Genomic DNA, 53,362 nt, shown 5'->3' with positions numbered 1-53,362 from the left:
TCCTTGAGTAAAGGGGATTTAAGTTTGTTCAAAAGAAGGGCCACGCCCTTTTCAAAGGGGAGATAATCATGAATTTGTTAAAAATTATTGGCATTTTTAAAAAAAATCTTCTTCTCCAGAACCGCTGGGCCAGGAAATATGAAACTCACGTGGAAGCATCCTCAGGTAGTGTAGAATCAAGTTTGTTCAAATCATGACCCCCGGGGCAAGGGTGGGGCCACAATGACCGATCGTAGTTTTACATAGGAATATAAGGAAAATCTTTAAAAATCTTCTTCTCAAGAACCACTGGGCCAGGAAAGATGAAACTCATGTGGAATCATCCTCAGGTAGTGTAGATTCAAGTTTGTTCAAATCATGACCCCCGGGGCAAGGGTGGGGTCAAAATGGCCGACCCACGTTTTTACATAGGAATATAAGGGAAAAATCTTTAAAAATCTTCTTCTCCAGAACCACTTGGCCAGGAAAGATGAAACTCATGTGGAATCATCCTCAGGTAGTGTTGATTCAAGTTTGTTCAAATCATGACCCCAGGGGCAAGGGTGGGGCCAAAATGGCCGACCAAAGTTTTACATAGGAATATATAGGAAAAATCTTTAAAAATCTTCTTCTCAAGACCTACTGGGCCAGGAAAGATGAAACTCATGTGGAATCATCCTCAGGTAGTGTTGATTCAAATTTGTTCAAATCATGACCCCCGGGGCTAGGGTGGGGCCAAAATGGCCGACCCAAGTTTTACATAGGGATATATTGGGAAACCTTTTAAAATCTTCTTTTCAAGTACTTCAAAGCTATGATTAGTGATATTTATATGGAATCATCCTCAGGTAATGTAGATTCTAGTTTGTTCAAGTGATGAAATTGCCTGGAGGTGGGGGGGGGAGTAAATTCAAGCCCGATGTGCTCAGGTGAGCGCTGTGGCCCCTGGGCCTCTTGCTTAATTATCCTTCTTTGCTAAACAAATCAAATCGTCTGCATAACAGCAATACAGTTTTTGGAAAGAAAGAAAGAAATCGACATACTTTTGTTATTGTTTTGAAATTACACTCAATTAAATTCCCCAGACACCAGGATTCTGTTCGAGGCTTGTTTAAATGTTTAAAGTACATCGTGCATTTCATCTGATAACAAGAAATCGATTTGGAATATTCATTCATAACAATTATCGGGGGACTCAAGGGGACAAAAATATATCCCATCTCCTCAGCTACTGAATTTATGTTCCATAATGAAATATCATATTTTCCCGTTTCATATTTTTTATTCATAAATTTTACCTGTAAGACGTTGGAACTTTTTGTTGATTTACCTGTGACAGACCTCTACACTAGATATGATAATCATGTCTCGATTTCAATCCATAGGCGCCTATTTCAAATTTAATTTAACTATTGTGCAATAAAATATATGTTCCTTGATAAGTTCCTTTAGTCTTAACCCCATTTACAAGTTTTGAAAAAAGGTACATTTAACTAAATATTAAAACGTATAATAATATTATCTATCTCAACTATATTCGGCACACTTTTAAGAATACGATACATACATATACAGGTGTAAATTACCTTTAATTAGATAATATAAGACATAAACTCACCTGGAGACGGCAGTTGTAGATAAACTACCCAATTAGGCTTCAGGTATCAACATTTCACGGTGGATGGCATTAAAAAAACCTCTTACGTCAAACAGGTGCTTTTTAATTCAATATTGCACAGAAAATATAACGGTACAATTATCCACGTGTATTCAGATATACATGTACCTCAAATGTCCATTGCTAAGTTAGAAGTACATAGAATTACCGGCGTCGATCAAGGGTTCTCATGAAATTGAGTAAAATGTACAACAGATTATGTAAAATTTAGAAATACTAAATTATAAACCCTTTTCTCTCAATTTAAAAACTCGGTAAATGTCATTAATCCACTTAGATATTAGTGATCGGAGGTCTGTTTTTAAACACGTCAATCAAACCCTAGGTAGAAATAATATATTGGGGTAATTTGTGAAGCGGTGATAAGGCTTTTAAAACGGGGAAAACATGGAGAAATGTAACGAAAGTCAAACAATTGCTGTCATACTACCTGTACATGTATAGTACTGATTTAGATCAGGTATACAAAATGACTGAATTAAGAGCACGGCTGATTTGTCTACATGTATATAGGAAAGGTAATTAATACCCTTTTTATCCTCTTGCTCGGATGAAAAAATAATGTAAATAATCTTTTTTGTTTTTTTTTTATTTCTTCCAAATGAGTTAATTATTATTACTTATCTTTTTTGAGTTTGTATTAGTTAAGTTTATATTGCAATTCTTGCCGAAAATAGAATTATCAAAAAGAATTTGATAAACAAATAAATAAATAAAGCAACTTTGTAGATAAGCATAGGCGTCGTAACCGGTGGGGGGGGGATTAGGGGGGACTTTTTTGCAAAGATAAACATCTTCTATATATTGAAAATTGGGGTTTACCTTTTTTGTTGGTTTAACCCCCCCCCTCCACACTTTCAATTGCCCCCTTTCAATTTGCTTCCGACGCCCATGATAAGTGAATAATTTTGTAAGCGTTTGAAATGTTATATTGGTGTTGCTGATTTATTTATGACACTTTATTTATAATATCATTTTTTTCCCCTTCAGGATGATTTATAAAACTTTCGTTAAACTACCTCACTAAACAGCACCCGGCTTCAGGACCATAATATGAGAATAGTCAAAATTTCAAATCACTATGATTCTTTTAAAAAAATAGTCTAACAATTATACAAAATGTTCATGTACTTTATTAGAGGATAACTAAGCATAACTAAGAATATTCAAAATCAAAATGTTTACTTAAGTCTGTTTTCATGTTATGGTCTTCAGGCTTAAAGAGGCTTCGCTTTCCGACAAAACGGAAGTTCAAAGTTCAATTGACCAATCCGTTTCTCCCACTTCAAGTACTCGAGAACTTTTCAGATGAATTTGTGACATTTCTGTAGAAATGGTTAGATTTCAATGGGGCGATAAAAGTTGTTTGCATTAAAAGAAAAAAAAAACTTTAGGATGCATTAGTTAATGAGAATAACAATTGCTGAAAGGGAAACACGATTACGGTGCTATTCAGTTTTTTGTCCAAAATATCTTACGTTTTTCCGGTTTTTTTTTCGATTTTTAAGTTTTTGTCATGTTCTAAATTTGGAATTTACCTGGTGGGAGTAAATTTATTGTGACTTTTTTTTATTTCATCAGAATTGTTTGCTTAGCTTGCACTTAGTTCTAAAATTTATATTTTTTTTTATTAAAACTCCATTGCAAAATTGAGAGGAACGAGCGACAACTCTGGGTGGGAGATCGGGGGGGGGGGGGGGGGCATGCTGATAAAGGCACGTAGAACCTTGAGGGTGAGGTTGGGGTTTGGTGCTGCCCCCCCCCCACTTACTTTTAATCTTAAGTTTTTATTATTGAAAATGTTTACTAAATGGTCTCCCTTATTTTTTAGTGCAGTTTGACAAAGTATAGTCAAATCAGGGTAATATAATTCTGTATGAACGAAATTTGTTTCAGAAAGTACTTCGATTCCCAACACCACCATATCCCGCAAAAAACGATTTTCAATTTAGTTTGGACCAGTTTCCACTTTTTTTGGTTGTCAATTTTTTCAGATAAGTTTCGTTTCTCAGGCTGTCCCACTTTCTTCTACTGGCATGGACAGTTGTTTATAAATGCGCTTCATACTAGTATACAACAGTCTTGTCACAAGGAATTTACCGTTAAAATATGAAAACCATAGTCCCATTCAGTCACAAATTATGAGCATGGATAATTTTCCTGCGGAAAAACAGATAAATAGATAGTCAGACGGACAGCCATTCAGGACAAAAACTACATACCCCTGAATCTTTGATTATGGGGGGTGTATACAAAAAACATCATTACTCCCGAAACAATTTTATTGCTTTTTAAGGGGAAACAACAAACGACATTAAAACATATTGACAACGTTTTATCAGTAAAAATTAATTGTTTTCATTGGTATTCTGTTTATTATTTTTTGTTCGCAAATAAGACTTTCATAAACCATTTGTAATTTTTTTTATATTATTGACAACAAGGATTATTATGTTTTTTTAAGATTGAAAAATAAATGTACTTTAGTTTTTATTCTAATGACTATCGTCATATCTTTCTATCAGCCTATTATTTATGTATTTTGGCTTCCATTGAGAACTTCATTAATAAATGAAGGATATTGAGATAACGAACAGTATTCAATATCAAAGTCCATAAAACATTACGATGAATCATTTCAACCTGGGATTTAAAATTATGATACTTAGTTTCATTTGACACAATGATTGTACCAAATACTGCTTTTTTAGTACATACAAGATAATTACCAGGTATGTCAACATAAGAGATTGGCTATTCCAAAGAAACTAAAACTTGTCACAGTGCAGGATAATTATCCCTACATGCAAATTAATTATGTTGACATGCAATTGACCATTTTTTTTATTAAGTCTTACTTTAATATTGATAAATTTACTTACCCTCTAACAACATACTTCCAAGATGCGAAATAATTATAAAGACTTATTTGCATTAACTTATAAAATTTTTATGCATGACATGCAATTAATTTATGTCAAAGTTCGATATAATTATAATACACGCAATGCATGACGTCAACTATATAGACATAATTATGTTGATATGCGACTTATAATTTTATTATCTCACCTGTTTACATAAATAAGTCGTATGTCAGCATGATTTTCTTCTACAATTTTACGTCCCATTCCCACGTTTTTTTCCCGTTTTTGTAATAAAGAATCGCCACAATATAGATGCTATTTTTTGTCAATCAGTTTATAAACTGTATTTAGAAATGCTGCAGATTGAATGATATCGAACAGTATTTATGATCAAAAGTTCATAAAACAATACAAAACAGGAGCAGAGCAAACTCGGACATCAAAAACTTCTGAGTTGGGATAAGGTGCCATGGAGAAGTGAGTATCTCCTGCCGACCGGTCAAACCGGTCGTGTGCTCTTTTTCATGATAGGGAAATAACGGAAAAATCAATTGTCAATTCGATGTCTAAATGATGGACAAACAATTAGTATGTAAAACGTAAGCTATCGGCAGTAAAAGTTCCTTTTATAAATAGCAAGGCAACAACAGAAAATCAAATCTACGAGGGCCGTTCAAAAATTACGCGGACTTGTTGCAAAGAAAAAATATTTGACGACATAATCGGGCAAAATGTCACACATAATATAAATGAATCTTTACTTATATGATCTTCAAAATTTCATAACAAAATGTGGTAAATTGGTATCAATTTTGAGTGATTTATCAGGACATATCATTCACGGAGCAGCAAAATCTTCGACGTCACAGAAATCATACAAAAAATATGTGATCAAGCTTTCATTTTCTCAACATTTTCCCAAGATTTTATGTACAGTTTAAGTTACCTTATCTATTCAACATCCAAACATCATTTCTTTTCAAGCTTAAAATCTATTAAACAGGTAAAGAATATTCTTTTTTGTTTTAAAACCAAAAACTGCAGGTATTTATGAGATATAGTGTGATATTGGTGACTCTCAATCACGTTTTTTTACAGTCCAGACAAAGTTTTGTCGATAATCTTCTTCCCGTCCAATTCTCGAGAGGGACGTTAAACAATATACAATCAATCAATCTTCCCGTCGTCTCGTATAGCTTTTATACAAAGGTCTAACGGTTTAAAATTTCAATTTGCCATTACTTGACGAATGTCACGAATACCCTAGTTTACTACGTGTTTTATTATGCATATTTTGGATCTATATTGGCGATATCTCGAGCATAACACATAATTTTAAAAAAGTGTGGTGCGCCGTCAATTTAGGAGACGTCATTTTCACAGTCGTTTTAACGGGAATCGCATCGGAGAAAAACCACTATATTTCTGTTAGTACTTCAAATATCATGTCAAAAATCTAAATATATAATAATAGAACAATTTAAAGATATATTTGAGAAAATTTCGAAAAATATCGCGAATTATAGAAAATGAATGAGTTAAATTTTGGATTCCGCATGCTTTTGCTTCAGATTTTTTGTCGTGCGCCGTACCTCTCCATCAGCGATATCAACATACCGATAATTTTAGTAGAATTTTTTTAAAATACAGAGATTTTTCCCCTAATTTATTGGAATCTTCAAGATACATATTTCTGTGAAATTTCATAACTATATGACGTCTAGAAAAGTAAATAATAGCAGAGTCCGCGTAATTTTTGAACAGCCTTCGTAGCGAGGCAGTAAGAGCTACATATTTATATAGAATTAGATTTAAAATATATTTATTTATATATATTTCAGATCAGGGCCCTTTTGAGCATATTACCTACATGATTATTAAACAGAGCTTAAAATAGATATTAACAACATGTAATATGATAAAAGTTTTCAGCATATTCTTATTACATGTATATACTTAATCAATTGACACATGATTCATAAGCTGAGATAATTGCTAACATGTGAAATTTAAAGACATATTGTAAAATGTAAACAAGTACCAACGTGTACCATAATTCAAAAAGCCAGAGATATATACTCCATTCCTATGATACCGGTGGTTCTACGGTACCAGGGTATTTCTATTTTCGTCTCTCGCGTGCAAAAAAGGCACCGAGTGGCCGGCTATTTTTAGAAATGAGAAGCGATACTCTGCATTCAAGCTCTGTCTTATTTACTCATGGAATTTTACGGGTTTTTTTGTTAAGAAAACATCTATTTCATACAAATATACCATACATGGTAGTGGTACACACACACACACATATATATATATATATATATATATATATATATATATATATATATATATATATATATATATATATATATATATATATATATATATATATATATATATATATATATATATGTATGTATGTCCTCATCAGGATGTATTTGTTAATAAGAATGAAGTAATTTTATTTTCCAATTTATTTTCAACATATCGTTTTCAAAATGCATTCAGTATAGAAAATTAATAATAAATAATAATGATATGTAACTATGTAGTTTCAGAAAAAGAACTAAACAGTCAAAACCCACGAAAAATATCCTTTTAAAAGTGCATATGTCTTTCCAATACATACATGTATATAAATAGAATTTCAAATCAGAATAGAGAAATTTGATTAACACGAAGTGGGAAAACTGTTTCTTGTATTAGAAAAGCTACAACGGTGTGATGAAAACATCAACCATAGTATAATCAATCCGTGTTTCTTCTTTCATAATCTTCATTTTGCTGAGAGGGAAAACCTAAAAACAATAAAAATGTTGTTTTTTTTCAAATGAATTAATATTTAAAAAATACAATTTTTCTCATTACATCCACCCCACAGAATACGAAAAAGTAGTGACGTTTGACCTACATCAATTTTTCTCTAACAGTGGAACCTCTCTCCACTATCGGATACCTACCTAGTGCCGTCTGATCAACATCAATGTTTCTTTAACAGTGGAACCTCTCTCCACTATCGGCCACCACGGTTTGCGCCAGGCTTCCGAGGCCCAGGGGCCGTTGAGGAAGGCGTTGTGACAGTTCTTAAACCACCACCCTCCTCCCCCTGCCCAGTCAGCACAGTTTACGGCGGTCCAGTCGTGGTCTCTGTCTGGGGTACTGAAGTACATCCCAGACAGGTCATTGTAATTGGGAGAACCAGTGTTTAACATACTATCTCCTGTAGAGTGAATGGATGAAAAAAATTACTACTATTTATTTTTAAATTACGTATGTTAAATCCAACAGGGATAAATGTCATTTATCACACTACCTGTCTCGCACTCTCTCTCTCTCTTTCTCTCTCTTTCTTTCTCTCTCTCTCTCTCTCTCTTTCTTCAATCTCTTTTTTTATCTCCCTCTCCCAACCCCCCTTTCTCTTCCATTCTCTCCCTCTCCCTCTTCTACTCTTTTCACTTCATAACTTTTTCTTTGTCATGAGGAAGGGACGGGTCTTCTCGAAAAGTATTCCAAAGAGAGTATTTGTTCTCTTATATATTTGCGTCTCTCTCTCACTCTCCCAATCTCTCTCTACCTTCTATCTTTCTCTCTTTCTTTCTTCCTCTGGTACACAGTATCAGTCACGTACCTATGGTTCCCGTGGTAGGTCCTGCTAAAAAGAGTTGATATTTCCCTGTTTCACCGGAAATGGAGAAACGATCGTACAGTTCGTACAGCCTGGTACCGTTATCTAGTTTGATGGAAACGTAGAGGGATGATACCCCTTTCTTTGTTAACTGGTGGATCAGGTCATTCCCTGTTTTAATGTATTTTCAAAATTATATAATGCTGAGATGAAATAAAAAAAACGCTAGGAAAGAACATCCGCCAGAAATATTTGGAGAGCAATATCTTTTTTAAAAATATAAAATATGAAACACTTTTAATATTCAGTGAGAAAAAATTATGCTGTGTACTTGAATATACATTTTGTTTTGTAATTGTCAGAAAAAAATATATCAGTTTAAAAACATTTCTCTTTTCTTTTATCAATTTGTAATTAATCAAAATCTAATTCAATCCCTGTAAAAGCGTGAAAGGCAACGCATATGCGATCGAAAACACTGATCAAAACATTGAAGACGAAAGTATCATAAGAGGGGAAATAAAAGGGGAAACTTAAAAATATTTGTGTCTGCTGGTGTGTTAAAAAATAAAATTAGAGAAGATCTAATTTAGATAATTATCAACAGTCAAGGATTCACCGGCAGTAAATTTGTTAAACAGTTTCTGCGCAAATGTTACCGATTCAATCGACAATGTTTCAAACATCGAATTTCAAGCTTTGAAATGGATTATTGTTGTTAGTATTTACTAGCATTCCATTTTTTTTATATCCCTCATTAGAGATTGTCAAAGCCCCCCCCCCCCCCCCCCCAAAAAAAAAAATATCACAGCTTTGAGAAAATTACTTTCAAAGATTTTATTTCGATGTATAAAATGTGATGTATATTCAAATTAGACAGTCAGTCATTGTTTTGCAATTTTTAACTCTTAACACTGGCCTATATAAATATGAGAAAATGTGGATTCTACTCGAACACATCGATTAAAGAGATACTGTGGGAAAGTTTTGTCCCACAAAATTATAAAGTGTTTTTTTTTACATCAATGTCATACATGTAACTGATTTTGTCATGCACTTCCTTGTAATAGGGAAAAAAACCATTTTTAGGCAAATGTTTTATTTAGTCTTAATGTTCTTTGAATCGTTTTTAATTAACGTGAACTAAATCAGCTTTAGACAATTTCTTGCGTTTTTTAAGGATATATATGAATTAATTCACTATTTATATATCCCTTTTAAACATATCTTAATTTTTTTTCAAAATTGGTGAAGTACAAACTTATAGTCAGGAATTCAACAACACACAGTTAACATAAATCACCAGTACATTTCAATACATATTAAATAGTTTTAAAAATTAATCCTTCATTAACAACTATTTCTAAAGTTTCTTTTTTTCAAAATTATAGTGTTTTCTTAATTTGGAACAGGATCAAACATCAGTATTTACCAATCCAGACTTCCGCTTCCGGAGAACCAAACCCATTTTTATAATTTATCCAGTTTCTGTCAAAGGTCACGGATCCATCTATCCGTTTTTGAATTGCCTTTAAAAGATACATAACAGTTGAATTATTTTGAAAATTGAGATATATTTGCAGTAGAACTTTAAAGATGAAAAGGTTTTTTTCTCTTACCTATCCCCTTAGTAAGAAATTAATTAAATTGTTATATATATTCCTACCCTGAAGAACATCAAATATAAATTTAATTAAATCTGCATATTTTATTCTAATTGCCAAATTAACAAATTACAGGGGTATACTATATAAATACTCTCTCTCTCTCTAACTCTCTCTCTGAATAACAAATCCAATGTAATTAATTTGATAGGTTGAAACTAAAGTCCCAACCCCAGATTATTATGTTCAATAACAAACAAAGTACTGGTTGATACAAAATACCCATCTCCTCGGGAACATCAAATCTTAATAAAATTACAAGTGTAGTATACACTATTTATAAAGCTGTATAAATAAACAATACACCGTCCATCCCCCTCCCCTTGTAGTCATGTCACAGAACTTATCATAATAGAATAAAAATAAACAACACACCGTCCATCCCCCTCCCATTGTAGTCATGTCACATAACACCTTGACTGGAATAGAACTGATTCCATAAGGATAGATATCGTACACCCCTGTATATGTGTAGTCGTTATCAAGGAGTTCCTTACAATCTCTAGGGAGAACTGAAACAGAAAAAGCGATTATTTAAGGGTATTAACACAAACAAACATTTGGTGCATGGATTGATATATATTTTTTGACTGATTTTGATTCGAAATTACATAAATAACAAATCCCTGAATACAAAGAGATCGTAGGTTTTCCTTGGTGCCTAGATATGACACTTTGTTTTGCTTGCTATGTAATCCAATACAAAAGTTTGCACAAATTTCTAATCTTATGACAAAATCTTATACGATTCTCCCAATATACTTGGTAATCATTATTCCGCTTACTAATTTAGATGTAAATCTTTGTGCAAAATAGCCGAATTCTGTAAAGAGTTTGTGTTATTTATCCTTAAAGATAAACCTCATTCTTTGGTTTTTAGTACGGGAAATAACATCGCAGCTGTTGCAGAAAAAATACATAACATTACGCGGATTATATATTTATTTTCATTTCTTCAAGAGCTGAGACGTTCAATCCAATAAGTAATGGACAAAGAAAGGCAATTGATTGTTTAAATTTACATCTGTATGAGAAATTCAAAGTCGTATTAGATATGTTAAATATCGTATCATAGATTAATATGCTATTGTTTGCATACCTGATGGAACACCGATTGTTCACAAAATCTATGCATGTGGCTTGCTTAGTTTGCTCAGTATGCACTGATTAAAGTGAATTGTCTTCATAAGAAATAAAGAGAAAAAAAATAAAGTGGTGCATTTTTATGATATGAAAGACACACCAACACCAAAGGGATATAAGAAATAAGAAGGATAAAAAGTTAGAAATCATTTTATTGAATTGAAAATGAACTACATTTGTACAATGATACTAAACTCTCCTGGAAATATAGTAAACAGATTTTAATTGGATTTGTGTTTGTACATTTCAAATATATAATTGATAATATAATATTTCATTCAAATATTCTCAATGACAAATGAACTTGCTTTTTAGGGGTTATATGTTTTATAAATGAGAAAAATTAACTTTCTCGATCAGATATACATCCCTTTAAACACCGAAACAAAAGTGATGTCCTTTCAAAAAGTATGTATTGTATTTGAAATGGTTTTTTTTAGCAGTCCTTCATTATATTTTTTGTCGGTTAAATACAGGAACTGTCAGTGATTGTTGGTTCTCTGACTAGAAAAAAAAAACAAATTTAAACGGAAAAAAGGGTTTTCGGGGATTTAATTATGAGGTTGGAAAATTTCAGTCGTAATGCATATGAAAGTTTATATTTTTAGGTGGTCATAAATTTGTGAGTTTCTCAATACCTAAAAACGACATAAATTGAACGAAAGTAAAGAAAAATCACAGTATTTAATTTAAAAGAAAACCAGAGACAATACATACAATCATCAAAGAAGTATCTCCAGCCCTCCTCATCTGATGCTGACGACTTGCGGAGTTTCCTGTGGAGCCGGCATTTCTTCAATCCATCGTTATACCCAAACACGCCACAATCCTTCCGACATTTCTCAGCGCAGTCTTTAAACGATATAAAACGATATAAAATACTCTCCTAAAAGTTCGTCATCTGACTTTTTATCATCAAAGTCCACGTTTCTGACGTATCTCCGAGAATACATGGCAGCGAGGGGCACCGTACAGTGAGCAGCTGCAAAAATTAGACAGAGAGCCCAAAGAATGCTCATATTGCTCTATTTTTATAGTGTTAACTATGTGGTTTTTGTTAAGAGATTGCAAGTTCATCTTCAAGTTAGCAGGTATATATATTAAAGTCTAAATGCGTTGCGAAAGCTCCATCGACTAGTTATTACGTAATCTATGGCTAGAATATCCTGGTAGATTGATTTTTTGAAGGAAATCACTGAATATCCATCATGGAAAATAATATTTTATACTCAAATATTAAAATAATGCATTGACCATATTTTGTATAAAATCTAATATAGATCTTAAATTTGAATCCATTTTGTGATATATTTAATACGGCTCTTTTTGATAAAATGATATATTATTTATATGTCGTATGATATATAACGCTGAGCTAAATGTCGACTGCTACATGTACGTTGATCATGACGCAGTTAATATAAATAATATTCATAATTACAAAAGGTTACAAATTCTTGTATTTCACCATTTTTCAAGTTAAACCTTGCATTTTTGAAAACATACATCGATAACTGCTTCCAAAGTTTACTCTAGAGAATGCGTCAAACCTTCATGCTCTCTCAGAATTAAAAAAAAAATAATTGGATATCTTAAAATTCAGTATTAAGTGATTGAATTGGCAAGTCTTTCCTTCTGTCTCCAAAATTTAAAAATAAGAAAAATAGTTTACACTTTCAGTAGTTAATCCTCTTAGCTGGCAGAGCAGGCAACATTTTTGTTATTGTTATTGTTAAAATTTCTAATTACAAGTATGGAATTATGGAAGTTCCAATGGTTAGCAAACACATTTATAGGCAAAGTTACCTTTACAATTCTTGAGAACCATATGGCTGATTTAGATATAAAAATATTTTCATTCCCAACGTTAAACCTTACGCGTATTTAGTGTGAAAAAGATCAATCAGCATATGGTTTAATGATAAATTTCATTGGCTGACAATATCATTTAATCGACCATCAAATTTATAAAATGATGAGTTTATACTGTGCTGCTGATATTCTTGATTCATCAATTGTTTTTTCATTAACTAACCTTGATTTAGGAATTGTTCATGCTTTTACGTATCAAATCAGCTGGGAGATATATACCCAGCATTTGGAGGGGGTTGATGAAGGTACATTGTCTCATAAATAAGGGAAGCTGGAAAAATTAAGTCAACTCTTTTGTCATAAAGCATATTTGTTGTTTTGTCTTTTACGCGTTTTCAAGTAAAAGTTCTAATTATGAGATGATGTGTCAGATTTGGATATAATTTACAAATATATATATATATATATTTTAAAAAATATAAAGTATATAAATATATCTATATTAGATGATATTTTAACGTAAGTGAACTATCAAAGAAATTTTTGATATAATTGAAATTTATTTTTCACTTCGTGTTTGATGCAATATAGCTAATTTGTCTGCCTTTTCACCCATCTTCTCCATTTGACAGAACATCATGTAATGTTTTTTCGATTAAAAAAATTATTATTGTGTGTTTTAGTGAACACATTGATTAATCAAGCGATAAACATCAATTGGTAAATACACGCTTTTTTTCCACAAATGTAATTGAAACTTGTAGGCAGATACATTTCAAAAGATTAATTAATCGATTAATTAGTTAAGCGGAATGAAGACGAATGGAGGGCAGCTTGACCCAAAACTTCCTGCTTCGAAAAATATTTTTAAAAAGAAGGTAAAACCAATTAAAACTAGTCCCGATTCCTACCTTTATCACTGACAGATCTGGTTTGTTTGCAGTGGATTACAATGTTAAGATTCTGTGTTTTCTACGCTTTGTTCTCTTTGGTGAGTGTGTAGAAAATATCTCTCTTTCTCCCTCTCTCTAGCTGTGTAACACCTTATGCATTACATTATATTTTAACTTTTTACAACTTACAGAACTGTGCCTCAACATGCATATCATGTTCATGTTATTGAAATATGGAGTTACAGACAATCACTTACATTTTGTTATAGCGCAGTACTGGTTTCATTCAGTTAAATTCATCATCAAATAGGTTGCAAAATCATTATATATAGCATTTTAAACATGGCAGTTTATATAAAAGATAAAAAGTGAAAAAAAACATGCGTACATGTACCATGAATTGTACATGTTTTCTTAAAAATTGTCCTATTGCCTAACCTTTTCTATGGAATTTGTAATACATGTACTTTCATTTTTAGTGTGATCAAACAGAAAGAATAAATTTATGGATATGAAGCTAAAATAAATAATCATGAAAGTCTGAATGTTGATAATAAAAGGACATACAAACTTCATGAGGAGATTTCATTTATCTTTGTAATGTGATAAAGCCAAATTATACAGAAGTATGACTTAGAAGGGAATTGACATTGAATTAAAGATTAAAGATTAAATGAACTACTGAAAGGGCGTGCAAAAATAAGTGATTGCGTGGAAAGGGTGTATGCGTAATATTTGCATAAGTAAAAGGAAATGCGAAGGAAATTATAAAAAAAAAAAAAAAAAAACCTAAACTGATCCAAACCAGATTACTCGATAATTTGGCCAAGAATTAGAGTCACCCCTTAGAATTTAACTTTTAAATAATTAAACAACTTTGGGTGTAAATTTGTGCTGATTTTAATGAGTTGAAATTTACCGCGTAATAATACAACCGTAGTAACGGAAGTGATGGGAAGCGAGGGGAGGTAATAACTGATACATAGATCTAGCGGCCATGGTGTTTTTTTTTACATGAGATAAAATCGAGTAACTGTTTGAAGTTAAAGATACATTTATTAAATCTGAAATTTCCATGGATTCCGAGGACTGGAAATGAGGGATTTGCATGGATAAGATGATTAAGATGGTCGTCAAGGGGATGTGTCCCCATACCAAACCAGATTCAAAATAATATGAGTTCCTTTTTGGAAATCAACTAATGAGAGACGAGGATACAAAAATTAAATTATTGTTACATAACTAAAATTTATTCTCGCGCAAGAAGCATATTCAATTAAGCTTCGAATCTATCTTTTACTTACCAACCAATCTTGATTGTCTATCTATTTAAAAAAAAATCATCAGTACCAAAAAATAATTAATCAGGTATATATTTTAACATTCTTGGAAATACTTCAAGGTGTGTCCAATGGAAATCTGTTTATTTTATTTTACTCACTGAATAGTAGTTGCTTGATTCCACCTTAAAGATTATAACAGAAATTCCAAATGTTAACAAATTATATGTGACGCGCCAAGCAAAAACCTCCCTTATGTCTATTATGACGTAACGTCAAAAGACGCGTCTAAAGTCAACAAGGTAAATGCGACGTAAAAACGTCTCCTTGAGAGAAACTCTCCGCAATAGAACAGGGGGATGTTGTTTTATTTATACAATAAGACGGATTCTTGGGTGTAATTTGATGTAGTTTATTTATTAAAAATTTATTCTCCGTCAAGTGGCTATGTGATATCTCCTTCACAATTAAGTGTGTATTTTTTAAAGATTTCCAGTGGTGGCTGAAAAATTCCCGTAAGGCCGTTTTTGAAATGAAGTTTTTTTGCCTTCTCCCTATTCGGGTTAAAAAATTACATTGGTAGGTAGGTCGAATTTTTTTTTTTTTTTTTTTGTCAGAAATTTTCAGTGTTGAACAAGATTGAAGGCATTTAAATTGTTAATTGGATGAGAAAATCCCGGAATAATTTATTTGAAAATTTAAAAAAAGATTTTAATCTGTTCATTTTAAAAGGTCAAACAAACACGTTTTTAAAGACAGTTTTTTTTAATTTAATGTCCAGCTATTTGATTGTAATGCACATGCAATTTTAAAGGAGCATTAAACTAAGGTATTTTTATTTTAATAGCGATGCAATGAAAATTTACCTCAATTACTTCTCTTTTAATTATGGAATGAATTTAACCCAATGTAAACGGTGTACATGTAAACTGGTTTGGGACAGTTAACGATGCCTTTTATATAAATAAAACGTGAATTGTTATTGAAAAATATTTAAGTTTAGTTTTTTTAAAAAAAGTATTCTCTATAGGTATGACACAGAGTTTTTGATTTGGACACTTCTTCCGGAATTAGTTTTAGCTGTCGATTTAAAATGAATATTTTGAAGAAAGACCTTTTGAGCTTCTCAATTTATTTTATTGTTGAACACCTTCTCATGTTGTACAAAAAATGTAGAAAAAATTCTCCCCTCCCTTCCCTTTCTTCTGTGTCGTGTGTCTGCTTTATTTCTTTGGATACTTCGTGCTACATGTAATTTCGTCTTGAATTTACGGATGCTCGCATACATTGTAAGTTACAGTCCCACTGTCTAAAATATTTCATGATTGAGAATTAAACAGATTGAACGTATGTTTATCGACCTTTTCATAATCTGTTTGATTAGGTTATACACAATACACTAAATGTAAAAATGGCAAACATGATACATCACTAAAATGTTATAATTAATTCAAATTGATACAAATTCATAGAATCTGTTTGAATAGTTTTAAAACTATTTTGTGCATGGTTTCTCTACATGTACTAACGAAGATTCTGGAGTTCTGGATTCCCGAAAACAACATAATTTCGGTCATGTATAAAATCAGGCTGTTGCATGTACATTTATAGTAACGTCTTCGGTGCTCATCACATTCCGCCCTTTTTAAAACATCAATGCAGTATGGGAGTATAAATTAAACGTTTTAGAGGTTAAACACTTTTTTTTAATGATTTATTTTAACCTTTTGAATTAAGGATTATTTAACCTGAAGTAATTATTTCCCCGACAAAGACTTTACTAACAACATTTCACGATTTAACATCTACCCTGGAAAATAATAATCTTGTTTCCCCTCTGTTGTATCGCAATTAAATGAATATGCGTTTCAAATCATGAAAATTTGCTACAAATTACACGTTATTTATTAAATAAAAACATGTAACAAAATTTTAAAACGTTAATAAATTTTTCCTGCAAAAGTTGCTTTGAACATGTACATGTATTGGCAGTTTAATGCAAAATTAGTACGGTACAAATCTGCTCAAAAAATTGGCATCGGAAGCAAATTGAAAATGGGGGGGGGGGGCAGGGGGTAGGTATAAGGAATTTTTAAACCTTCAAAAAGACCTGACAAGCAATAAAAAAAGGAAATATGCATTGGTTAAACACGAAAATCCAATTATGTGGGAGGGGGGGGGGGGTAGGTTCGAACTCCAAACCTTTTTTTCCAAACACACCACTTTCCCCATTTTACGCCTATATTGCAACATGTCAATGGAAAGGGAAAGTGTGTGTGTGTGTGTGTGGGGGGGGGGGGGGGTAAGTATATGCAGCAATGTCTAATGACTATATTAAGTATATCTTAATATAGAGAAAAAAAGGGGGGGTCTAATCCCCTCCTACCCCCTCCCCCGGGGGTTCCGACGCTTATGCAAAATATATTAATCGGATGTAATTATAATATGCCTATATTTGTTCAATATACATGGAAGTTAGAGTATGTAAATACATGTGTCTGAATATATCATACTTAAGTCAATATGATCAAATCGCTCTATATTCTATGATAAAGGATTTATCGAACATAAAAAATACATGTTGGTCGGCTTGAATATTGCGTGCTTGATCAACTAACCCATTCATACAGCTTCTCGTGTTAAAAAAATATAAATTACAACAATTAAGTTTTTTTTTAAAAAAAAAATAACAAAAGTTACAGCTTAAGATGTGTGCCTTGTTCTTGTTTAATTAAATCAGGTAATCAATTAAGTGTGAATGTCCATAGCTGAGACATGCCCCCCCCTCCCGTTTACGATGATCGAAGAATATTACAAGTAAAAATGTTTTACACGTTCTCTTACTTTCTGTTGCTATTTTTGACATGCGTGTTTTAACCAATACTAAAATGTAACTAGCATTTAAAATGATTTAAATAAATCATAATGTGTGCATGTATTTTCTCAGGAAGGTAACAGTGAAGCTTAGTATAAGCCTTATATTTTATTCCTAGAAATGACGTGTCACTTGTGATATTCATATATATTCTGGTATTGTGGTTTGTTATTCGGCTTATATATATATATACAATGATCGGTTCAAAATTAATTCACGATTAACTTCATACATATAAATTGCAGATTTGTTTTTTAATTAACAAGATTTAAAAATACATATATTTTACTTGGTGGGGATGGATGTTACATTCTGATTCACTGAAAAGTATGCATGCAGACGCTTTTCTTTTCCGGGTGTCATTATGAAATCAGTTTTTACATTTACAATAAGAACTTGAAAGTTATCAAATTTGTTTCCAATGCGTTTGTATAATTCAATAAATGCATGTTAAAATCAAATCAATGAAGATTAGGTGCATCAAATTTTAAAGAGTTCAATAATTATTATTTTGGTAATAGATATGATTCATTTTTCCTGGCCTTCCGTTTCCTATTTTATATTTATGTTTAAATTATTAAAAAGAAGTATATTTAGAAGAAAAGGATCAAACGCTACTACAAGAGAAAAATACAATTTATTCTTGGGTGCAGAATATCTTTTCAATAAGCCAAGAAGTCTTCCGTTATAAAACATTCGAAACTAAAACATGCAAATAGTTAACTTGTGTTAAAAGAAATGATATTTTTCCTTTGGATATAAAAAAGAAAACTGTCGCACTCTTTAAAGAATTTCAGGTACTAGGACAATACTTTCTATCTATTCGTAAATTGTATCGACTTTTAATGACCTGGGTGTGCGTGTGTGTGGAGTAAAGACTGTCCCGAACTTCTTTTTTAAAAATAAATACTTTGGTAGTGTAACAGAGAAAATAACGTACCTCTGTTTAATTGGGATCGAACCCGACGCCTCTCTGCTTTACCGAATAAGCTTAAGGGTTATCCCACAAGCCTAAGCTAGTAGGAAGACGTACCTGTGTCGTTTGTATTACCACAATAGGACTTTTTTTTATCCAAATGTTGCAAAATTTCTTTTACTATTGCAGTGATGTAGATTTCTGCCATTTTACTGTATTTAAACGCCATAAATTGGTGAAGAGAAGATTTTTTGATTTTGTCTTGAGTTTTTCCCTTGACGATCATTCCCCCCCCCCCCCGTCATTCGTTTCTCAAAGATATACTTTAGAATGTTTATTTTCTAGTATTACGATGAAAATATCCTTAATTGTTGATACTTTGAAGGAAATCAAATCAAAAGTTTAATAATAATAAATATCATCAAATTGTTATGAAGCTTTACGTCATTTGACGATTTTACGTTAAAAAATTCCTGCAGTTAACACACGCGTACACTGTACGTCAAAGTAAATATTCCGTCTTTGTCATGGGATTTTTTATACATTTATGTACAGAAATATATGTCATGTAATACATCAAAAGAAAGAGAAAGAAAAACTCTACAAGAATCAATAAAAAACTGAAAAAGTCAAAATTCTTCGATAAGGGAGGTTTTTGCTTGGCGCGTCACATATTTCTTTGACGTCAATAAAAGTAACATCATGTTTCAGTCGGATTTTATAACATCAGTCACGTCAGTCTAATCTTTCTCAGTCCAGTGAATTTGCAAAAAAAGACATTACTATTTAACACAGGTTCATTCTTTATCCTTTCACAGGTCTTGTCACAGAGAATTAACAGGAGCTACTCGACTATCAGCGGCCTACGCTTCCTCCAGGTAAGACACTCCAGTATTTAAAATATTTAAAAATAGAATTAAAATATAATTAAAAAAAAAATATGACATTTATATAAATGAGAAATTTACACAGGTATGACATTTATATAGATGATCCATTTATACAGATGTGACATTTATACAGGTATGACATTGATATAGACGAGACATTTATACAGGTGTGACATTTATATAAATGAGACATTTATACAGGTGTGACATTTATATAGGTGTGACATTAATATAGATGAGACATTTATACAGGTGTGACATTTATACAGGTGTGACATTTATATAGATGAGACATTTATATAGGTGTGACATTTATATAGATGTGACATTTATACACGTGTGACATTTAAACAGGTGTGACATTTATATAGATGTGACATTTATATAGATGTGACATTTATATAGATGTGACATTTATACAGGTGTGACATTTATATAGATGAGACATTTATACAGGTGTGACATTTATATAGATGTGACATTTATACAGGTGAGACATTTATATAGATGAGACATTTATATAGGTGTGACATTTATATAGGTGTGACATTAATATAGATAAGACATTTATACAGGTGTGACATTTATATAGATGTGACATTTATACAGGTGTGACATTTATATAAATGAGACATTTATACAGGTGTTACATTTATATAGATGTGACATTAATATAGATGAGACATTTATACAGGTGTGACACTTATATAGATGAGACATTTATACAGGTGTGACATTTATATAAATGAGACATTTATATAGGTGTGACATTTATACAGGTGTGACAGTTATATAGATGTGACATTTATATAGATGTGACATTTATATAGATGTGACATTTATACAGGTGTGACATTTATATAGATGAGACATTTATATAGGTGTGACATTAATATAGATGAGACATTTATACAGGTGTGACATTTATATAGATGAGACATTTATACAGGTGTGACATTTATACAGGTGAGACATTTATATAGATGAGACATTTATACAGGTGTGACATTTATATAGATGAGACCTTTATACAGGTGTGACATTTATACAGGTGTGACATTTATACAGGTGTGACATTTATATAGATGAGACATTTATACAGGTGTGACATTTATATAGATGAGACATTTATACAGGTGTGACATTTATACAGGTGTGACATTTATACAGGTGTGACATTTATATAGATGAGACATTTATACAGGTGTGACATTTATACAGGTGTGACATTTATACAGGTGTGACATTTATATAGATGAGACATTTATACAGGTGTGACATTTATACAGGTGTGACATTTATACAGGTGAGACATTTATACAGGTGTGACATTTATACAGGTGAGACATTTATACAGGTGTGACATTTATACAGGTGTGACATTTATATAGGTGTGACATTTATATAGATGAGACATTTATACAGGTGTGACATTTATACAGGTGTGACATTTATACAGGTGTGACATTTATATAGATGAGACATTTATACAGGTGTGACATTTATACAGGTGAGACATTTATACAGGTGTGACATTTATATAGATGTGACATTTATACAGATGTGACATTTATATAGATGAGACATTTATACAGGTGTGACATTAATATAGGTGAGACATTTATACAGGTATGACATTTATACAGGTGTGACATTTATACAGGTATGACATTTATATAGATGAGACATTTATACAGGTGTGACATTAATATAGGTGAGACATTTATACAGGTGTGGCATTTATATAGGTGAGACATTGATACAGGTGTGAAATTTATATAGGTGAGATATTTATACAGGTGTGACATTTATATAGATGTGACATTAATATAGATGAGACATTTATACAGGTGTGACATTGATATAGATGAGACATTTATACAGATGTGACATTTATATAGGTGTGACATTTATATAGATGTGACATTTATATAGGTGTGACATTTATATAAATGAGACATTTGTACAGTTGTGACATTTATATAAATGAGACATTTATATAGATGTGACATTTATATAGGTGTAACATTAATATAGATGAGACATTGATACAGGTGTGACATTTATATAGGTGAGACATTTATACAGGTGTGACATTTATGCAGGTGTGACATTGATATAGATGAGACATTTATACAGGGGTGACATTGATATAGATGAGACATTTATACAGGTGTGACATTGATATAGATGAGACATTTATACAGGTGTGACATTTATATAGGTGTGACATTTATATAGATGTGACATTTATACAGGTGTGACATTTATATAGATGAGACATTTATAGAGGTGTGACATTTATATAGATGAGACATTTATACAGATGTGACATTTATATAGATGAGACATTTATACAGGTGAGACATTTATATAGATGTGACATTTATACAGGTGTGACATTTATATAAATGAGACATTTATATAGGTGTGACATTTATATAGATGTGACATTAATATAGATGAGACATTTACACAGGTGTGACATTTATATAGATGTGACATTTATATAGATGAGACATTTATATAGGTGTGACATTTATATAGATGTGACATTAATATAGATGAGACATTTATACAGGTGTGACATTTATATAGATGTGACACTTATACAGGTATGACATTTATATAGGTGAGACATTTATATAGGTGTGACATTTATACAGGTGTGACATTTATATAGATGTGACATTTATACAGGTGTGACATTTATATAGATGAGACATTTATACAGGTGTGACATTTATATAGGTGAGATATTTATACAGGTGTGACATTTATATAGATGAGACATTTATACAGGTGTGACATTTATATAAATGAGACATTTATACAGGTGTGACATTTATGTAGGTGAGACATTTAATCAGGTGTGACATTTATTTAGATGAGACATTTATACAGATGTGACATTTATATAGACGAGACATTTATATAGGTGTGACATTTATATAGATGAGACATTTATACAGGTGTGACATTTATACAGGTGTGACATTTATATAGGTGTGACATTTATATAGGTGAGACATTTATACAGGTGTGTCATTTATATAGGTGAGACATTTATATAGATGAGACATTTATATAGGTGAGACATTTATATAGATGAGACATTTATACAGGTGTGACATTTATATAGATGAGACATTTATACAGGTGTGACATTTATATAGATGAGACATTTATATAGGTGTGACATTTATATAGTTGAGACATTTATACAGGTGTGACATTTATATAGATGAGACATTTATACAGGTATGACATTTATATAGATGAGACATTAATACAGGTGTGAAATTTATATAGGTGAGATATTTATACAGATGTGACATTGATATAGATGAGACATTGATACAGGTATTTATATATATAGATGAGACATTGATACAGGTGTGACATTTATATAGATGAGACATTTATACAGGTGTGACATTTATATAGATGAGACATTGATACAGGTGTGACATTTATATAGGTGTGACATTTATACAGGTGTGACATTTATATAGATGAGACATTGATACTGGTGTGACATTTATATAGATGAGACATTTATGCAGGTGTGACATTTATATTCATCAGACATTTATACAGGTGTGACATTGATATAGATGAGACATTTACATAGGTGTGACATTTATATAGATGAGACATTTATACAGGTCTGACATTTATACAGATGAGACATTTATACAGGTGTGACATTTATACAGGTATGACATTTATATAGGTGAGACATTTATGTAGGTGTGACATTTATATAAATGAGAAATTTATACAGGTGTGACATTTATATAGATGAGACATTTATATAGGTGTGACACTTACAGAGGTATGACATTTATACAGGTACGACATTTATACAGGTGTGACATTTATACAGGTATGACATTTATATAGATGAGACATTTATACAGGTGTGACATTTATATAGATGAGACATTTATACAGGTGTGACATTTATATGGATGAGACATTTATATAGGTGTGACATTTATATAGGTATGACATTTATACAGGTATGACATTTATATAAGTGAAACATTTATATAGGTGAGACATTTATACAGGTATGACATTTATATAGGTGAAACATTTATATAGGTGAGACATTTATACAGGTGTGACATTTATATAGATGAGACATTGATACAGGTGTGAAATTTATATAGGTGAGATATTTATACAGGTGTGACATTTATATAGATGAGACATTCATACACGTGTGACATTTATATAGATGAGACATTTATACAGGTGTGACATTTATACAGGTATGACATTTATATAGATGAGACGTTTATACAGGTGTGACATTTATACAGGTATGACATTTATATAGGTGAAACATTTATATAGGTGTGACATTTGTACAGGTGTGACATTTATACAGGTGTGACATTTATACAGGTGTGACATTTATATAGATCAGACATTTATACAGATGTGACATTTATATAGATGAGACATTTATACAGGTGCGACCTTTATATAGATGAGACATTGATACAGGTGTGACATTTATACAGATGTGACATTTATACAGGTGTGACATTGATATAGATGAGACATTTATACAGGTATGACATTTATTTAGATGAGACATTTATATAGATGAGACATTTATACAGGTATGACATTTATATAGGTGAGATATTTATACAGGTGAGACATTTATTTAGATGAGATATTTATACAGGTGTTACATTTATATAGATGAGACATTTATACAGGTGTGACATTTATATAGATGAGACATTCATACACGTGTGACATTTATATAGATGAGACATTTATACAGGTGTGACATTTATACAGGTATGACATTTATATAGATGAGACGTTTATACAGGTGTGACATTTATACAGGTATGACATTTATATAGGTGAAACATTTATATTGGTGTGACATTTCTACAGGTGTGACATTTATACAGGTGTGACATTTATACAGGTGTGACATTTATATAGATCAGACATTTATACAGATGTGACATTTATATAGATGAGACATTTATACAGGTGCGACCTTTATATAGATGAGACATTGATACAGGTGTGACATTTATACAGATTTGACATTTATACAGGTGTGACATTGATATAGATGAGACATTTATACAGGTATGACATTTATTTAGATGAGACATTTATATAGATGAGACATTTATACAGGTATGACATTTATATAGGTGAGATATTTATACAGGTGAGACATTTATTTAGATGAGATATTTATACAGGTGTGACATTTATATAGATGAGACATTTATACAGGTGTGACATTTATATAGATGAGACATTTTTACAGGTGTGACATTTATATAGATGAGACATTTATACAGGTGTGACATTTATATAGATGAGACATTTATACAGTTTAGACATTTATACAGGTATGACATTTATATAGATGAGACATTTATACTGGTGTGACATTTATTTAGATGAGACATTGATACAGATGTGACATTTATACAGGTGAGACATTTATACAGGTGTGACATTTATACAGGTGTGACATTTATATAGGTGAGACATTTATACAGGTGTGACATTTATATAGATGAGACATTGATACAGGTGTGACATTTATATAGATGAGACATTTATACAGGTGTGACATTTATACAGGTGTGACATTTATATAGGTGAGACATTTAAACAGGTGTGAAATTGATATAGATGAGACATTTATACAGATGTGACATTTATATAGGTGAGACATTTACATAGGTGTGACATTTATATAGATGAGACATTTATACAGGTGTGACATTTATATAGATGAGACATTTATACAGGTGTGACATTTATATAGATGTGACATTTATACAGGTGTGACATTTATATAGATGTGACATTTATACAGGTGTGACATTTATATAGATGTGACATTTATACAGGTGTGACATTTATATAGATGTGACATTTATACAAGTGTGACATTTATATAGATGAGACATTTATACAGGTGTGACATTTATATAGGTGAGACATTTATACAGGTGTGACATTTATATAGATGAGACATTTATACAGGTGTGACATTTATATAGATGAGACATTTATACAGGTGTGACATTTATATAGATATGACATTTATACAGGTGTGACATTTATATAGATGAGACATTGATACAGGTGTGAAATTTATATAGATGTGACATTAATATAGGTGAGACATTTATATAGGTGTGACATTTATATAGGTGTGACATTTATATAGGTGTGACATTAATATAGGTGTGACATTTATATAGGTGTGACATTAACATAGGTGAGACATTTATACAGGTGTGACATTTATATAGATGAGACATTTATACAGTTGTGACATTTATACAGGTGAGACATTTATATAGATGAGACATTTATACAGGTGTGACATTTATACAGGTGAGACATTTATATAGATGAGACATTAATATAGATGAGACATTTATACAGGTGTGACATTTATACAGGTGTGACATTTATATAGGTGTGACGTTAATATAGGTGTGACATTTATATAGGTGTGACATTTATACAGGTGAGACATTTATATAGATGTGACATTTATATAGGTGAGACATTTATATAGATGAGACATTCATATAGATGAGACATTTATACAGGTGTGACATTTATATAGATGAGACATTTATACAGTTGTGACATTTATACAGGTGAGACATTTATATAGATGAGACATTTATACAGGTGTGACATTTATACAGGTGAGACATTTATATAGATGAGACATTCATATAGATGAGACATTTATACAGGTGTGACATTTATACAGGTGTGACATTTATATAGGTGTGACATTAATATAGGTGTGACATTTATATAGGTGTGACATTTATACAGGTGAGACATTTATATAGATGTGACATTTATACAGGTGAGACATTTATATAGATGAGACATTCATATAGATGAGACATTTATAGAGATGAGACATTTATACAGGTGTGACATTTATATAGGTGTGACATTAATATAGGTGTGACATTTATATAGGTGTGACATTAATATAGGTGAGACATTTATATAGATGAGACATTTATACAGGTGTGACATTTATATAGATGAGACATTTATACAGGTGTGACATTTATATAGATGAGACATTGATATAGGTGTGACATTTATATAGGTGTGACATTAACATAGGTGAGACATTTATACAGGTGTGACATTTATATAGGTGAGACATTTATACAGTTGTGACATTTATACAGGTGAGACATTTATATAGATGAGACATTTATATAGATGAGACATTTATACAGTTGTGACATTTATACAGGTGTGACATTTATATAGATGAGACATTGATATAGGTGTGACATTTATATAGGTGTGACATTAACATAGGTGAGACATTTATACAGGTGTGACATTTATATAGGTGAGACATTTATACAGGTGTGACATTTATACAGGTGAGACATATATATAGATGAGACATTCATATAGATGAGACATTTATACAGGTGTGACATATATACACGTGAGACCTGTATATAGTTGTGACATGTATATAGGTGTGACATTTATATAGGTGTGACATTTATATAGATGAGACATTTATACAGGTGTGACATTTATACAGGTGAGACATTTATATAGATGAGACATTCATATAGATGAGACATTTATACAGGTGTGACATTTATACAGGTGTGACATTTATATAGGTGTGACATTAATATAGGTGTGACATTTATATAGGTGTGACATTAATATAGGTGAGACATTTATACAGGTGTGACATTTATATAGATGAGACATTTATACAGGTGTGACATTTATATAGATGAGACATTGATACAGGTGTGACATTTATATAGATGAGACATTGATACAGGTGTGACATTTATATAGATGAGACATTTATACAGGTGAGACATTTATATAGATGAGACATTTATATAGGTGTGACATTCATATAGATGAGACATTTATATAGGTGTGACATTAATATAGGTGAGACATTTATACAGGTGTGACATTAATATAGATGAGACATTTATACAGGTGTGACATTTATACAGGTGAGACATTTATATAGATGAGACATTTATACAGGTGTGACATTTATACAGGTGAGACATTTATATAGATGAGACATTTATACAGGTGTGACATTTATACAGGTGAGACATTTATATAGATGAGACATTCATATAGATGAGACATTTATATAGGTGTGACATTAATATAGGTGAGACATTTATACAGGTGTGACATTTATATAGATGAGACATTTATACAGGTGTGACATTTATATTGATGAGACATTTATACAGGTGTGACATTTATATAGATGAGACATTTATACAGGTGTGACATTTATATAGATGAGACATTTATACAGGTGTGACATTTATATAGATGAGACATTTATATAGGTGTGACATTAATATAGGTGTGACATTTATATAGGTGTGACATTAATATAGGTGAGACATTTATACAGGTGTGACATTTATATAGATGAGACATTTATACAGTTGTGACATTTATACAGGTGAGACATTTATATAGATGAGACATTTATACAGGTGTGACATTTAAACAGGTGAGACATTTATATAGATGAGACATTCATATAGATGAGACATTTATATAGGTGTGACATTAATATAGGTGAGACATTTATACAGGTGTGACATTTATATAGATGAGACATTTATACAGGTGTGACATTTATATAGATGAGACATTTATACAGGTGTGACATTTATATAGATGAGACATTTATACAGGTGTGACATTTATATAGATGAGACATTTATACAGGTGAGACATATATATAGATGAGACATTTATATAGGTGTGACATTCATATAGATGAGACATTTATATAGGTGTGACATTAATATAGGTGAGACATTTATACAGGTGTGACATTAATATAGGTGAGACATTTATACAGGTGTGACATTTATATAGATGAGACATTTATACAGGTGTGACATTTATACAGGTGAGACATTTATATAGATGAGACATTTATACAGGTGTGACATTTATACAGGTGAGACATTTATATAGATGAGACATTCATACAGATGAGACATTTATACAGGTGTGACATTAATATAGGTGAGACATTTATACAGGTGTGACATTTATATAGATGAGACATTTATACAGGTGTGACATTTATACAGGTGTGACATTTATATAGGTGTGACATTAATATAGGTGAGACATTTATACAGGTGTGACATTTATATAGATGAGACATTTATACAGGTGTGACATTTATATAGATGAGACATTTATATAGGTGTGACATTTATATAGATGAGACATTTATACAGGTGTGACATTTATATGGATGAGACATTTATACAGGTGAGACATTTATATAGATGAGACATTTATATAGGTGTGACATTCATATAGATGAGACATTTATATAGGTGTGACATTGATATAGGTGAGACATTTATACAGGTGTGACATTTATATAGGTGTGACATTTATATAGATGAGACATTTATACAGGTGTAACATTTATATAGGTGAGACATTTATACAGGTGTGACATTTATATAGATGAGACATTTATATGATGAGACATTTATATAGGTGAGACATTAATATAGGTGAGACATTTATATAGATGAGACATTTATACAGGTGTAACATTTATATAGGTGAGACATTTATACAGGTGTTACATTTATATAGATGAGACATTTATATAGATGAGACATTAATATAGATGAGACATTTATATAGGTGAGACATTAATATAGGTGAGACATTTATATAGATGAGACATTTATACAGGTGTAACATTTATATAGGTGAGACATTTATACAGGTGTGACATTTATATAGATGTGACATTAATATAGGTGTGACATTTATATAGGTGTGACATTAATATAGGTTAGACATTTATACAGGTGTGACATTTATATAGATGAGACATTTATACAGGTGTGACATTTATACAGGTGAGACATTTATACAGGTGTGACATTTATACAGGTATGACATTTATATAGATGAGACATTTATACAGGTGTGACATTTATATAGATGAGACATTTATACAGGTGTGACATTTATATAGATGTGACATTTATACAGGTGTGACATTTATATAGATGTGACATTTATACAGGTGTGACATTTATATAGATGTGACATTTATACAGGTTTGACATTTATATAGATGAGACATTTATATGGATGTGACATTTATATAGATGTGACATTTACACAGGTATGACATTGATATAGATGAGACATTTATACAGGTGTGACATTTATATAGGTGAGACATTGATACAGGTGTGACATTTATATAGGTGAGACATTTATACAGGTGTGACATTTATACAGGTGTGACATTGATATAGATGAGACATTTATACAGGTGTGAGATTGATATAGATGAGACATTAATACAGGTGTGACATTGATATAGATGAGACATTTATACAGGTGTGACATTTATACAGGTGTGACATTTATATAGGTGATACATTTATACAGGTGTGACATTTATACAGGTGTGACATTGATATACAGTGGACCCTCAGATATCCGGACGCCAGATATCCGGATGCTTCAGTATCCGGACGATTTTTCTTCGGAACGAAATTTTTAAATGTCATTTTGTCTTGTTTAACTGGTGATTCAGATATCCGGATGCTTCACATATCCGGACAAATTGACTGGGAACCAAAGCGTCCGGATAAATGAGGGTCCACTGTAGATGAGACATTTATACAGGTGTGACATTTATACAGGTGTGACATTTATATAGATGAGATATTTATACAGGTGTGACATTTATATAGATGAGACATTTATACAGGTTTGACATTTATATAGATAAGACATTGATACATGTGTGACATTTTTATAGATGAGATATTTATACAGGTGTGACATTTATATAGATGAGACATTTATACAAGTGTGACATTTATATAGATGAGATATTTATACAGGTGTGACATTTATATAGATGAGACATTTGTACAGGTGTGACATTTATATAAATGAGACATTTATATAGGTGTGACATTTATATAGGTGTGACATTAATATAGATGAGACATTTATATAGGTGTGACATTTATATAGGTGTGACATTAATATAGATGAGACATTTATATAGGTGTGACATTTATATAGGTGTGACATTAATATAGATGAGACATTTATATAGGTGTGACATTTATATAGGTGTGACATTTATATAGGTGTGACATTTATACAGGTGTGACATTGATATAGATGAGACATTTATATAGATGTGACATTTATACAGGTGTGACATTTATACAGGTGTGACATTTATATAGGTGTGACATTTATACAGGTGTGACATTGATATAGATGAGACATTTATACAGGTGTGACATTTATATAGATGAAACATTTATACAGGTGTGACATTTATATAGATGAGACATTTATACAGGTGTGACATTTATATAGATGAGACATTTATATAGGTGTGACATTTATGCAGGTGTTACATTAATATAGATGAGACATTTATACAGGTGTGACATTTATAAAGATGAGACATTTATACAGGTGTGACATTTATATAGATGAGACATTTATACAAGTGTGACATTTATATAGATGAGACATTGAATACAGGTAAAACATTTTATTTAAAGGAAAAAAGTTTCTAGAAACGAACAGTGTCATCTTAAAGTAGGTTTATGATCGATATATTTTAAAAAGTGATCTTTTTAATGCGGAGGTTTCTGTAATTGGGTGCTGAGGATAAGTGATTGGTACTATAAAGCGTAACTGGCGAATGGACAGACAGACATCCCGAACACCACACACATGCACCCTTCCACTTTTCTAGCGAGGGGCATAAGAATATATGATATGGAAGACTTATCTCTTTTAGCAGGAAGATTTTGCACATTTTTGTCATTGAGTCATATGCTGACTGACATTTTTCATACTAGTCGTTAGTCCATTATTTATACACTGAATTAACGACGGATTTTCCCGTTTTTCCTAATCATGACAAGGAGCACACGGCGGTAGTGATCTCTCAGCATGGGATGCTCACTCCATGGCACTTGATCCCACCTCTGATGTTTCGGAGGTCCGTGTTTGCTCTGCCCCTATTTTGTATTGTTTGAGATTGAATACTGTCCGTTATCTTCTTTTTCATCTAATAAACAGCTACAGGAATTCATTAGAAAGAAATATATTTGATCCGATATATAGTAAATATTTGTACCGTTTTTAATTGCAGGTACCTTCCCTCTTATCTCAATCTGCTGTTACCAGAAACGATTTCCGTTTTGACAAGGTAAGCAAAGGTCTTCGATATTCCGTACTAAGCACAATCTATATTCTGAATGGTTCATAAAGAAAATGATTAGACTCGTGTTGAATTTCAAAACAAGAATTGGACCATCTTAAAACAATTGTTTGGATGTCCTCTCCTGACCAACTAAATATAAAATTGCCTGATTTAGAACTTTTTTCAAACCTTCCAGGACACAATATTTTTTTTCTTTAATATGAAGTTTTCTGGAAAAAAATCAAGCCTACCTACTTATCCGATAATTTTACACTGAGTCAGGAGAGAGCAAGGAAACATTGATTTTAAAATGGACGTATCAAGGGCTTAGCTTCTCCTTTATTCTGTGCTAAAGATGTTTATATTTTACTACTACCCCTTTTTAAGCAACATTCGAGTACGTTGAAAATTAATGGGACTTTCAGAGAGTATTTTGATTTTAAGTAAATGAAACTCTATTGTTTATATTTATGACATTATAGAACATAGGTGTTAATAAATAAATAAGAATGTATATTGACCGATTTACACATATATAAGGAGACCCTAGCCCATTGCCTTTTCTCATTTTACTTATGCCACTGTGAGACATGGTTACCGGTCCTTTGGATGACACTGTAGAATCCGAGGTCACAGTAGGTGATGGAACGACAATAAAAACGACAAAACAAGGTGTTCAATAATAACCTTTAGCTTATCGGAACATCTCCAACAAAAAATTACATAAACATATATTTTACAAACATTATGTATAAATTGGTCGGCTGGGGATGCTCACCCCTCCGTGGCACCCGACCCTTTATACGATGTTTTGGAGGTCTTTGTTTGCTCTGCTCCGTTTTTAATGGACATTTGAGCCCGAACATTGATTTTTTATCTTAATTTTTTTTATCATTTGTCTAGGTCGGAGAATGCCCTAGAAGCGCTCTACAAAGACCATGTATCAATGAATTGTGGTTTACTTTTTGTTTCAGTGACTATGACTGCCTTGGACGTACGTTCTTATCAACATATCTATATAAAATTTTGAAAACGTATTAAGCGTATAAAATTTGTTACAAAACAACTGTATGTATAAAATACAAGTATGTAAAACATACCGAAAAGATGCATTTCATAGAAGTAACTATATTGTATATCGTAATTTTATAACGGAAAAGAACATTCTAATGTATACAGTATAATATCTATTAATGTATAGTGAAACTTTAATTCTGAATCATTTTGCGGCGAATGCCCAGCCCAATGCCAAAATTTTAACTTATATGTATAAAGCAACCCTCTTCTACGGGCTGCAAGTAACAGAAAATCAAAATAAGAGTCCATATCATTGAATGTAAATTATTTTTTAATGAAATAGCAAATATCCTTTAATCTTGATAGATCAGAAGTGTTGTTTGTATGGCTGCGGACGTGAAAGACGGTGTATGGAGGCCATTAACGTACCTCATGGTAATACATTAACATAACATATGGTAATACATTAACGTAACACACGGTAATACATTAACATAACACACGGTAATACATTAACGTACCACACAGTAATACATTAACATACCACACAGTAATACATTAACGTAACACATGGTAATACATTAACATAACACAGTAACACATTAACATAACACATGGTAATACATTAACATACCACATGGTAATACATTAACATAACACATGGTAATACATTAACATAACACACGGTAATACATTAACATAACACACAGTAATATATTAACGTAACACACAGTAATACATTAACGTACCACACAGTAATACATTAACGTACCACACAGTAATACATTAACGTAACACACAGTAATACATTAACATAACACATGGTAATACATTAACATACCACAAGGTAATACATTAGCGTAACACACGGTAATACATTAACATAACACACGGTAATACATTAACATAACACATGGTAACACATTAACATAACACATGGTAATACATTAACATAACACATGGTAGTATATTAACGTAACATACAGTAATACATTAACGTAACACATGGTGATATATTAACGTACCACATGGTAATACAATAACATAACACACAGTAATACATTAACATAACACACGATAACACATTAACATAACACACAGTAATACATTAACGTACCACATGGTAATGCATTAACATAACACACAGTAATACATTAACATACCACATGGTAATACATTAACATACCACATGGTAATACATTAACATAACACATGGTAATACATTAACATAACACATGGTAATACATTAACATAACACATGGTAATACATTAACATAACACATGGTAATACATTAACATAACACATGGTAATACATTAACATAACACATGGTAATACATTAACATAACACATGGTAATACATTAACATAACACATGGTAATACATTAACATAACACATGGTAATACATTTACATAACACAAGATAATACATTAACATAACACATGGTAATACATTAACGTACCACATGGTAATACATTAACATAACACACAGTAATACATTAACGTAACACATGGTAATACATTAACATAACACACAGTAATACATTAACAAAACACACAGTAATACATTAACATAACACAAGGTAATACATTAACATAACACACAGTAATACATTAACGTAACACACGGTAATACATTAACATAACACACAGTAATACATTAACATAACACATGGTAATACATTAACGTACCACATGGTAATACATTAACATAACACATGGTAATACATTAACGTAACACGCAGTAATACATTAACATAACACACAGTAATACATTAACATAACACACAGTAATACATTAACATAACACATGGTAATACATTAACATAACACATGGTAATACATTAACATAACACATGGTAATACATTAACATAACACATGGAAATACATTTACATAACACACGGTAATACATTAACATAACACATAGTAATACATTAACATAATACATGGTAATACATTAACATACCACATGATGATACATTAACGAACAACATAGTAATACATTAACGTACCACATGATAATACATTAACGTACCACACAGTAATACATTAACGTACCACATGATAATACATTAACGTACCACATAGTAATACGTTAACATAACACATGGTAATATATTAACGTACCACACGGTAATACATTAACATACCACACAGTAAAACATTAATATAACACATGGTAATACATTAACATAACACAGGGTAATACATTAACATAAAACATAGTAATACATTAACATAACTCTTAGTAATACATTAACATAACACACGGTAATACATTAACATAACACACAGTAATACATTAACATAACACATAGTAATACATTAACATAACACATGGTAATACATTAACATACCACATGATGATACATTAACGAACAACATAGTAATACATTAACGTACCACATGATAATACATTAACGTACCACATAGTAATACATTAACGTACCACATGATAATACATTAACGTACCACATAGTAATACGTTAACATAACACATGGTAATATATTAACGTACCAAACGGTAATACATTAACATACCACACAGTAAAACATTAATATAACACATGGTAATACATTAACATAACACAGGGTAATACATTAACATAACACATGGTAATACATTAACGTACCACATGGTAATATATTAACATAACACATGGTAATGCATTAACATACCACATGGTAATACATTCACAAAACACATGGTAATACATTTAACATTCCACACAGTAATACATTAACATAATACATGGTAATACATTAACATAACACATGGTAATACATTAACAAAACACAGGGTAATACATTGACATACCACACATTGTAATACATTAACATACCACACCGTAATACATTAACATACCACACGATGATACATTAACGCACCACATGGTAATACATTAACGTACCACATTGTAATACATTAACATAACACACAGTAATACATTAACCTTCCACATAGTAATACATTAACATAACACATGGTAATACATTTACATAACACATGGTAATACATTAACATAACACATGGTAATACATTAACGTAAGACACAGTAACACATCAACATAACACACAGTAATACATTAACTTAACACACTGTAATACATTAACGTACCACATTGTAATACATTAACATAACACACAGTAATACATTAACATAACACATAGTAATACATTAACCTAACACATGGTAATACATTAACGTTCCTCACGGTAATACATTAACATAACACTTGGTAATACATTAACATACCACATGGTAATATATTAACATAACACGCAGTAATACATTAACATAACACACGGTAATACATTAACATAACACATGGTAATACATTAACGTAACACATGGTAATACATTAACATAACACATGGTAATACATTAACATAACACATGGTAATACATTAACATAACACATGGTAATACATTAACATAACACATGGTAATACATTTACATAACACAAGATAATACATTAACATAACACATGGTAATACATTAACGTACCACATGGTAATACATTAACATAACACACAGTAATACATTAACGTAACACATGGTAATACATTAACATAACACACAGTAATACATTAACAAAACACACAGTAATACATTAACATAACACAAGGTAATACATTAACATAACACACAGTAATACATTAACGTAACACACGGTAATACATTAACATAACACACAGTAATACATTAACATAACACATGGTAATACATTAACGTACCACATGGTAATACATTAACATAACACATGGTAATACATTAACGTAACACGCAGTAATACATTAACATAACACACAGTAATACATTAACATAACACATGGTAATACATTAACATAACACATGGTAATACATTAACATAACACATGGTAATACATTAACATAACACATGGTAATACATTAACATAACACATGGAAATACATTTACATAACACACGGTAATACATTAACATAACACATAGTAATACATTAACATAATACATGGTAATACATTAACATACCACATGATGATACATTAACGAACAACATAGTAATACATTAACGTACCACATGATAATACATTAACGTACCACATAGTAATACATTAACATACCACATGATAATACATTAACGTACCACATAGTAATACGTTAACATAACACATGGTAATATATTAACGTACCACACGGTAATACATTAACATACCACACAGTAAAACATTAATATAACACATGGTAATACATTAACATAACACAGGGTAATACATTAACATAAAACATAGTAATACATTAACATAACTCTTAGTAATACATTAACATAACACACGGTAATACATTAACATAACACACAGTAATACATTAACATAACACATAGTAATACATTAACATAACACATGGTAATACATTAACATACCACATGATGATACATTAACGAACAACATAGTAATACATTAACGTACCACATGATAATACATTAACGTACCACATAGTAATACATTAACGTACCACATGATAATACATTAACGTACCACATAGTAATACGTTAACATAACACATGGTAATATATTAACGTACCACACGGTAATACATTAACATACCACACAGTAAAACATTAATATAACACATGGTAATACATTAACATAACACAGGGTAATACATTAACATAACACATGGTAATACATTAACGTACCACATGGTAATACATTAACATAACACATGGTAATGCATTAACATACCACATGGTAATACATTCACAAAACACATGGTAATACATTTAACATTCCACACAGTAATACATTAACATAATACATGGTAATACATTAACATAACACATGGTAATACATTAACAAAACACAGGGTAATACATTGACATACAACACATTGTAATACATTAACATACCACACCGTAATACATTAACATACCACACGATGATACATTAACGCACCACATGGTAATACATTAACGTACCACATTGTAATACATTAACATAACACACAGTAATACATTAACCTTCCACATAGTAATACATTAACATAACACATGGTAATACATTTACATAACACATGGTAATACATTAACATAACACATGGTAATACATTAACGTAAGACACAGTAACACATCAACATAACACACAGTAATACATTAACTTAACACACTGTAATACATTAACGTACCACATGGTAATACATTAACATAACACACAGTAATACATTAACATAACACATAGTAATACATTAACCTAACACATGGTAATACATTAACGTTCCTCACGGTAATACATTAACATAACACTTGGTAATACATTAACATACCACATGGTAATATATTAACATAACACGCAGTAATACATTAACATAACACACGGTAATACATTAACATAACACATGGTAATACATTAACGTAACACACAGTAATACATTAACGTAACACATGGTAATACATTAACATAACACATGGTAATACATTAACATAACACATGGTAATACATTAACGTAACACACGGTAATATATTAACATAACACACGGTAATACATTAACGTAATACATGGTAATACATTAACATACCACATGATAATACATTAACATAACACATGGTAATACATTAATGTACGACATCGTAATACATTAACGTACCACATGGTAATACATTAACGTACCACACAGTAATACATTAACGTACCACATGTTAATATATTAACATAACACAGGATAATACATTAACATACCACACGATAATACATTAACGTACCACATGATAATACATTAACTTGAGACACAGTAATACATTAACGCAACACACAGTAATACATTAACATACCACATGGTAATACATTAACATAACACATGGTTATACATTAACATACCACATGGTAATACATTAACATAACACACGGTAATACATTAACATACCACATGGTAATACATTAACATAACACATGGTAATACATTAACGTACCACGTGGTAATACATTAACATAACACATGGTAATACATTAACATAACACATGGTAATACATTAACATAACACATGGTAATACATTAACGTAACACACAGTAACACATTAACATAACACACAGTAATACATTAACTTAACACACTGTAATACATTAACTTACCACATGGTAATACATTAACATAACACACAGTAATACATTAACATAACACATAGTAATACATTAACGTAACACATGGTAATACATTAACGTTCCTCATGGTAATACATTAACATAACACATGGTAATACATTAACATACCACATGGTGATACATTAACATAACACACAGTAATACATTAACATAACACATGGTAATACATTAATTTACCACACAGTAATACATTAACATAGCACATGGTAATACATTAACGTGACACACAGTAATACATTAACATAACACACAGTAATACATTAACATAACACACAGTAATACATTAACATAACACACAGTAATATATTAACATACAACATGGTAATACATTAAGGTAACACACAGTAATACATTAACATAACACATGGTAATACATTCACGTAACACACAGTAATACATTAACATAACACACAGTAATACATTAACATAACACACAGTAATACATTAACATACCACATGGTAATACATTAACATAACACACGGTAATACATTAACAAAACACATGGTAATACATTAACATACCACATGATAATACATTAACATAACACACGGTAATACATTAACATAACACGTGGTTATACATTAACCTACCACATGGTAATACATTAACATAACACATGGTAATACATTAACGTAACACACAGAAATACATTAACATAACACATGGTAATACATTAATATACCACACAGTAATACATTAACATAACACATGGTAATACATTAACATACCACATGGTAATACATTAACATAACACACAGTAATACATTAACATAACACATGGTAATATATTAATATACGACACAGTAATACATTAACATAACACATGGTAATACATTAACGTAACACATGGTAATACATTAACATACCACATGATAATACATTAACATAACACATGGTAATACATTAATGTACCACATCGTAATACATTAACGTATCACATGGTAATACATTAACGTAACAAATGGTAATACATTAACGTACCACACAGTAATACATTAACGTACCACATGTTAATACATTAACATAACACAGGATAATACATTAACATACCACACGATAATACATTAACGTACCACATGATAAAACATTAACATGAGACACAGTAATACATTAACGCAACACACAGTAATACATTAACATACCACATGGTAATACATTAACATAACACATGGTAATACATTAACATACCACATGGTAATGCATTAACATAACACACGGTAATACATTAACATACCACATGGTAATACATTAACATAACACATGGTAATACATTAACATACCACGTGGTAATACATTAACATAACACATGGTAATACATTAACATAACACATGGTAATACATTAACATAACACATGGTAATACATTAACGTAGCACACAGTAACACATTAACATAACACACAGTAATACATTAACTTAACACACTGTAATACATTAACGTACCACATGGTAATACATTAACATAACACACAGTAATACATTAACATAACACATAGTAATACATTAACCTAACACATGGTAATACATTAACGTTCCTCACGGTAATACATTAACATAACACATGGTAATACATTAACATACCACATGGTAATACATTAACAAAACACACAGTAATACATTAACATAACACATGGTAATACATTAATATACCACACAGTAATACATTAACATAGCACATGGTAATACATTAACGTGACATACAGTAATACATTAACATAACACATGGTAATACATTAACGTAACACACAGTAATACATTAACATAACACACAGTAATACATTAACATAACACACAGTAATACATTAACATACCACATGGTAATACATTAACATAACACACGGTAATACATTAATACCCATTCTCTGTAACCACTTAAACTTTTGTGGCACGCATAGTCACAGATTTTTTTCAAATTTGGCTGGAAAGTACCACCTCATAAACTACTTCAAAAAATATTGTTAGATCATATGGATGTTGAGTAGTTACCGTGGAAACGGTGTCTTAAGTTGATTTTTTGTGAAAAAATGCAATATTTGGGAAAGTTTTTTAAAGAAATGCGGCTACTTCAATTCATGTTACTCGCAGAAATAAGAAATATAACATCTAACTTTAAAAGGCATGTTAAAACCTTGTTGGTATTCTCTCTATAAATATGAGAATTCTTTGATTAAAATAGCAGACAATAACTTTGAAATTGAATTATCTCCCTTTGATAATTGTGAGCTCTTCAGTGAGAAAGGTAAAAAAATCATTATACAAAAATGACTGGAAGTTGTTTACATATTGTCAGCATACAGCTCTGTATATCCAGGAATTCAAGTAAAATCAACTGTTTTTCCTGTTTATTTAATTTGCATACAAATTTTGGCCTCTGTTTATATCCTACATGCAAAAGAATAATTTTGATATGTGAAAAATGGTGAAATGTACAAGCTAGACTACATAGTTCAGGAAATCAGCTCTGTACATAAGCATTAGTCTCAAGGTCTAAGGAGTTTCAAAACGGGATTCAAGATAAACTTGAAATATCAGAATTACTTGTATTATGAATTTTTTTTTTTTTTAAGAATTACTGTGTCTTATCAGTCAGAGTGATAAACTGGAGGACTGCAATGAATACGGCGTTAGAAAGCAAATGAATTTTTAAACTGAATGTTATTATAGAGACTAATAATTTTTAAAAAACTGAATATGTCCTTGGCTGAAAGGGAAAAAAAAATTACTGAATAATAGCTACAATTCCCATCCACAGGTCGTTATTTCAAATTCAGCAATATTTTTTGAAACCCATGGTATAATACATATTATACATGGGTTAGAAAATTGTTACCTATACAAGCCCCCCCCCCCCTTCCTAAATGAAAAAGAGTTTGGGCATTTTATATATTGTTATTGTTTTTTTTTTCTTTGCTCTTAAGACTTTTTTCTGTGAAGAAGAAAATTAATAATTTTTCCTAAAAAACATCTTGGAAATAAATGATATGTCCTGCCATGAAAATTAACCTAACTTAATTCCCCCCCCCCCTTCTGGATCAAAGGTCGTCCCCTAACCCATAGTAAACGCAGTCTTATTATGTAGTTTTTAAACAGGATAAACAAGTATAAAATATTTTGTTAACCAGTCTTTTGATGATTGGGGTAGTTGCATAGAAATACAAATTGTCTGTGAATCAAATTTAAAGTTAACGGTTTATCATTTCTCTGGACTAAGATACATTATGATTTAAACTTATAGCAGTACAATTATATTAAATCTGTCTAGCAGTATTTAATTAATAATGAAAATAATTTTCTGACCCCCCCCCCCCCAAAAAAAAAAAAAAAAATTAATTAAAGCACAATAGCAGATTATTTGAACAGGTCCAGCAGATGTTTACAACAGATTATTATTGATTAAACTTTGGGAATATCAGATCTTATGCGTAGATCCAGGCATATTTGTGTGGAAATATTTACCATCAACATCGCTAAAATCTCATTTTTTTAAGAATGATATTTCAAAGTAAATTAGATTTTTCCGTCAACTTCTCTGAAAAAAAGTCAATGGAAAACACATTTTGACTGTCACTTGAAAAGTTCGGATTGTTAAATATGGTTTAAAAAATGTACATTTAGGAGCAAGGGATTAGATTATTTACTAAAACAGCAGAAGAGTGTCTTTACATGCTTGTAGCGCAATTCTCTACATACAAGAAGTCTTGCACTCAATATGGAAAGTGTATAGTCGTCCAATATTCTTAAATGCCTACCTTTATATCAATAAAACCTGAAAACTGTACTTATATAAGCATTTTCACATTATGCAACAAGCTAAAGGGAGAATGTAAAACCAGTTTTCAATAAAATACATTCAATACTAGTATACGGGATCGAGGTCAGGATACAACATTTACAATACCAATATTCCGAATAACCGAGTATAAATGCATTATTAACAAGCTAATTCAAAGAATATGTGTCCCCTGTTTTAAGGAGATAAGAATTTCTGTAGATTAAGGGGGGGGGGGGAGGGTGTCGGAGGGTGGTTGGGTAGGGGATGGGACACTTAAAGTGGGGCGGGCGGGACCATAGAGCGTTATGAACAAAAAAATAAGCTAACCTAAACGCTTTTTGAGATATCACTCGGAAATGAGAGGTTTTCATACAAACAATTTCTTTTTCTACCTTTACCTTTTGACATAGAAATAAATAGGGGTCATTTTAAGCCAAAGCAAGTTGTGGTATAAACTCAAATTAAAAAAAGATCATAGGCTTCTTAAGATATCCCATGATAATAAAATGTTAAAACAGACAGAGGGGGGGGGGGGAGGGGGGATATTTTTATAGACCAAAAAAAAACGAAAATAAATGCCTATTTTCTCCCAATTTCAAAGTGATTGACAGCTAAAACTGTGTATTTTATTGATATATATACTAGTATGTTTTACTTATTTGTGTAGAACATGAGAAAAAATCTGCGTAACATTTAATTACATCCAAGATTTTTCAAAATATGGTGATGCTTGAAAGTCCGATTTCAATGGAAAATATCATCAACTCCTCCCCCCCCCCTTATTTCAAGAGTTGGAATAAGGGATAATGTACTATTTAGCACTGGTATTAAAATAATGAATCAAATACCGTTTAACTGTTTTTTATATTTAATAAAGATTTTATGGCTAAATTGCCATTAATATTGAATAAAATGGTAGCAAAATGTAGGCGGGAATTGAGAGTTAGCGTACATAGTTCTTTATATACCACTGTGACCTTGAACTTTGACCTTCTGTCCATATGGGCACACATTCATATGATGCTAGTTATTGTTGACCAGAACTGTAACTTTGTTTCTTCATTTGTTGTTTAAAACACAAATATTAGTTATGACACAGAAAAAATGTTGTTTAGTTTTCTTAAATATCTATCAAAATCGGTCATTTTGACCTTGACCTTTGACCCTTAGTCATGAAAATTGATTTTTTAGCTTTGTTTTTGCTATTGTTTACCATATATCTAAATTTGATTTAATCCATTTTAAAATACTCAGGCAATTACATGGATTCTGATTGTATCTACGTATTGTACTTTTCTAGGATTTTGAAAAAAAGCATAAGTTTGTAACCATGGTAACAAGAAAACTAAATACGAATACCAAGTAGTTCTTTGTAGTGTATATTAGAACTGTATGTGGACTTTCAAACCAATGTATTCATTTTTTCCAAACTATCCGCAAAAATTTATACCAGCCTTTTCAAAAGACCCTAAAATCTACAATTTTCCACAAGAAAAATCCTACCTATAAATGAGGGATATTTTCTCTATGAGGAAAAAGTTGCTGAAATACTAAAAATTTTCTAAAGCACTGTAAAATGATGTATTTTGGCAAAAAGGTAAAGTCATGTTGATAGCTTGTTCCATTAAAGACTTTTAATAAGTCAAAAATGGTCATTTTTCATCAAAATTTAGCGATTTTTAGGCCATGAAAAATGTATGTTGGTTGCCATGGTAACCATGGACCATAGCAACCATTTTATTATGAATTTTAGGTACATACATCAATATAGGAATGTATGCCAAGTTTCATAAAAATCCAAGACCATGCGTGCCACACTCCCTATATAAGAGTTTAAATGCTTACAGAGAATGGCTATTAACATACCACATGGTAATACATTAACATACCACATGATAATACATTAACATAACACACGGTAATACATTAACATAACACGTGGTTATACATTAACCTACCACATGGTAATACATTAACATAACACATGGTAATACATTAACGTAACACACAGAAATACATTAACATAACACATGGTAATACATTAATATACCACACAGTAATACATTACCATAACACATGGTAATACATTAACATACCACAGGGTAATACATTAACATAACACACAGTAATACATTAACATAACACATGGTAATACATTAATATACGACACAGTAATACATTAACATAACACATGGTAATACATTAACGTAACACACAGTTATACATTAACATAACACACAGTAATATATTACCATAACACGCAGTAATACATTAACATACCACATGGTAATACATTAACATAACACACGGTAATACATTAACATACCACATGGTAATACATTAACATACCACATGATAATACATTAACATAACACATGGTAATACATTAACGTAACACACAGTAATACATTAACATAACACACAGTAATGCATTAACGTAACACACAGTAATACATTAACCTACCACATGGTAATACATTAACATAACACACAGTAATACATTAACATAACACATAATAATACATTAACGTAACACATGGTAATACATTAACGTTCCTCATGGTAATACATTAACATAACACATGGTAATACATTAACATACCACATGGTAATACATTAACATAACACATGGTAATACATTAACCAAATGGTAATACATTAACATAACACATGGTAATACATTAACGTAACACACAGTAATACATTAACATAACACACAGTAATGCATTAACGTAACACACAGTAATACATTAACGTACCACATGGTAATACATTAACATAACACATGGTAATACATTAACATAACACACAGTAATACATTAACATTACACATAGTAATACATTAACGTAACACATGGTAATACATTAACGTTCCTCATGGTAATACATTAACATAACACATGGTAATACATTAACGTAACACATGGTAATACATTAACATAACACACAGTAATACATAAACATAACACACGGTAATACATTATCGTACCACATGATAATACATTAACGTAACACACAGTAATACATTAACGTAACACACAGTAATACATTAACATACCACATGGTAATACATTAACATAACACATGGTAATATATTAACACACCACGTGGTAATACATTTACATAACACATGGTAATACATTAACGTACCACATGATAATACATTAACATAACACACAGTAATACATTAACATAACACATGGTAATACATTAACATAACACACAGTAATACATTAACATAACACACAGTAATACATTAACATAACACACAGTAATACATTAACATACCACATGGTAATACATCAACATAACACATGGTAATACATTAACATACCACATGATAATACATTAACATAACACACGGTAATACATTAACATAACACATGGTTATACATTAACATACCACATGGTAATACATTAACATAACACATGGTAATATATTAACGTAACACACAGTAATACATTAACATAACACACAGTAATACATTAAGGTAACACACAGTAATACATTACCGTACCACATGGTAATACATTAACATAACACACAGTAATACATTAACATAACACATAGTAATACATTTACGTAACACATGGTTATACATTAACGTAACACACAGTAATACACAAACATAACACATGGTAATACATTAACATAACACACGGTAATACATTAACATAACACATGGTAATACATTAACGTACCACATGGTAATACATTAACATCCCACACGGTAATACATTTAATTATTATGTGATTGAACAATTTCAATCTCTCTGATTGGCTGAAATACACGAATGTGTAAAGAACTATGATTTCTTAATGGTGAATATAAGGATTTATTTTTCTCTATATTGTTTTATAAAAAAAATAGTTTTGGAAAGCTATTTCACTTGCTACCGACTTCATCATTGTTATTAAATCATCCTATTGACCTTAAAACAACAATAATTGTATAATTTATACCAAATTTACATTTATTTGATCTATTTGACAAACTGCTAAACCATTTTTTTTAAACAACGCTGATTGAGGTAAAAGACAGCTTCAGTCAAAATAAATTCAAAATTTATTTTTTTTTTTATCTGTTTTTGGTGACATCTCTTTATGAATTATTAATTTTAAAATGAGAACTTAAACAACCAAAAAGAACTGAATAAGTCAACTTTTTGCACAAAAGGAAATATAATAAGTAAGTATACCCCTATCTAAAGGAAAGATATGGATATACTGTTTAACCCTTGACATGTGTTTGTCTGTGAGTCTGTGTTTATACTGGTCCTAACCTAACTTTCCTCACAGTTTTGTCAGGAACTACTCATCACAGATGCATTTTGTATGGTATGCATCTGCCCCTATCAATTCTCCGTCGCTGATGCTTGAAATTTTTTCTTTAACCATGTCATATGTTGGGATTCATTTTTTATGCAAATTCGATATCAACTTGAGAGGGAAACTTTTATCAGAGTGTTTTATAACAAGTTAACATTCGCTTACATATTTCTTTTTTATTCTTGATTAACGCTATGCTTGTATTCTGTTCATTACACTAATTAAGCAAATTCTATCTTTCAATATGTAGATGCAGGTTAATCAATCATGTGTGAAACATTTTTATGTAAAAGTAATTCATCAGTGACGACATACACTGCGGAAGTGTTTTAAAAAGGACCATTTATGCGTTAAAAGTTTCTTACAAAAGACATTCATAAGAGGGGGGGGGGGTAAAGATTTGCATAACCTTTGAATCAAATATAAGTATCCTACGATATGGTCTCGGTCTTGAGTTTAATATCTGCCAACATTTCGTTTTCTTATTACGATATGTTTAAAAAAAGTTGTAATTATCTTTTTTCTCTCACGTAGAATTGAAAATTCTAATTTCTATTTAGAACATTTTTATGGAATGTTAAATTTTCTACAGGTTGTAAATACAATGGAATAAAATACGAAGAAACATCTGTTTTTCCCTCAAAGGATGGATGTAATGAATGCGTGTGTGATCGGGGGCAAGTCCAGTGTACCAAGAGGAAATGTTGTAAGTATATAGAACTCAGAACGAGGCTAAGACACGGAACCAGTCCAGCGTACAAAGAAGAAACATTGTAAGTATACATAAAACGAGGCTAGGACACTGGTCCAGTGTACAAAGAGAAAATATTGTAGGTATATTACGTAAACAGGTGAAGTTCCAGTTTATCAAAAACAAAATCCAAAATGATATTTAACATGAGATGACTCAAGTTAAGTCAAATGTACCTTGATCACGTGTAAAAGCTACGAGTATTTATTTAGGTGCATAGCTGAATGAGACTACTATAAGATGTCACTTCACTGTCAATAAAATCTACGAACTATGAATTGGTCAATTAAGTACTTTTTTCAATGTCTTGTCCATTTAATGGTATCTGATACACCCATCTTTGTCCCTTATTGCACTCGTGTGTATACAATGGTATCTGATACATTTCTCTTTATTCATATTGCAGTGTGGTGTCTATACAATGGTATCTGATACATTTTACTCTATTCCCCATTGCAGTGTCGTGTCTATACAATGGTATCTGATACATTTTACTATATTCCTCATTGCAGTGTCGTGTCTATACAATGGTATCTGATACATTTTACTATATTCCTCAGTGCAGTGCCGTGTCTATACAATGGTATCTGATACATTTTACTATATTCCTCATTGCAGTGTCGTATCTATACAATGGTATCTGATACATTTTACTCTATTCCTTATTGCAGTGTCGTATCTATACAATGGTATCTGATACATTTCACTCTATTCCTTATTGCAGTGTCGTATCTATACAATGGTATCTGATACATTTCACTCTATTCCTTATTGCAGTGTCGTGTCAATACAATGGTATCTGGTATACACCCCAGTATAACTTTAGAGCAGTTGATATGTGTATTAGATTAACTTCTCTCTGTCTCACATTGCAGTGTCGTGTCAATACAATGGTATCTGGTATACACCCCAGTATAACTTTAGAGCAGTTGATATGTGTATCAGATTAACTTCTCTCTGTCTCACATTGCAGTGTCTTGTCTGTACAATGGTATCTGGTATACACCCTAGTATAACTTTAGAACTGTTGATGTGTGTATAAGATTTACTTCTCTCTGTCTCACATTGCAGTGGCGTGTCTGTACAATGGTATCTGGTATACACCCCAGTATAACTTTAGAACTGTTGATGTGTGTATAAGATTTACTTCTTTCTGTCTCACATTGCAGTGTCGTGTCTGTACAATGGTATCTGGTATACACCCCAGTATAACTTTAAAACTGTTGATGTGTGTATAAGATTTACTTCTCTCCGTCTCACATTGCAGTGTCGTGTGTGTACAATGGTATCTGGTATACACCCCAGTATAACTTTAGAGCAGTTGATTTCTGTATCAGATTTACATCTCTATCTCTTGTTGCAGTGTCTTGTCTGTACAATGGTATTTGGTATACACCCCAGTATAACTTTAGAGCTGCTGATGACTGTAACATTTGTAGATGTCTACCTACAGGAAAAGTTGAATGTACGCAGGAAACCTGCAAAAGAAAGGGTAAGCGAAAATCGAGATTGATATTCCTTTTTACAGAAGTTTCGTTCTGCGCAAGAAAAATTATGGTTCACTGTTCAAAGGTAGTTCCTTGAGAGATCTGGCCTAGATATCATCAACTGAGTACAGATTTAAGGACAGATGATACAAGCAAACTTTTATCATTTTTTTTTAAAAAATAACAACCAGGGTTATGTTTTAATGAATAAAATGAATAAGTTTCAAAAGTGGTAGTTTGAAGGGGAAAAAATTTGTATAGAATAATAAGGGTGGTTTCAGAAGGGTAGAATTTAAAACGTTACAGAAGCTTTACAATTTCTTTACATTCTGGAAATTTATTATTTGCATCATTTGCAATGAAATTAGCTCAAAAAATATATACAAATACCAGGCATCCATGTTTTTGTTCGTATCATCAAGTCAAATAATCAAATCAATATAACTTTTAAAAATACTTTTGATAAGACACAATTTTCACCATATGTTTTAAATGAGATATTATAGAACCATACAAATTCGTGGTAGCGTATGTCTTATAAATAACAAGCGATCAAAGTCAAATTTTTGACTAAATTCTGTTCTCAGTTTAAGGTTTCCAGGCCTTGTCTGAATTGCAACCCTCCACGGTGTTGTCGTTTATTAAGTTTTAAATACTGAAAGGGAGTTTCTAGTTTACAAGCAACAGACAAAACTCATTGTGACACAATCTCTTGAGAAACCACAAGTATAAATGAATAGTACGAACCTCAATATAAGTGTATTTGGCAGCCTCATTTCAATATATTTTTAATTATTTTTTTTCAAGAAGGATATGGAGATAACGAACAGTATTCAGTATCAAAGTCCATAAAACAATGCAAAAAAAGAGCAGAGCAAACACGGACCCCCGAAACATCAGAGGTGGGATCAGGTGCCATGGAGGAGTGAGCATCCCCTGCCGACTGGTCACAACCGCCGTGTGCTTAATAAAGATTATAAAAAACACCGAAATTTATTTTCCAAAGAGAAAAGGAATTTTAATCGTTAAGGTGTATTAAATATCAAACATAAGCAATATTCAAAAAATCACAAATGAATCTTAAGGAACTAGCGCGTAATAATAAATTGTGCTTATCAAAGGCATATGAAATTTTGAAGTTATTTACAAAACATTATAGACTGTGCATACAATGGACAGCGCTATCTCCTGGGACAAACATTTCCCAAGGGGGACAACTGTAATGCGTGCTTTTGTCACAACAGAGGAATAAGGTGCTCCGAGATATCCTGCGATCGGGAGTAATGTTTGTTCGTTTGTTTTTCTGTGTTGAACTTCCCTCTCGAAAATTTTTTAAACTCATTTGGAGATGCCACCATTTGCCGGTAGCCAGCTGAATATTTCGACTAATACTCGACCCTCATGACAACAATTAGCAGTGAGGGATCTTTTTCGTGCCAACACCTAAAGCAACATGGGGCATGCATTGATTAAACAGTCTCATACTAAACCGATCCCTGTGTTTCACAGTGGAATTTAGACCCGCGATATGAGGATCAACTTTCTAACCCTGCGTCAGGTGATTGAAAGTAAATAGAAAACTTAATTGGATGCAATTATATATTATATGGAAGATGTAAAGGCGTGCATATTTTCTATAAAATCATTGTTTTATCTTTTACTAAAGTAAGATACAGCTATATTAACCGTTTTATTTAATCGGAGAAACTCATAAAAGTGACAAAAAATCTGTTACCAGTATAAGATTTAATCTCCTTTATATCAGGTTGGAAAAGGAGGTAGTACATCTTTGCCTGTAAGGAATTTGAATTTTATTTTATAAACCTGACTCTTCTGTTCTTCTATAACTAAGACGTTCCTCTCTCTCCTTTGTCTTTTTGTCCTGTCTGTTTTGCTTCTGTCTGTCTTAATTGATTTCTAGATTAATTGTCTTTCAGATGATTTTTTTTGACATATTAATTTTTTTAATCATGTTTACTGATTCAATATTTCTTTTAAATTCTAGATGTTCACTATGAAGGAAAATATCGCTAGCTAAATGTAGAGAAAATAATCTTGAATAGTTATTCAAAGTCAGACATTACACGCCAGTACTGAATTTTATTTCATTTACTTTTTTACTTGTTCTCTCTTTAGGAAAACGTTGTGACCTTCCTCTAGAACGAGGCTCATGCCGTGCCAGGCTGCCGAGGTGGTATTATAATGTTAAGCTGGGCAAATGTGAAATGTTTGAATACTCTGGGTGTGACGGGAACAGCAATAATTTCTTGACTCTGAAGGATTGTGTGGAACAGTGTGAATTTTAAAGTCATTTCTGGCAGGTAAAACCTGAATGTCCGATCGTTATATTGGTTTATCCATTCTGGGACATGCTTTCTAGGGACGAAAAAAAACCTAAATGACTTGTTGAATTATTTGAAAAAAATTATTTTTTGCACACTTCCCTGTATCCTTTTATATGACCACTATTTATCCCCCTCCCCAATTATCCATAACTAAATTTTTGGGAACTTAAAAGATTATCCAAAAAGAAAAAAACTTCAGAACATTCCCCTGTCACGTGATACATTTACCAATCTGTGGAGTGATTTATGGAACTAAAGTATCAAGTAAAAGTTAAGAAAAAAATGCAGAAAAAATAGTTACTTTCTTGAGACATTAACGAAAGATTAAACCATTTTTTTCAGATTTAAGGATTTTATTTACAATAAAGAGTTGAAGGACTACTCCTACCTCTAATTCAACAGATGTAAAAAAAGGAAACGGAAGTCATAAAACTTCATCTACTGTTATCTGACAAAATAAACGGTTTGTTTAAAAGTCTTTTTGTTGTTTGCCTTTTTTGTATTATTTTTTCTTTCAATACGTTAAAGCCCTGTGGGGATCCAAGTTAGAATAGGTCCTCAGTACCCCCTTGCTCGTCGTAAAAGGCAACTAAATGGGGTGGTCCTTCGGATGAGACCGTATAAATCGAGGCCCCGTGTCACAGCAGGTGTGGCACGATAAAGATCCCTCCCTGCTCAAAGGCCATAAGTGCCAAGAAAAGGCCTAAATTTGCAGCCCTTTACCGGCAATGGTGACGTCTCCATATCAGTGAAATATTCTGGGGAGGGACGTTAAACAGTATACAATCAATCAATCAATACGTTAAAAGAACACTGTATATTAAATGGAAATCAATGAATTCAATTTTAATAAATGATCAGCCAAGGATGGAATGATAACTTGTTTTGGTTTCCTATCTACCATCAATACAGTCGTATGTGTGCGCAAGTGAGTTAAGGCTAAATATGGATATTTCTATGCAAATGAGCTAATAAAAATTCATAATTTGTATATTTTTTGTACAGAGAAGATTCAAATTGATTTTCTTATACATACTTAGTACCCACAGTTTATAAATGCAAGTGCACATTATGACGTCATATTATGACGTCATTGTTCTCTTCCATTCATAGTATTAAATTACATCAACAAAATCACGTCGGCGCAAGGGCATATCCTATCTAATTTAAAATAAATAATGTATAACATTAAGGAGAATATTCTTAAAATTAATAAAATTGCTGCACAAATCCTATGCACTTTCTCAATCGATAAAAATTTTAGAAAACTTACACTGGACTGTGAATTTTTACCCTGTTTAAACTTAAAACTGCAGGAATAGTAACTAAACAATTCCAGTGCCGGCATTTGTGCAGCAATATCGTAAATCCTTGGAATATCCTGCGTCTTTTTATACCTTGTTTTTGTAAAACAAAGTAAGGTATGCCCTTGCGCCGAAGCGATTTTGTTGATGTTTCTTATAAACTTCTGTAGTACAGGTCGATGACGTCATAATATGACGTCATAATGTGTACTGGCTATCGCATGTCGTGGGTACTAAGAGTGTATTATAAAACAAGTCATAGCATTTTCTGTGCGGAA

General features: G+C 31.3%; 1 protein-coding gene across 1 annotated transcript; it reads left to right on the top strand.

The window, feature by feature from the left end:
• Positions 1-13,652: 13,652 nt before the first annotated feature.
• Positions 13,653-52,258, top strand: LOC134235843 (kielin/chordin-like protein). The gene is made up of 9 exons (XM_062718010.1): positions 13,653-13,759; positions 19,551-19,610; positions 31,885-31,941; positions 32,839-32,929; positions 33,319-33,387; positions 47,790-47,903; positions 49,312-49,440; positions 51,572-51,756; positions 52,123-52,258. Exons 1-8 carry the CDS (start codon positions 13,721-13,723, stop codon positions 51,739-51,741), a joined length of 729 nt encoding a protein of 242 aa, XP_062573994.1. The 5' UTR covers positions 13,653-13,720; the 3' UTR covers positions 51,742-51,756; positions 52,123-52,258.
• The last annotated feature ends 1,104 nt before the right edge of the window (positions 52,259-53,362 follow it).

Source organism: Saccostrea cucullata, unplaced genomic scaffold (assembly GCF_032062105.1).
Source record: "Saccostrea cucullata isolate Sc308-1 unplaced genomic scaffold, CSIRO_AGI_Scuc_v1 ctg3541, whole genome shotgun sequence".
Taxonomy (NCBI): Eukaryota; Metazoa; Mollusca; class Bivalvia; order Ostreida; family Ostreidae; genus Saccostrea; species Saccostrea cuccullata.
The sequence above is the reverse complement of the archived record's forward strand: the minus strand, read 5'-3'. Positions and strand labels throughout refer to the sequence as shown.

What these genes read in the sequence shown, in the direction of transcription:
- LOC134235843 (XM_062718010.1), top strand. Translation starts at nt 13,721, where the DNA reads ATGTTAAGATTCTGTGTTTTCTACGCTTTGTTCTCTTTG. An exon ending in GCGGCCTACGCTTCCTCCAG is followed by an intron (nt 19,611 to 31,884) that starts GTAAGACACTCC and finishes TTTTAATTGCAG; the next exon opens with GTACCTTCCCTCTTATCTCA. An exon ending in GGAAACCTGCAAAAGAAAGG is followed by an intron (nt 49,441 to 51,571) that starts GTAAGCGAAAAT and finishes TTCTCTCTTTAG; the next exon opens with GAAAACGTTGTGACCTTCCT.